Source organism: Vigna angularis, chromosome 1, assembly GCF_016808095.1.
Source record: "Vigna angularis cultivar LongXiaoDou No.4 chromosome 1, ASM1680809v1, whole genome shotgun sequence".
In the NCBI taxonomy this organism is placed as follows: domain Eukaryota; kingdom Viridiplantae; phylum Streptophyta; class Magnoliopsida; order Fabales; family Fabaceae; genus Vigna; species Vigna angularis.
The window spans coordinates 38940311-39012399 of NC_068970.1; the positions used below are offsets into that span (position 1 = coordinate 38940311).

The 72089-nt window shown below is 35.9% G+C and overlaps 1 protein-coding gene and 1 non-coding gene across 5 annotated transcripts; both read left to right on the forward strand.

The window, feature by feature from the left end:
* Window positions 1-7195: 7195 nt before the first annotated feature.
* On the forward strand, window positions 7196-42298 carry LOC108342816 (protein NO VEIN). Of its 4 annotated transcripts, none has more exons than XM_017580642.2 (13): window positions 7196-7714; window positions 8068-8408; window positions 9462-10101; window positions 16150-16263; window positions 22983-23160; window positions 23530-25271; window positions 25826-26038; window positions 30600-32858; window positions 34513-34628; window positions 37033-37426; window positions 37493-37810; window positions 39847-40104; window positions 40715-42298. In XM_017580642.2, the coding sequence occupies exons 1-13, from the start codon at window positions 7298-7300 to the stop codon at window positions 41837-41839; spliced, it is 8115 nt and encodes a 2704-aa protein (XP_017436131.1). In that variant the 5' UTR covers window positions 7196-7297; the 3' UTR covers window positions 41840-42298. The 4 variants fall into 4 exon arrangements, with proteins under 4 accessions (XP_017436131.1, XP_052727466.1, XP_052727465.1 ...); XM_052871506.1 differs by having other exon boundaries at window positions 30600-31490; XM_052871505.1 differs by lacking the exon at window positions 7196-7714 and having other exon boundaries at window positions 8272-8408; window positions 9565-10101.
* Window positions 42299-64595: 22297 nt separating this feature from the next.
* Window positions 64596-64702, forward strand: LOC128195131 (small nucleolar RNA R71). Its single transcript, XR_008246703.1, has one exon. It is a non-coding gene; the product is annotated as a small nucleolar RNA R71 (small nucleolar RNA).
* Window positions 64703-72089: the final 7387 nt, after the last annotated feature.

Below are 72089 nucleotides of genomic sequence, written 5' to 3' on the forward strand. Positions count from 1 at the left end.
CGAAGGTTAAAAAAAGCATTCAATGGGCATCAAGAGAAGGATGATGCACCAAATCCACTTACAGGCCTTCAAATTCTTGAAAAAGTTAATAAAATACATCATGTATTTGGAAAAACATCCAAGAAGTCATCTGTAACGACCCCTTGGAAGAAGAAATCAGTATTCTTTGATCTTCTATATTTGTCCAAGTTAGATGTTAGACATTGCATAGATGTGATGCATGTAGAGAAGAATGTGTGTGATAGCTTGATTGGTACACTACTCAACATTCAGGAAAACACAAAAGATGGAGTGAATGCTCGTTTGGATTTGGTTGACATGAATATCTGACAAGACTTGGCACCAAGAGAGGTTGGTAAACGTACTTATTTGCCCCCCACATGTTACACAATGTCAAGACAAGAGAAAATAAACTTTTGCCTTTGTTTAAAGAGTGTGAAGGTACCATAAGGATAATCTTAAAATATTAAGAGTGTAGTGTCGATGCAAGGATTAAAGCTTGTTGGCATGAAGTCCCACGATTACCACGTCTTAATGAAACAATTCTTACTGGTGGCTATTCGTGGAATTTTGCCCAAAAATGGTTAGGCAGACCATAACTCGATCATGTTCATTTTTTTGTCAATTTGTGGTAAAGTCATTGATCCTACAAAGTTAGATGAACTTCAAGACGAGATTGTTATCATCTTGTGTTAGCTAGAGATACTTTTCCCTCCATCTTTTTTTGAGATCTTGGTACATTTACTTGTTCATTTGGTTAGAGAAACCAAGTTGTGCGGACCAATATACTTAAGAGGGATGTATCATTTTGAGCGTTATATGAAGATTTTGAAAGGGTATGTAAAAAATCCATATCATTCTGAAGGTTCAATGATTGAAAGGTATATTGCTGAAGAAAGTATCGAGTTTTGTCCAAATTACAAGACTAAAACAAATCCAATAGGAATTCCTCGCACATCATGGTTGAATAAATGTTCTACAAGTAAAAGCATCCAAGGTGTGAATGTGGTGACGAAAGATCGCGAAGAATTGTTGCAAGCACATCTGTACATATTGAACAACACAGATGAGGTGATCCCTTTTTTGGAAGCACACAAAACCATTGTGAAGGAAAAAAATCCAAGACAATAAGAGAAATGACAATTGATGGAGCATAACAGAACATTCATGTCTTGGTTCAAATCCGAAGTTAACAAAGAGTCACACTCTTCTGAGACTTTATTGTGGCTTGCAAATGGTTTAAAGTTTTATGTTGTATGTTGTACAGGTTATGAAATCAATAATTGCACATTCTATACAAATACTTTGGATAATAAAAGCACAGTACAAAATAGTGGAGTAAGTCTAGAAGTTGAGTCACTCCAATTTTCCACATCCAAAGATCAAAATCTTATACTTGGATCAATGAGATATTATGGTATAATATAAGAGATATGGGAGGTTGATTACACTATGTTTTATGTTCCATTGTTAAAATTAAGTGGTTTGATAATAAGAGTGGTGTGAAAATAGATGAATCGGGTATGACACTAGTTGATTTTCAAAAGATGGGTTATCGAGACGAACCATTTATCATGGTACATCAAGCATCTCAGGTTTTTTATGTCAAAGATCTTGTGTTTGATTATTGGTATGTCGCTCTTTAAGGTAAAAAACAAATTGAAGTTAACAAAGACAATCTGACTAATATTCATATTGCTGACAACCATTCATTTAAAACAGCGATAAATTCGGATGATCACCCTCTAATTGATGATGTACATACAATTCGGGAAGATTATAATGAGAGAATATACATATGACTAATCCATATCTTTATGTATACATTTCATATTTGTGTATAAATTTGTGTTTTGTTAAATAATATGTTATTACATAAGTCTTTTATTAATATTTCATGTTTTTTCTTTATTTTGACAGATATGGCTGACCATCCACATTCGTGAGGGGATGAGGCTCCCCCATCTAGACCCACTAGAGGAGCCACCAGATTAAGACAATTGATAATCGAAAGAAATAGTGGTGAAAGGACGCCTATGGATGTTAATGTGATCACTAGTGTAGCATCTAGCACAAATGCAGATGTATTCAGATCATACCTATGAGTATTGGCATGTGAAAAAATATTTATTCTTACTCCATCTTTTGATCATGTGTCCGAAATTGATCAGAATATAATATGGAATGATATATTGGTAAGTTAACTAATATCATTTGATTTACACTTTGTTTATATTGATAATTTTGTATTGATACAAATTTATTCTCTCTATTGTAGATGACATTTGAGATTCCAAATGTCATCATACTTAGAAATAAGTGTTTATCATCTATTGCTGAAAAATTTTGAGGTTTTAAGACTAAATTGACCTCTAGATATATTTTTGGAGCAAAGAAAAATGAGTCTCTATGTGCGAAATATAAGACCATTGATGAAGAGACTTGACGCCTCTTTGTAGAGAATCGTATATCAGAGGCATGGCAGGTTAGTATAGTAAATATTATTCAATTCCTCATTAAAAAATTTATATCATATGAACTAATTCATTATGTGACAGGAAACAAGGACAAAAACATAAGGTATAAGTGCTAAAAGTAAAAACCCCCACTTATTATCTCATGGAGGGTATAGGAACCTTGAAGACAAAATCCTCAAGCAAAAGACAGAAGGTAGACCCCTACTTCCTGAGAAGTGGAAGTTAACCCTTCGTATAATAATAATAGTTTCATTATACATATTACATTGAAAATTATAAAGAATAATAGTGTTTTGTTATGTTATATAGGACTCATTGGTTTAGTAGAGCTCCTAAGGTCAATTCACTCTAGAAGGTCGTCAGAATATTCTTACCACTACAATTGGACAACCTGAGCATCCTGGACGAGTGCGTGCTACTAGAACTTTAGAAGTAATTGAAAGAGTTATGCGCCAGATTCAGCTGTAGTTTGAGAGTTATAGGATGCGTCCGCAGCCAACTCCTGTAGCGAAACATGTTGTGCTTCTCACAGGTAAAATTAATAAACAATTTTGTTCAATAATTTATTATTTGTATAAGCTAACATTTACTCTGGCAGGTAGAAGCGGTAAAGGAAGTTGTTCAACGCCAGCCGTCCCAAGGGACGACATGGACAACCCTGGTCCATGTCTGCTATATGTTTTAGATGGTACCGAGACGATGCTGGTGGATCGTGGAAAAGTGTTTCAAGCAACGACTGTTGTTCATGGTATGAAGCTATTAGAGGATGAGGTCAAGGTCTCAATAGACGATATGATCATACAGATGAGATTTTCACTGTAGCATAGGCATTCCAATCTTTTATCGCTTGGCCTAAACACCTGGTTGGTTCTATTTCTGATCCCCCTAGTATGGACTCCTACTTTAAACTTCTCAATTTTAATGTTTACATGTTATTGATGTCAAAACCTATCCTATTTTTCCATGTAACAACATGCGTATGAAGACGAAAAGATTCATTTATCTAACGACTATCCTCTTGGTGCATTACAATACCTTTGTGACATCATTGCAGATAAGCCGATGATGGTTGAATATGATCCTAATGTATTTGGGAGAGGCTCTGACATCATTCTTATAGTTTTTTTATAATGATTTTCACTAAGTATTTATAACTATGATGATATATTGTAGTGTAATGGCCAAGGTGGGTCATATAAGTGCGGATACTATGTAATGGATTGGATGACACACACTATTCATACCTATATTACAAGGGGTTGGGAAACGATAATATTTGGATTTAATGAATTTTGTTTTTCTCCATTGTTTGGAATTCATATACACTAATTAATAACACGTGTCTTGTGTAGAGATTCAAGTCTCCTACTCCAATTCCTAAGAAACCACTTACTATCCTAAGGAAGACACTTGCAAAACATCTAATTAGATTATACAATAGTGCGTAGTTATTAGGATTTAAAATACGTTAGCATTTATTAGTTGTGTTGATTTACAGTTATTAGACTCTTTACATTATGCTTTAAATATTACGTGTTGTAAATATTGACTATTGTGTTCAATCTGGGTTGTAAATATATTGTTTCATATGCAAGTCTGTTTTTGTGATGTTAGATATCACAAAAACAAACCTACTATTAAAAAAGAATCGTAGAGTATAGGCCTCGGTTGTAGCAAAAATCGAGCTAGAAAACAGTCCATGGCCTTGGTTGAACCACAACCGCTACCATAGGGTACACCAGATTTAGAAAAACAATAATTTAAGGGTTATGGCCTCAGTTCTTGCTTGAACCACATAGGATCGTGTTATTACCTCAGTTGAACCGAGGCCAAAACCCCTCCCACCCCCTCAGATTGTTTATTCGAGGACGATCCTCTTGGTGCATTACACAACCTTTGTGACATAATTGCAAATAAGTCGATGATGGTTGAATATGATTCTAATGTATTTGGGAGAGACTCTGACATCATTCTTATAGTTGTTTTGTTCTAATGATTTTCATTAATTATTTATAACTATGATGATATAATGTATTGGATGACATACACTATTCTTGCCCATATTACAAGTGGTTGGGAAACAATAATATTTGGATTGAATGAATTTTGGGTTTTTCCATTATTTGGAATTCATATACACTAATTAATAACATGTGTCTTGTGCAGAGATTCAAGTCTCATGCTCCAATTCTTGAGAAGCCACTTACTTTCCTAAGGAAGGCACTTGCAAAACATCTAATTAGATTATACAATAGGGCATAGTTATTAGGATTTAAAACACATTATCACATATTAGTTGCGTTGATTTATAGTTATTATACTTTTTACATTATGGTTTAAACATTAAATGTTGTAAATATTGATTGTTGTGTTCAATCTGAGTTGTAAATATATTGTTTAATATGCAGGTCTGTTTTTGTGATGTTAGATATCACAAAAACAAACTTGCTATTAAAAAAAGAATCGTAGAGTATAGGCCTCAGTTGTAGCAAAAACCAAGGTAGAAAATAGTCTATGGCCTTGGTTAAACCACAACCGTTGCTACATGGTACATACCAGATTTTAAAAAAATAAAATAATTTAAGTTCTATGGCCTCGGTTCTTGCTTGAATTGCTGTCATAGGCTCATGTTATTACCTCGGTTAAACCGAGGCCAAAACTCATCCCCCTGCTCCACCTCTTGCGCCCCCACCCTTATATTTTTTTTTTCTGAGAAACCGAAGCAAAAACCCTCACTATATTACTTCGGTTGGAACTGAGGCCAAAAGTCCACCATCTTTTTACCTCACCAGTATATACCTCGGTTTGAAAATTGAGGCGTATTGTCAAAAATAACCGTTGTCGTTTTCCTTCGTTGCGCTAGTATTAGTGTCATCACCATTATAAAGGGGAAGGACGATGCTTTAGGACCATCGAAAATCTTCTTATGTTGGCGAGTTTTCTGCTTGTGAGCCTCACTTGTCTTCGCGAATCGACTCCTGATATGTTTAACGAGGGTGTGTCTAAGATTAAGGAGATGGTTTTCCATTCTCCAAGGCAATTAACTCCTGCCAACTTTTGAAGGTCGACTTGTTGTTACGTAGGGCCTCAATCTGATGCGATACTACTTGTGTTGGACCTTATGTTGTTGGATGAGCATCTATATCAATGCTGCTTGTCACCATTAGGTAAGACTCCATCTTATGGAAAAGTTGTGTGTGATGATCATGAGAAGGTGAGGTCGGGTTACCTTTTATCGGGACTCCATTTGAACACCAATGTTCTTACTTGAAAAACTTAGAGGACCTTATTGAATCACATTACTTAATATGCAATGCTCTTGAAAGGCTTAGTGGACTTATTAAATCACATTACTTACTGGGCTAAGTAGGAAAAATATATTGTTTGAAAGATAAAAATGAGTATAATAAAACCGTTTGAAACAAAAGTAAATAATTATAGTTTCTTTCATATAATACCAATGGTAATTACTTTCAGAATATATAAATATTTTGTAAATATTAAAATAATTAGCTTTTAAATTGATTGATTTGAAAATTTACTAGAATAATTATCTAAATGATAATCTTTAGATAAGAAATGAATTTGTTTCCAAAAAAATAATGTAATTAACCTGTTTCACTATCATTATTTCACAATCTTTTAATTAATTGCTATTTATTTTAATTTGCTACCAAAACCCATAATAATATTAAACACATTTATATTAACATAACATAAACATTTTAATTATTTTAAGTGCATTATATTTATAGATTTCTAGACATAATATCTTTAATATATTTTTATATAACATTCATAGTAACTAATTTTAATTGTATTAGGTTAGATTGTTATATTTATTTTTTATTGTTTACATTGACAATATTAAAGTTGCTTTTTATTATTTACATTGACAATATTAATAGCGTAAACAAAATTCATAACTTATACCTCGAAAATAAAATTTGAAACAAAACAAAATCAAATAAAAGTCGAATCCAACATGTGCACAAAAATTAAACAAAACCCATAACTGAAAAAGGGCAAACGCGTACCTTGTTTGGAAGATTAGAATGAAGATATTAGAAGAGTTGAAAATGAAAATAATTAATGACACTTTCTTTCATATAGTACCAATGGCAATTACTTTCAGAATATATAAATTTTTGTAAATATTAAAATAATTAATTTTTAAATAACTGTTAAAAGATTAAAATTGGAAAAACAAATGTGTACACTAAAAAGAATATTTTCGCTTTTGGTACACACTATTTTTTTTTATAGTTTTACTCTTTTAATAATTTCATTCTAAATTTAAATAAAAATTTATTTCCAATTTTATATTTTTAATAATTATTTATAATATAAAATCCATTTACGGAATAAAAAATTATAACAATTATTTATAAGCTATAAAATAATTTTTATAAATTAAAAATTATATAATAATTTTTATTTTAATAATTAAAAATCATTTTTTAGTTTAATAGGAAAAATATTATTATTATTTTTACACGTGTTTGTACTTATTTTAATATTTTTATTATAAAAAAGAAAAATATAAATATGTGTTTACACTAATAATTTAATAAAATATTTACTATGATTAAGAGAAAATAAATTCACATGCGCTATCTAAATTTAAACAACTCCAAACTCAATTTTTATTTATTTTTTTATTTTTTTCTCTTTTCTCATTCCTCTTCTTTTTACTGCTGAGTCTAAACATAATACCACGCCCTAAATTCTCGTAATATATGATAGTTTCAATTTCACTGGTTGAGTTAGTCTTGTGTGTTTGTGCGGCGGTGTCTCCTTAGCTTTTTATTTTCCCCCCAATGTACGGTCATCCTTTCCCTTTCCGAGGTGGTCATCCGTCACCACCGCCGCACTCCGCCAATGCTCCAAACCCTGACAAGTTATTCCTGCAACCATCGCTGCCGCCGCAGTATCCTCTAAATGTCCCCAATCCCACCACCGGCTTCTTCCATCAGCCACCGCGATCTTTCTTATTCACCAACACCGCTCGGTCTTTCCCTCAGAACCCGCCTCCAAACCCTAAACTCGCAATTGACCACGCTGAGCGTGCCGCAGCCGCCGCCTTTAGCGCCGTCCTCGCTGCTGGTGGCTCAGTCTCGGCATGGGAGGTCTCCCAGACCACTCTTTCGATCCTCCAAGTCGATTCTTGGAACTCCTTGGGCATCAAAATGCAGCAAGTACCCTCCCTTCACCGCCTTATGATAACAGAAGGCAAGGTATGAATGTTATGTCATTTCATTTAATGTCACATCACTCGTTGGGAATATTCGGTTAAGAATTGATTGTTACATTAGGTGGATTAATGAAGTACTACTAATACTCTCTTCTAAGTGTCTCCAAAAGTAATAAAAAAATTTAGGCAATCCTGGAATATTGAATATCCGTCTCTTTTAGTCCTAATTTTATGTAAACTAGTAAAAAGTTTAAGGACCAATTTGAAGTGGTTTTGAATATTTGGCTGACTACTCAATGCGATTTCCACTGCTTCTAGGCCTATTTAGGTATTTTTATACTATTTTGGTACTTTTTGAGTAAGAAAGGGAGTTATTATGTATTGATTGATGTGCAGGTGAATGCTTTTGTCCATTGCTTTGTTGGGGTCCGGAGGGTCACTTCCTTGTATGATTTGGAAGTGGCAATATGCAAGAATGAGGGTGTTGATAACTTTGAAGCGCTAGGATTGGGACCTTTGTTGCATCATCCTTTGGTTATTCACTATTTCTCCCTTCACTCTGATGTAACCCAGGTGTTTAAAATAACGAGTGAGGAGATAATTCAGTTTTTGTGTGAGTTTTTGGATGCTTCTACTTGTGACAAAATTATTAAGGTTGAACAGTTTTTGGATTTTATTGCCAAGAAGCGATTGGTTAAATGCAAGGAATGGCTTGGGATTCGGATTCAGAACTTGGGGTATGTTATTTCTTGTTTCACTTACATGTTGGTTGAAGTGTATTGTTCATAAGTAGCATTAGAAAGATGAAGTGAACGTGTAATCTGTTGGAGATTTTTCATGTGATAATTATTTGATTTACGCTCCTCACTCACTAAAATTGATGACATGGGAGATTTGATATAATGCTAAGTAAACAAGTGCACTTAGTTAGCCAGCAAAATTCTTTATAGGTTTAATGCGTGGATCAAAATTTAATATTTATAGTATCAATGTTTATATTGGCATAATTTGCAAATGAATTATCTGGTTTAGCTCTCATGGAAGATTCTTCAGTCCATTCTCATAAACTAACGATGTCATGCTGAACACAGATTGACACGGGTAGTATTTTATATTTGCATCTTTGAATGTAACTTTTGGTCCAAATATTTTTAACTGGTTTTTGAAGTTGTTTTATTTCATACCTTCAAATTTTGGGATTCATACAAACTAATTCAGAATAAGCACTACAATTTGCTTCTTGCTGGATCAGAACCCTTTCTCTTGAAATTGTATTTTGCTGTGCTTTATAGCCTTTACTTTTTTGGGCAGTAGTTGTAATGTGACTTTTTTGCAATCTTGTTTATTAAGTAAGAGATATTGTTGTGTGTCTATTAGTAGCATTGTTTTTTTTTTCTTTTCTAGCTTTCTCCCTTGTCTTATTTTGTTCACGTCATGTCAATGCCAACAATCATATTCATATCTCCAATTTCCCCTTAAATTTCAGTGATTGAGACATCTTTTTGCTGGACTTATTTTATTGATAAGTATTGTAGTTTCAAATGTTCTGTATTGTGATTTGAGTATAATTTTTCTACACAAATATTTTTCTGAAGACCAAAAGTGTGCTTGGACAATTCACTATGGCAACATGCAGTTCTATTAGCAAACAATAATCACCTCCACAACCTTCTTAAAAAGCTCATGGAGTAGAGAAATAATTGCTTTTATGTTTTCTGGGGTTTTGTTCTCTGTTCTGTGTTGGATTTAGAGTGGCTTTCTTATCCAAATTAATGTTTTTATAATCACAGCATGCATATATCTGCTATAAGAGAAGCTAGAAATTCAGAGCAATCAACATTAGAGAAACACTTGAAGACCTTAAATTTGAAACGTTCTCTCTCTTCCTCTCAGAAAAAACAGTTAGATGAACGTTTTAATGCCATTACACAGCGCATTGAATGTTTTTCTCCTGTAAAAAAGTCTTTTTGTGGAAAGCATATAAGATTTATGTCATCAAGCTCCGAAGATGAAGATAGTGATTCTTCTGCAGCTGAACAAAGTAATAACATTATGGGTAACCAGTCAAACCCATCACCACAATTCACTAGAAGTTCAGAACGAGTAAGTAGTTGTCCTTACCCATCTGCAACTGAAGAGATGGTACGACTTGGGGTGAGGAGTGATATAAATTCTACAAGAAAGGAATTCTGTCAGCAACCAAGAAAGAAAAGGAAATTTGAAAATGTAACTTCTACAAGATCTGCTGCTTATAAGTTGCAAAAGAGAAACAGACTCGGACGTGGTGTAACCCCAATACATAATGGTAACAAAACAGACAAAACCAAGGTACCAATGAATATGGAAGGAGATCTTTCAATGACTGCTGATTCTTTGCATTTGTTTGTTGCAACCTGGAAGGAGGCATGTTTGGAGCGCACGGTTGATGAGGTATGTGTTAAAGATCACTCAAATAAGATGATACTTTTTTATGTTTTGCTAAATGGGGTAAAATAGTCAGAATGTTCAGTAAATAACTAGTCTTGGGGTCTCTGGGAGTCTTAGGCCCTAAGCAGGAAACAACCTAGGATTTTGTCAATTGAGCATTTTTTCTGTTTTTATATTATTGGGATGCCTGAGAAATTCATTTATATGGGAAATCTATTGCAAAATATTCAAATAGTTTACATTTTTCCTTCCCTCATGTTAACACATTTCTCTAATAAAAGCATGCACATTCTGGTTCTTTTTTTTGTGAAATTTTTACATCCCTTAATATCTTTCATCATTTACTACTTTATCAGCCTAAAATTTGCATGCACAGTGTATGTCATCTTGATAAGTGCTAATTTCTGTATCAAATGGGTAAAGATGAAAAAATATAAGTTAACAGCTAATATTGCTTTTGATGCATGATATTATACTTAAGATTGAAACTGTAAAATAATTCTAGAGGGCTTGATTGATCCCTCTCACAATCTTCTATTTATAAGAATAAATTGATACACAAATACATGATAAATAGGGTAATCCTAGACATAATATAATCATGATAAATAGGGTAACCCTTGACACACTATAATGATGATAAAATAGGATAAATATCCTAACACTTCCCCTCAAGCTGGAGCATACAAATTGTATGTACCAAGCTTGGAACAAATAAACTCAATCCGAGGACCCCTTAATGACTTGGTCAATACATCTGCGAGTTGATCGTTTGACCCAATAAACTCAGTACATATTTCTTTGGTCAACAACTTTTCACGAACAAAATGACAATCAATTTCTATATGTTTAGTCCTCTCGTGAAACACTGGATTTGATGCAATGTGGAGAGCAGCTTGATTGTCGCAATACATCTTCATAGTATGGATGTCACAAAATTTAACCTCTTGAAGGAATTGTTTCACCCATATAAGTTCACATGTTAGTGATGCCATTGCCCTATACTCGGCTTCCGCGGTTGATCGAGCTACTACATTCTGTTTCTTACTTTTCCATGAAATAATGTTTCCTCCCAGAAAAACACAATATCCTGTTGTAGACCGTCTATCAATAGGTGAACCTGCCCAATCTGCATCACAATACCCAGAGACATGAATGCTTCCTTTATCTTCATATAACAATCCTTGCCCGGGAGCCTTCTTTACATACCTTAGAATGCGAATGAGAGCATTCCAATGGTCAATACATGGAGCCTGCATGAACTGACTAACCACTCCAACTGCAAAGGATAGATCTGGCCTTGTAATAGTGAGATAAATCAGTTTGCCAACCAGCCTCCTATACCTCTCTGGATCGGAGAATAATTCACCTTCTTCTGTCCTTAATTTCTGGTTTGGGTCCATGGGACTGTCTACCGGTCTACAATCAATCATGCCTGTTTCTTGTAATATATCAAGAGCATACTTCCTTTGGGAGATTACAACTCTATCTTTTGATTGCGCTACTTCAATGCCTAAGAAATATTTGAGACTTCCAAGATCCTTGGTTTGAAAATGTCTACACAAGTACTCTTTTAGTTGAGATATTCCAACAGCATCATTTCCTGTAATGACAATATCATCAACATATACTATTAAGTAAACACATTTCCCGAGAGAAGAATGACAATAAAAAACTGAATGGTCTGCTTCACTGCGTTTTAGCCCAAATTTTTGAACAATGGAGCTAAACTTTCCAAACCAAGCACGTGGGGATTGCTTGAGGCCATATAGAGATCGATGCAATTTGCATACCATACCAGACTCCCCCTGAGCAACAAACCCTGGAGGTTGCTCCATATAAACTTCTTCCTCAAGATCACCATGTAGGAAGGCATTCTTGATATCCAATTGATGAAGTGGCCAGTGACGAATGGCTGCCATGGCAAAGAAGAGACGAATAGTAGTCATCTTGGCTACAGGAGAGAAAGTGTCACAATAATCAAGACCATAAACCTGAGTGTAACCTTTTGCAACAAGCCGAGCTTTGAGCCGATCAATTTCACCATCAGGGCCAACTTTAACTGCATACACCCATCGACAACCAACCGCCTTTTTTCCTGGGGGAAGGGGCACCAGCTCCCAAGTATTACTGTGGTCAAGAGCCTGCATTTCTGCAATCATAGCTTGTCGCCATCCAGGATGATCAAGTGCTTCTTTCACATTCTTGGGTATAACAACAGAGGACACTGAGGATAAAAGAGAAAAATAGGAGGGCGACAATCGATGATAGCTTAGAAAATTATAAATGGGATGAGGGTTCCGAGTGGAACGAGTACCTTTTCTGAGGGCAATAGGCCATGCTGAATCATTTGCACCAGGAGGCGTGGGAGGAGGTGACGAGGGAGAAGAATCTGAAGTAGGAGATTCACCATTGTCTTGGGGAGGTGGACTATCCATTGGGGCCCTGTGTGGGATGATCTCAGTATGTGGAGAAACAGGTGTAGAAGGATTGTGATCATGACTGGGAATGACAGAGACAGTGGAGCTATTTGACTCAACCATTGGAATAGGAAGGACCTGCTGGAGGATAGAAACATCCTGAACAGATGGAGAGAAGTAAGGAGTCTGTTCAAAGAATGTGACATTGGCAGACATGTAATACTTCTTAGTTTCAGGAGAGTAACACCGATATCCTTTTTGAAGTCGAGAATAGCCTAAGAAGACACATTTGAGAGCGCGAGCGGAGAGTTTGTCTAGACCTGGAGACATGTCATGAACAAAACATACACAGCCAAACACTCGGGGAGATGTATGAAAGAGAGGATCATTAGGAAACAAAATGGAGAAAGGGACTTTATTATCAAGAGAGGAGGAGGGCATCCTATTAATAAGATAACATGCAGTTAAGATGGCATCCCCCCAGTGATGGACAGGAATATGGGCACCAAGCAAAAGGGTACGAGCAGTTTCAACCAAGTGTCTATTTTTTCGTTCTGCTATACCATTTTGCTGTGGTGTATGAGGACAAGTAGACTGATGTAAGATACCATGGGAACTCAAGATGGCAGAAAAGGAGGATGAAAAATACTCTTTGGCATTATCACTTCTTAATATTTTGATTACTTGACCAAATTGATTCTTGATTTCATTCAAAAAGGATGTAAAGATAGCTAACAATTCAGAACGATTTTTCATAAGATAAACCCAAGTACATCTTGAATATTCATCAATAAAGGTAACAAAATAGCTATAACCAAAGGAGGAGATACGACTAGGTCCCCATATATCAGAATGGATGATGGAAAAACTAGAATTACATATTGATTGAGACCTTTTAGGAAAGGAAGATCTAACATGTTTTCCTAATTGACATGACTCACATTCTAAGGTTTGGAGACCACTAAGTTCAGGACACATCTTTTTTAATTTGGACAAATGAGGATGGCCAAGTCGATCATGTAGCACTTTAGGATTAAGAGCAGCAACACAAGACACCCTTGGACGAGATCCAAAATGGTATAATCCGCCAGCTTCATATCCTTCTCCAATCTGTCTCCCCGAACCACGCTCCTGTATAACAAAAGATTTATGATCAAAGGTTATTGAACAATTTAACATTTTAGTCAACTGGCTTAAGGAAATTAAATTAAAAGGACAATTAGGGACAAAAAGGACTGAGTTGAGATTGAGGGAGGGAGACAAAGAAACATGACCGACTCCTTTGGAAGAAGTTTTAGATCCATTTGCAAGGGTTATGAAATGAGGTTTTTCTCGAAAGGAAATAGATGAGAACAAAGAGGTATTACCAGAAATGTGATCAGAAGCACCTGAGTCAATTACCCATGAATTTTGACATTCCATAGATTGAGAAACGCAGGCTGTTGATGTATTGGGAGATTGAGATGGTTGTGCCAAGCTGTTAGACTTTAACCTTAAATACTCTTGATATTCATCCTCAGAAAACATAGAAGTAGAGGTTTCAGTTTTCAAAGTGGAAGTTTCAGTCTTCGAAATATTGGCGGTTTTGGAAGGGAAACCATGTAAGGAGTAGCAATTCTCTTGAGTATGACCCATCCTTTTACAATATGTGCATTGAGTACGTCCCCGACCTCCTCGTCCTCCTCCTCTAGTGCCACGTCCTCCTCTTCCTCGTGTGGCAACCATGACAGATGGTTCCACTAGTTCATGCGCTTCTTGAGTTTGAGATACCGGGACACGCAGAAGGCGAGTGGTCAATGTTTCCATAGAGGGGACCTCATGACTAGTTAGAAGTTGATCTCTGAGATGATCAAAATCGGGATGTAGGGCACGAAGGATCAACACCATGTAGAATTTGTCTAGTTTCTTTTTTTATATCCTCTAATGGATCTACTTCCAAAAACATCCTAAGTTCTTCGACAGCAGATTGGGCTTCAGTCATGAAGGACACCATATCATGGTCTGCCATTTTAAGAGATGCAAGTTTATTCGTAGTGTCATAGAGACGTTGAATATCGTTGGCATAAATGCTTTGGGCTTTCTTCCAAAAGGAGTGACAAGTTTTGAAAGCCCTCAAAGATACAAAAAGTTTGGGTTCCACTGATTGCCATAACAGGGCACACAACTGGAAATCTGCTTGTTTCCACTGATCAGCTTTTTCAGTAGGCACATGGCTTCCATCTCGCTCAAGGTGGTCATAATGCCCTTGGCCAAGGAACCACATTTCAACGGCAGCAGACCATGATAGATAATTTTTTCCATTTAGCTTCTCGGAGGTAATTGATGGACTTCCAGAGAAGGAAAGAGTACTGCCAGACGCCATTTCTGAAGAAGACGAATAGTACTAACGAAGAACAAGAAAACCCTAAGGGTTTAGACGAAGGAAACTTTGACAGTGATGGACGACGGTGGCCGGCAATGGCGGGCGGTGGCCGGACGGTGGCCGGAGACGGTGGCCGGACGGTGGCCGGCGACGGCCGACGGTGGCCGACGGTTGACGGTGGCCGGCGGCGGGCAGCGGCGGGCAGCGGCGGGCGACAAAGAACTGTGGCGCCGGACAAATATATATTACGAGACAGAAACCAGAGCGGGATCGACCCGCTCTGATACCAACTTAAGATTGAAACTGTAAAATAATTCTAGAGGGCTTGATTGATCCCTCTCACAATCTTCTATTTATAAGAATAAATTGATACACAAATACATGATAAATAGGGTAACCCTAGACACAATATAATCATGATAAATAGGGTAATCCTAGACATAATATAATCATGATAAATAGGGTAACCCTTGACACACTATAATGATGATAAAATAGGATAAATATCCTAACAATTATGTTTTTAAATTTTCTAATTTTTGCTGGTTTTTACCAAAGTATTTTCATTTTAGTTGTTTCTAATGGTATGCAGCTGTTGAAGCAGTTAATTAGTTTTTTGTTGCTTGCTGTATTTTTTTTTTCCTTTAGAAAAGTAAAATACACTATTTTCAGGACCATATGCAAAGACCAAAGATCTCATAGTTGTATAATTTTTGAATAGAAAAAGATCACCTTGTGCTGACATACAAACAAGTTGGATAGACTATTATTTTTGTTTTTGTGAAGTGGATTTGTGCAGAGAGTTTGAACCAATTTATCATTATAGCGGTTGTTTTTGGAGGATTATTGAATTAAATTTATTTATTTGTTTTATTATGGAGTGATTTGGTTGTTGCCTTTACATGGAGAGCAATGCCAGCTTTGAAATATATTTTCTTACTGTCCTCTCATTACTTCATTGGGATGATGTAGTCTCCTTGGCATCTTCGTATGTGTCACCTTAGTTGTTCATATTATGAGATGTCAATTTGGTTTTTTCTCATTCAATTAATGTTTTCCTTCTCTTTGATCCCTTTCCACCCAAGGATGGCTTATCCATGTATGCTGTACTTCTTCTTCAACTTCAATGAACTTCTTTTAGGGAAACAAATACTCTTCTATGAATATTTATTCATCAACTTCAGCTAGGAATCGTTTTTGCATAAGTATACTTGTTTTAGATATGTGTAACATAGGTGTAACAGTCCTTGATTCACAATTAATATGTAGGTTTTCGACAGGATGCTTCAATTCTATAAAGTAAAACACTGTCGTTGGAAGAGAACAAGGAGAATAAAAAATCTGTTCTCATCAGATCCTTTCATTGGGTTACTGAATGTTGCTGTAAGCTTCCTTTTATTCATTCTTGTTAGATATATTATCTTTATTTTTTATCTTTAGTTAGTTTATTATTATTTCTTATTTGTATTTTGGGCTTAGTCTATATTTCTTCTATTATAAATAGAGTACCTTATGTGTATATTTAATACAAGGGAGATTAATCCCATACATAGTTTTCCCTATATTCAATATGGTATCTAGAACCTAAGGTTGACTTAGTGAAGAAGGAAGATCCCGACGACGTCGAAGACTCTTCAGACGAAGAAAGGTTCACCTTTCCTTTGTACCTATCAATACCCCTTCCATGAAGTTTCACCTTGTCCTCAAGGTGAAAAGCAGGGAACTCTGTATTGGTGGTTGTTGCAGATTCCCAACTATTTTCAATGGATGGTAGGTGTTGCCACTTAAGCAAAACTTCCAAATCTCTCGTTGGAGACGTGCGAACATCGAGCAACTCCTCTGGATAGACCTCTAACATCAATTGTTCTGTAAGTGTAGGTGGAAGAGGTTGAACTAGAATGGTTGGTTGGACAGTGCGCTTGAGGAGGGAGACATAAAAGACCGGGTGAATTCTGCCATGAGTAGGGAGGTCCAACTTATAAGCTACAGGTCCTATGCATTCCTGGACTATATAAGGACCATAAAATTTGGGTCTAAGCTTCTCATTTGGTTTGTTAGTCAGCAATTTCAGACGATAGGGTTGCAACTTAAGATACACCCAATCACCCACTTGGAACTCCACCTCCCTTCGATGTTTATTAGCCTGTTTCTTGTCTGTTCCTGGGCTTTGCATAAATTTTCCTTCAGCTCCCTTAATATCTCATCCCATTCTTGTTGTAATTGATTCACACTTTGCACTTTTGATGGGATAGTAGAACGTCTGAGCAACAAAGGAGGGTCACGACCATAGAGAGCCTTAAAAGGGGACATCTTAGTAGAACTATTGTAGTTAGTATTAAACCAGAATTTTGCCCAAGACAACCACTGGGATGTGTACCAGTCATGCAACGTAAATAAGTCTCTAGGCAGCGATTAACCACCTTTGTTTAGCCATCAGATTGGGGATGATATGCAGTGCTGAACCTGAGTTTTATATCAGCTTGTTTAAGCAATTCTTTCCAAAAATTGCTTAAGAAAATATTGTCTCTATCGGAGACAATTGTAAAGGGAAACCCATGAAGTCTTACTATTTCTTTAATAAATAATTGAGCGACTTGTGTTGTTGTAAAGGGTGAGCAAGTGCCAAAAAGTGAGCATACTTCATGAGTCTATCCACCACCACGAGGATGGTGTCTTTCCCTTTGACTTTAGGCAGGCCCCCAATGAAATCCATAGAGATGTCAGACCAAACTTGAGTGGGAATGGGTAGAGGTTGTAATTAGCGTGCTGGAGCAAGTGTTTCAACTTTGTTTCGTTGACAAACTTCACACTGTTGGACCCACTCTTTAATATCTTTTTTCATACCCTCCAAATAAAGGAACCCCCGCGATCCTTTTAAATGTCTGAAAATAACCACTATGGCCACATGTAGGAGACTCATGCATCTCTTTAATTATAGCAGACAAACTGGAAGATATTTTCGGTAACACTAATTTTCCTTTGTAGAACAACCTACCCTTCCGTAACTCTAACCCTCATGAGATGAAGGGTCCAACAGTAAATCCTGGATCAGGGCCATTAAACCTACATCCTGTTGTGATTCTTCCTCCCAAGAGCCCTATTGCTCTAGTAGGAGGATAGAAATGGCCTTAAAACATTCCCTGCGAGACAAGGCATCTGCCACTTAATTGTCTTTGCCAGGTCTAAACCCTATCTCAAAGTCAAACCCGAGAAGCTTGGAAGCCCACTTAAACTGCTCCTCTGTTAACAACCTCTGGTCTGTGAGAAACTTTAGGCTTTTATGGTCTGTGAGTATGATGAAATGGCTGCCCATGAGTTAATGTTTCCACTTTCTAATGGCCTGGACTATGGCCATTAATTCCTGTTCATAGACAGACTTTTGCTGTCCTCTTTCTTGTAAGGCTTGACTCCAAAAAGTAAATGATTTAGACAACCCCTATACCTTTGCTGGAAGCATCTATTTCCAAAGTAAATGATTTAGAAAAATCAGGGATTGCCAAAACAGGTAACTGGGAAACAACCTTCTTCAACTCTTCAAAGGCCTGCTGCGCCTTTGCTGTCCAATGGAACCCCTATTAAGATAACAGTTGAGTTAGAGGTTGGCAATCTTACCATAGTCTTTGACAAAACGTTTGTAATAACTTGTGGGACCCAAAAATCCCCTTAAAGCCTTGGGATTCCGCGGCACTGGCCAATTATCCATCGCCTCAACTTTCTGTGGGTTTGTTGCCACCCCTTGTTGTGAAATAGTATGGCCCAGATATTCCAGTTGCAGTTGGCCAAAGACACGCTTGTTCTTGTTTAGCTTCAATTTGTGTTGATGCAGCACCCCAAAAAACCTCTGTTAGGTGGGTCACATGAGCAGCTAAATTTGGATTGTAGATCAAAATATCATCGAAGAAGACAAGGACAAATTTCCTAAGAAAAGGCTGGAGTATTCGATTCATCAAAGCCTGAAAGGTTGTTGGCACCCCTTGCTGTGAAATAATATGGCCTAGATATTCCAGTTGCAGTTGGTCAAAGACACACTTGTTCTTGTTGAGCTTCAATTTGTGTTGATGCAACACCCCAAAAAACCTCTGTTAGGTGGGTCACATGAGCAACTAAGTTTGGATTGTAGATCAAAATATTATCGAAGAAGACAAGGACAAATTTCTTAAGAAAATGATGGAGTATTCGATTCATCAAAGCCTGAAAGGTTGCTGGCACATTGGTCAGTCCAAAAGGCATGACTAGGAATTCATCATGGCCTTCATGAGTGTGGAAAGCAATTTTCTCAATATCCTCTTTACGCATCAAAATCTGGTGGTAACTAGATTTTAAATCCAGCTTAGAAAATATGGTTGCGCTTGCCAATTCATCCAACAACTCCTCTATCACAGGAATGAGAAACTTGTTGGGAATGGTGACCTTGTTTAGAGCCCTATAATTGACGCAAAACCTCCATCCTCCATCTTTCTTGTTGACCAAAATAATGGGGCTAGAATAAGGATTGATGCTAGGCCTAATAACTCCCTCTTGTAACATTTCCTGGACCAACCTCTCAATCTCTTTGCTGATGAGAGTACTTGTAGGTCCGCAAAGTAGGGATAGCAACGCCCTCTTGTAAGTGGATAGAATGATCATGTTCTCTGCTAGGGGTAATCCCTCTATCTCTTGAAAAATGTCCTCATTGACTGCCAAAATTGATAGAACTTATGGTGGTACTAGAACAGTCCCAGAGTCCTTAATTTCTTTCCACTTGATAACAAAACACGCCCCTTGCTGCCTAAAATCTTGCCATAAAAATTTTAAAGAGGATTCTGATCTAGACAATGTGGGATCTCCCCTTAAAACATGTTCCTGCGGCCCTTTCCCTATTTACAAACGTAAGTTGCTAAAGTCAGCCCGAACTTCCCCAAGGGATGCCAACCATTCCAACCCCAACACAATATCTGCACCTCCCAATGAGAAAATAAAGAAATCTTGTTGAATCTTCAACCCTTGAATCTCTAGAATGAACCCTTGGCACTTCCCTTGGCAAGGCACCTTTTTCCCATCCCCTACTTTTCAACCATATATGGTAGGGTTGGATGTTGTTGCAGCCCACATTTGGTAATCAATTCTTGTGAAATGAAGTTGTGAGATGCGCCACAATCAATCAAGATCACCACTTTTTCATTGCCAATCATTCCCCATAATTTCCATGATTTTTTTGTAGTGAGCCCAGCCATTGTGCATTGGGATAATTGCAAAATTTCTGTAGTGTCCTCTCCTTCCGCTGGCATGGGTATAATGTCCTAGCCACCTTCCAAATTCTGTCTTCATCAGAAATCAGCAACATATGAAGCTGTTTGTTCCTGCAGGTATGATTTGGACCAAATTTCTCATCACACCTGAAACACAAGCCTTTTTTTATCCTATCTTGCAGCTCTTCGGGAGATAACTTCTTGAAGGGTGCTCTCTTTTGTTGGAGTCCAGATGCAGAACTGCTAACAATACTCACAAAGCCACTGCCTTTGCCTCCTCCCCTGGATGAATTGGAAAACTCGACTGCACTTCCTCCCTCCAAAGAATGACTCCTAGTTTGTGGCAGGGGTCTGAAGTTAGTATTAGATCGCTCACCATCAAAGATCCTCCCTTGGAAGTGATTTGAACCTTTTCCTCCACCATTAGAGCCTTCATCATTAATTCAGCAAGGCTCTTGAGCTCATACAACTTAACCTTCGCATTTATTTTGTCCTTCAATCCATTCAGAAAAAGGCCAGTCAAATAATCCTGCCTTATACCTTCAAGAACCCCGCATATTGGTCAAATTGTTCATTATACTCTCCCACCCACCCAATTTGCCTAAGCCCAATCAAGACTTCAAAAGGATTTTGAAGCATTGTTGGTTGGAATCGTTGAACAACCGCCTCTTTGAAAGCCTCCCATGTGGGATTCGGATAGCAAGTCTCCCACCACTAGAACCAATTCAGGGCTTTGCCTTACAAAGCTACCATAACAACCCTCATCTTCTCCTCCTCATTGACATCTTTCAACCGGAAATATTTCTCTAACCGGTTAGTCCAGCCATAAGCATATTCTCCTCCAAAAACAGGAATATCTAGCTTCCTCCATTTTCCCCCAATCACTCCTGAACGTCCACTTGCAGTCCGTCATTCATTACTGCCTTCCTTAGCAACATAAACACTATCTGTTGTTTGTTTATCAGAGGATGTGAAACGTTCAACCAACCCTGACAGCCTTGTAATCATTTCCTCCAACATGTGGAACCTTCTCTGGTTTTCATGTTCCTATTCTTGCACTAGGCGCTCCAAACCATCCAATCTTGCCTCCATTCTCATATTGACCATGTCGCACAACCACTACAACACCAGGAAAGTGACTCTGAATACCGATGATAGGTATTGCAGACTTATATGAATCAACTTGGCTAAACTGTAAACTATTATATACAATTCACTGAGTTTCCTCTAAAGAGAGGACCCAAAACAACATACAACTTTCTGGTTATTAGAGAGAACCAAACTCTCCCTCCCTAACCTTCACAAGTTACAAAATAATGATAGAAACTGCTAAAACTGTCCATTCTGACTTTATAGAAGTCAGATGTAACTTACTACAGACAAATAACTACCTTATAGACAGTTAAAATTGTCTGTCATACAATAACCTAACTCATACAGTTTTTCTTTTGCTGTAAACCTTCCCTTTGTACCTATCACTTATTCTGATCTCTGGAGATATAGAATGCTATCACTATGACCTTTCTTGACATCATCTTTGTCGTAAGCATAGTAGGTCAATTTTTATACTCTCCATATCAACACCATTAAGATTCACATGTACGGATCCTAAAGTATATCAAGAAGACTTCTATGTGCCAGAATTTGGTTATGATTTGATCCACTTGGCATCTCTCTACTGGACAATTGATTACAACAACTACCCTCAATAATTGTCTTGTTGGGAATCAAACTCATGACCTTGTTTTTGATACCAATTGTTGTTTTTAGTGCTTACTAGTAGGCTGAAAGATATACCTTATAGTCAAGGCATAACTTATCACTGAAGGGTGTAGCAACACAAGTGCCATGATTCGTGTTGATTTGATCCACTTGGCCTTTGGTACATGATAATTGATGCATTTCACAACAACCTCAATAGTAGTGGTGACATAGCACATATAACAATGATGGTGGTTGTTTTCGTGGCAATGAAAATTAAAATTCCAAGAACAGGAGCTTTGATATTAAGTTGAACTCTGTAAGGAAATATAGAGATATTTTATTGGTAACCATAATGCACATTGTTCTCTCATCACCCCTTTATTTGTAACAACCAAATGTTCTATAATAAGAAAATAAAAATATGTTGAAATAAATAGGAAGACTTTAAAGATATTTTCCCCTAATCAATATGAAGGTATCAAGAATATTTTTATTTTAATAAAGTGCTATATACAACAGCAAGGTTATTGATTTACTTACTAGAATTATTTAAGAATATCTTTAGAGCTTGTCCTATTCTTTGGTTGCAGGTATTTGATAGTTTTAGGATTTCACAGCTTTTTGGGATCAATGGTTGAAAAGATTTTTGGTGTTGATGTTTTTGTTTTCCCCTTTCTTGCACATGTTAGCTAGTATTTCTCATTATTCATAATGCATTAGTTTACATGCTAATATTTATATTCTCTATTATTAGTGTTATATCTGAGCCAGTTTTTATTTTTATTTAACTTTGTACTAGTTATGCCACTTCTGCACTGCTCTGTGCTCTTTATTTTCAGTTGTTCATGGCTATTTGGAGGTTACACTGTTTTGTAATCATCAATAACGGTTTTGTAACCGTATGTAACTGTCTTTTCCTTTTTTCCTATTTGTAACGTGTAAAACACTTTTTTGAGTGACAATGTACTACATTAATTTTCTGTACGTTCACCCCAGTCACAACACTGCATATTCATTTGTTCAGATTATGCCTTTTCTTTTTTTTTGGTCAAACTCTAATATCTATTAATATTGCTGGTTTATGTGTCTTCTTTATGGAACATATATAGGCTTCTTGGTAAAAATGTATATCATCATATGTTGAAATTTTCTCACTCTTCAATGCTTTAGGTTTCATCTATCAAGTCTGGAATGAGGAACAACATGTATGATACCTTCCAAGATATCATTGATAATGAATTAAGTAACTCCCCAACCAAGCGGTCTACTGAACATGAGACTATTGCTGTTGGACCATGCCTGGAGAAAGTGCCAGTCATAACAATGGATAACATAGAGAATGCAAAGTGTGAGTGTTTTTCCTTTAATTGAAGCTTTGGTGGACATATTTTGTAATTATATTCTAATATTGACAACCTGTACCTTTATACTTCAGTTTCCATAACTAGTCAAAATCACACATACTGCAATGAATTGCACTTGGAACTTAATACAGCTTAATCTGCTGAGTATTTTATATGCATAATTTTATATTGGAGTTGTATCTTAATGATTTAAAATCTATTTGATGAGAACTTTAGAAGTTTAATTTCTTTTCTTTTAAATTTCCAAGGATATGAGCATTATTGTGCTACTTTTTTTTTGGTAGTTTTCCTTATTATGTATGTGATCTTTTATATTGTTGGTGACATGGAAACTTCATTATTGGATGTCACAGGTATTTCTTCTGGTGATGTCATCAGAAAAATTGGAACTTATTTTGACCATGACAATGAGATAAATAGAGTTAGTAGCGACTCACTTATGCAATACAGAATTATGTTGTTGAGGAAGTTTTGCAGCTGTGAAAATTGGTTGGCCATGGAATTTGGTATTAAAAGCTTCGATTCTCTTGGTTATGGAGATTTCATATCATTCCTGGAGAAGCACATTAACGAGTTGCCTCATGAGCTACTGAAGCTGTTTGATGGCAATAGATGTGAAAATTTCCCTTTTGGGGCCTGCATGTCTACAAATCAATTGACTGCTCTAGTATCTCAGGCTCTTAGTACTTTGTGGGAGAATGAAATAGTAACCAAACAAATGCTATCCATGCTGCTTACGAGGCAGTTCCCTTCAATTATGTTTGATGTTCCTCCAAATGGCTCTCTAGTGAATCTGCTGAATGCTGTTCAGGGGCATAAATCTTGTGTGACTTCAAAATGTGTTGTATTTTCGGCAACCATTACAGGAAAGAACTATAATGGAGAGTCATCAAGTGATCGAGATAATAATTGGTCAGAAATGATGACTAATAGGTCTGAGACCAGCCATGCAAAAAAAAATGAAAATGTTATGGCAAAAAATGCTATTGAACTCTTTCTCAAGTCTCCAATGTTGTCTGATTTGAGCAAGTGGTCTCATTGGGATCTTAGGTTTGCTCCCTTTCTAGGCCCACTAATATCATGGTTGTTGGATGATGTAAATACCCAGGAATTATTGTGTTTAGTTACCAGAGATGGAAAGGTGATACGGTTAGATCATTCTGCGTCCTTGGACTCTTTCCTGGAGGCCGCACTTCAAGGATCCTCTTTCCAAACTGCAGTGCATTTGCTGTCTCTGATCTCACTTGTAGGGGGGGAAAAATATGTTCCATTGTCACTTTTAAAATGCCATGCTTGTCATGCATTTGAAGTTATGTTCAGAAACACTGTTGAAGATGTTAGTGATGATGAGAATGCTCTCAATCAGTCTGTGGAAGCATTAAGTAAAACAAAAATTTTAACTGAAATTTCAAATGCTAAAATGGGAAGTGAGTTTAGCAAACACATACGGAAAGTGAGTAAAGTTGCATCCATTCTGTCAAGGTTTGTGCTTGATTGTCTTGGTTACTTACCAGCAGAATTTCACAGTTTTGCTTCTGACTTGTTGCTTTCTGGAATGCAATCTGTTTTCAAGAATGCTGCTTCAGCTATTTTATGTGAATGCAGCAATATCGAGCAACGTTTCATGCTTCATGAAATAGGATTATCTTTGGGTATTTCTGAATGGATAAATGATTACCATTCATTTATTTCAAACAACACTTCTGACATTCATTGTACTCAAGTGTCATGCTTAAAAGATGCCAAAACTGATATAAATGCAAGGGGTGATATAAATGCAAGGGGTCTTGACCAATATACTTTGGAGAAGTCTCCTATTCCTGAAGCAAATATTGAGGTCACTGGAACAGTTGATCAAGAAAAACCTAACCAGGAATCTGACACTTGCTGCCTGGGAAATTCATTTCAAAATGTTGCAGATGTGGATGCTCCACTGCTTATTGAATCCATCAGGCGGGATGAATTTGGCCTAGATTCAAGTCTTTCTGATATTGATACTTCAATGTTGAAGAAGCAACATGCCCGGTTAGGGAGAGCACTGCATTGCCTTTCACAAGAACTATATTCTCAAGATTCACATTTTATTCTTGAGTTGGTGAGAATAATGCTTTAATGTTTTATCTTCTGATTATTAATAATGGAGAAATGGAGGATATTTGTGATTCGTTGTTATTCCTTTCTTATTATTGTTCGTAAATACTATGTGCTGAATATCTAAGATGAAAGCTTCAACATTATTACCTGATAGATGAGTTTCACTTTTTACATTACCTTAGAAGTTGAATTTTGTTGGGAATGGATAAAAATAATATCTAATATAGATTTAAGACAGACATAACACACTGAAAATGTTTCTCATATCTGAATGATTTTAGTTTTTGGAGTAGTGACATCATATCTGCACCATTGATAGATTGATTGTGCTATGCAGGAGGGTAAACAACGAAGTCTGATTATCTTAGAGCAATTCAATTTAAATCTTCAATATCATTTTACACTGTTCATGTGCAGTTGATAGTAATAAATCATTTACATTGACGATTCATCCTTAAATTTGAAACTTTGTTTATCTTGTTGGCACTTAGTATAACTATTGGTAGCTTGAGAGTCAATACGTCCTGTGCCTGATAATTGCTCCTTTTGATTCAGGTTCAAAATGCAGATGACAATAATTATCCAGAAAATGTGGAACCAACTCTTACATTTATTCTTCAAGAATCTGGTATAGTTGTATTGAATAACGAGCTAGGTTTCTCTGCACAAAATATGAGAGCACTTTGTGATGTTGGAAATTCAACAAAGAAAGGATCTAATGCTGGATACATAGGGAAAAAAGGCATCGGTTTCAAGTCTGTTTTCCGGGTATGTTTCCGGTTATATTTTTTAGGTTCTTAAAACAACATTGTTTTATCCGAAGACCCAACTTCAATTATATTAATTGCTAAAATGAAGTCCATCTACCAGTTTTTACATACCCAAAACTCTTGAATTCTTATTTTGTTCTTAATATTTCCTTGAATGAAGCCATTCATTCGTTTTAAACCATTTTGTGCTCTAGACTTCGTTCTTTAAATCCTTAACCCAACTATGCAAATTTGATAAAAAATTTCATTTCTAAACCTTTCTAACATTTGGCATCTCTAATCCATCCCAAACCTCTGATTGTTGAGTTGGACTTGATTGTAACTACAATTAAAAAAAAAAATCAGGGATTAAATTCTAGTGAAAAGTTATCAAGTAACTAAAATTATAATTATATACAAATGATTTTGAATGAATTTTAGAGTGAATTTCCGTCTCTTAGGATCTCAAATTTATCAATAAGATTTACTGCCAAAGTTTGTTACTATATTTTTAATTTCTTTCTTCCTCATTGTTTAACAAGGTTTTCATCATTTGCAATCTACTACTGAACTTGTCAAGTTATTTAAGTATAGTTTGCAAACACAAACCAACTTGTATCATTAGCTTGTTGAAAAATCATGACAGGTGTTGCTCTTGCATTTATAGCAAAAGCATACATACTCTTGAAATAAAAGAGAGAGATGTATATGCTGAATCCCTAATTTGTATTGAGCACATAGGGTTATGCATTTATAAATAGGAAAATATAAAGGGATGGGTCCAAGTTTGTTACTTCTAACACTTTCTTTCAAGCTAGTGTATTTAAATTGTATGTACCAAACTTATTACAAATATAACAAATTCTAGGTCCACATAATGATTTAGTAAACACACATGCTAGTTGATCATTAGAATTAACAAATGATTTTTCTAGATACAATTGTTTCTCAAATAAAATGACAATCAACCTCAATATGTTTGGTTTGCTTGTGAAAGACGAGATGTGAGTCAATATGAAGAGCAACTTGATGTCATATATAAGTGTCTTTTGAGTGACCTTCCCAAATTGTAATTCTTTAAGTAATTCTTTAAGCCAAATAAGCTCACAAGTAGATGAAGCCCTGACTTTATAATTTTCTTTTGACTAATCTTCTATGCTTCTCAAAATTTGAGAGTGACTCCCCTATTAGGTAGGGGTTTGGTATTGGGATCTATGGGAGTGTCAACTGACTTTGAATTCATTAATCTAGTATCCTCTGAAGTATCCAATGCATATTTCCTTTGAGAAATAACAATACAATTGTTGGATTTTGTTACCTCAATCCCCAAGAATTATCTAAGTTTGCGAAGCGCCTTGCTCTAAAAGTGGTGACAAAAGTGTTGCTTTACTAGTGAGATGCCATAGTGATCACTGTTTGATGAGTACAATATCATCAACATATACTACTAGGTAGATACACCTGACGCTTGAGTGATGATAAACTACTGAATGATCTTCCTCACTTCATGTCATACCAAATTATTGAAGAATAATGCTAAATTTGCAAAACCAAGCCCTAGGAGACTGCTTAAGGCCATATAAAGATTTGTGGAGACAACATACCAATATAGAAGACTTCCCTTGAGCAGCAAAACCTAGAGGTTTATTAAGAAAAACATTTTGACTTCCAGTTGATAAGAAGCCAACATTGAAGACTAGGCATGACTATGAATAAATGAACAAAGGTCATGTTTGCAGCTGGAGAAATTGTTACCAAAGTCCAATTCAAAAACTTTTGTATAACCTTTGATGACTAGGCGAGCTTTGAGATGATTAATAATGCCATTAGGACCAACCTTGATAACAAAAATCCACTTACTACCAACATCAGCTTTCTCAAAAGGTAAACAAACGAGTTCTCAACTTCTACTATTCTGAAGAGCACTTATTCATTAATCAAGGCTTGACACCAATTAGGATGGGCTAAGACATAACATATAAATTTTGGAATTGTAACAAGAGAAATAGACCAAAGAAAAGTATAAAGTGATGGAGATAATCTATATATAATAACTCAAAGCACTATAATGAGGATAAGAACTATGTGTAGAGCAATACCTTTATAAAGAGAAATTGAAAGATTAGATTCAATTGTCAAAGTTGGAGGAGATGAAGGAGCACTGAAAGAGAGTCATTTAGTGGAAGATGGGAAATTTATTGACAACTATACACTTGAAAAGGTGGTGGAGGAATAAGGTTTGTAGGCACACTAGAAACAATGCAAGGATCACAAACAAATGGGTTTGTGATTTAATCAGATGGAAGTAAGAATGAATAGACTTAGACTATAGGGAAGACTCGGTGATTGTGACATTGACTGAAATAAAATAGTTGTTAAGGGAAGGAGAGGAAAATATATATCCTTTTTGTGATTTAGTGAATAATATAAAGATACACTTGTGCAACCTAGCAAATAATTTATCAAGATTCTGACCAAAATTGTGAACAAAAATAAGTGGTAAGAGATGGAGAGGGTCACGAAGAAATAAAATAGGATGAGAAATTTTGTTATCTAAATGATATGAGATTAATTAGATAACACACACACTAAGAACAACATACCCCAAAAAACACCGAGGGATCTCACCATGGATTAACATTGTATGAGTTGTTTCAACAAAATGTCTATTCATGTGTTGAACTACCCCATTTTGTTGAGGAGCACATTAAGTTTATGAAGAATCCCATGAGAAGTTATAAAATTTTGAAAAGCATGAGAAACATATTCATGGGTGTATCACTATGCATAATTAGAATAGAAACTCCACATTGATTTTTAATTTCCTTGTAAAATGATTGAAACATAGAAAACAAATTTAGAATGATCTTTCATAAAAAGAACCAAGTACATCTTGAATAATGATCAATAAATGTGACAAACTATTGAAACCCTAAATTTGACTTAATACAACTTGGTTCCCAAATGTCAAAATGAGCTAAGGCAAAAGTAGACAAAGCATGTTGTGAATCATTTTTAGGAAAAGAACTATGACTGTGTTTTCCTACTTGACATGACTCAAGCTAAACTTGATAACTTAGACAAACGTGGAACAAGCTACAACATGTTGGCAAGGCTAGGATGATCCAACTTAGCATGAGAGGTAGAATCCATGACCATGCCAACATGTGCAGATGTTCGGAGATGATAAAGACCATAAAACTCATATTCGGTGCCAATAAATAAATAGAACCAGAAGTTTCTCCTTCTGTTTACAATACAATTGTTTCATGATCTTCTGTGTTGGAGTCTCCTATTTGTGTGGGGTCGAATATTTATCAACCCATATATTTTATTTTTCATTAAATAAACGAGGTGAGTCATAAGACCTATCTCAATCCAATAATTATAATATTAACATAATTTAGTGTAATTGCTATTATTAATTACATTTTTACCTGTTTGCATGTCTTGTATTTTATATTTTTAAAATTTTTATGAATCATACAATTCACGATACGAAATATTAGCTCTCCGATACACAATATGATTCACGATTCAATCACCATGAACAGAAGCATCTGAACTAGAGTTCTGACGATCCTCAAAAGATTTGAAAAACTCGTTGAAGATAGTAGATGGTAGTGAAGGATCAAATATCAATGTTGAAGAAGAGGCCATAGATAATTATTTTACATTGGGAAATTAATTATAATGAAAAAAATTCCAATGAACCTTGATCACAATGAAAGTTATAAGTTTGAAAAGGGGTGGCAAGGATGAGTTGGACGAGGTGGGGAGACCAGACTAGGTGGTGGTAGCACGGTGGTGGTGAAAAACAAAAGCTGTAAAAGGAAATGATAACTGCCAGAAAATAATTTCGTAACAAAATTTAGCATCAGTGAATAGTGGGTTCGCTGTAGAGGCATGGAAAAACCCTAGTTCTAGATGCAATGATGAAATAAAAGAGAGGCACAGGCTATATCCTAATGCGTACCGAGTACATAGGGATATGCATTTATAAATAGAAAAATATAGAGATGGACCTAAGTCCTTTACATCTAACACATACGAATAAATTTTAATTTTTTCACTATATTACAAACAACTGACCTTTCCCTAATGTTTTGAATTGTAATCAAATACAGGATAAAAAGAAAGAGTCCTTTTCCACCAGGTAAAGTCAGCCATATGAATCAAATGACATGGTTAAGGAAAAATATTAAAAAATATAAATTTATTCGTTTGCACTGGTCTCTGGTTACACTTTAGTTCTATTAATTTACACCTCTTGAAGATAATGTTTCCTAAACCCTGGCAGGAATTCAGTTTGGTATGCCTGAACTGATGGTTTTATGGATTTTTCTTTGTTTACAAGTTTCTTTTCCTTTTTTCTTACTTCCTATTTGCAAGGTATTATAATATTTCTCCTTCATCTTCTTTAATCTGTCAGGTTAATTGAGCTGACTGTTGATTAATGCTAGTGCTTTTGTTCTTTATCATATTTGTCTAAATGGAATTATCACAAAATACATTTTTTCCCTTCATTTTTTATATATTCAGATAATGAATTTCATTAATCTTAGTTGTTCTCGTTGCAGATCACAGATGCTCCAGAAATTCATTCTAATGGTTTTCATGTTAAATTTGACATTAGTGAAGGCCAGATTGGTTTTGTTTTGCCCACAGTAATACCTCCGTGTGATGTTGGTATATTCAGGAGGATGGCATCTAATGATAGCAAATTGTATGATGATGGTCCCTGGAAGACATGCATTCTGCTTCCATTCAGATCCCACCTATTAGAAGAAATGGCCTTGAATAGTATTTTGACTATGTTTTCAGATCTTCATCCTTCATTGTTACTATTTCTTCATCGCCTCAAGTGTATCAAGTTGAGAAACATGCTTAATGATACACTCATTGTTATGAAAAAGGAAATTTTAGGAGATGGTATCATTAAGGTTTCTCATGGGAATGAGAAAATGGCGTGGTTTGTAGTATCCCAGAAGTTGCATTCAAATTCCATTCGCTTTGATGTGAAGACAACTGAAATCTCTATGGCATTTACTTTGCAGGAATCAGATAATAGTTACATTCCATGTTCAGATCAACAGCCTGTTTTTGCATTTCTTCCTTTAAGAACATATGGCCTGAAGTTTATTCTTCAAGGTGACTTTGTTCTTCCTTCATCTAGAGAGGAAGTTGACGGAGACAGTCCTTGGAATCAGTGGTTGCTGTCAGAGTATCCTAGTTTGTTTGTCAGAGCACAGAGAGAATTTTGTGAACTTCCCTGTTTTAGGAGTGAGCCTGAAAAGGGATTGTCTGCCTTCATGAGTTTTGTTCCATTAGTTGGTGAAGTTCATGGTTTTTTCTCCAGTCTTCCTCGTTTGATTATTTCTAAACTGCGAATGATGAATTGCTTACTTGTGGATGATGAAAATTGTGAGTGGGCTCTTCCATGTAAGGTATTGAGAGGCTGGACAGAGCAGGTGCGTGATCTTATTCCTGATAACATGCTTTTTGAACACCTTGGGCTTAGATACCTGAAAAAAAATACAGTATTGTCTGATGCATTAGCAAGGGCACTAGGCATTGAGGACTTTGGGCCTAACATCCTTGTTCGATTACTGTCATCTTTATGTCATAGAAAGACCACCCTTATATCGATGGGCATGAGTTGGCTAGCTACTTGTCTAAATACTCTTTATATAACAATGTTCAATTCATCTGCGTCTGTGTCAATCAATTTTGAAATGGAAGATATTCGGAAAAATCTTCAAAAGATACCATTTATTCCACTTTCGGATGGTACATACAGCTCAGTGGATGAAGGCACTATATGGTTGCAGTCCAATAATTTAAACTCAGGGTTTGACGAAGAGCATAAAATTGAAGCTTTCCCTAATATATGTGCTAAACTAAGGACTGTAAGTCCTTCCCTTTTCTCTACATCTTCGGGTACTCTGAGCTTGAATATGATTTTTATGGACAATATTACCCAGTTACTTCAGGGTATTGGTGTTCAACAGCTGTCTGTACATGATGTAGTGAAGCTGCATATTTTACCTGCGTTGTCTGATGAAACCATGGCAAACAAAAACAGAATGTTAATGGTGGAATATGTATGTTTTGTAATGCTACACCTGAACTCCACCTGTTCTGATTGTTTTACTGAAAGCGATCATATAATATCTGAGTTTAGATGTAAATCTTTGTTATTGACAAATTGTGGTTTCAAGTGTCCTGCCGAGACACCAATTCATTTCTGTACTGGATTTGGGAATCCTGTTACTCCAAAATTGCTGGCTGACTGTGTAAATATGACGTGGCATGAGGTAGACCTAATCTATTTAAGCCATTCAGTAAATGAATCAGTTTCATCTGCAGCGGTGAAGTGGAGGAATTTTTTTGAGAAAATTGGCATCACAGATTTTGTTCAAATAGTTCAGGTGGATAAGAGTGTTGTTGATATACGTGATGCCACATTTAAGCAGGTGATGTGGGATAGGGGTCTAATATCGGCTGAATTATTAGTCAAAGACTGGGAATCCCCAGAAATAGTGCAATTATTGTCCTTGTTGTCTAAAGGTTGCAATCTTGAAAATTGTAAATATCTCTTGGAGGTTCTTGATATGTTATGGGATGCTTGCTACAGTAATAAAACAACGGGCCATTTCTATCCTAAATCTGCTGGGGATGGTCATCCCTTTAAGTCTACATTTATATGCAGCTTGTGTGATGTCCAGTGGGTGGTTTCAACCATGGATACAGACGTACACTATCCTAGGGATTTGTTTTATGATTGTGAAACAGTCCGGATGGTCTTAGGAGATTTTGCACCGTATGCTGTTCCAAAGGTTAGTTTTGGGCACATTTGTGTTATTCAGTGAGCGAATGTATAATTTCTCCTTTTGGATTTCCTAACATTTTTCTTCGGTTAGTCAGTGTGATATTTTCAGTCTGTTATTTCTGTTAGGTTTTTGGGTGTTACAGTTATAGCTGTTACAATAATTGATTTAGCTTGTGCATATTCTATTCTAATAGAGCATAACCAATTATAGTCCGTGTAAAAAAGTGTTTAAGCAGGAAGCAATAATTATGGAATTACTTTTCTTGATATGAATAGAGAATTGTTTTGCCCATTTAAGCTCACAAGTAAGGGATGTCATTTCTATTAGGTTTCTTGGTGACAAGAAACCCAGATTTCTCTGGTTAGGTTCCGAAACATAACAGGCAAACAGACACAACACTGGAAAATGGTATTATTATTCCAAAACAATAAGGATGTTTGAATACAGCCAAGGGACACAACTTCCCTTCGAACAGGATGTAACAGATCCTGTCTCTACTTTCTCAATTACAAAAACGTGTCTTTCATAAGACACATCCCCCCTATATATAGCCATCCCCCAAGGGACACATAACAGCCTAACAACCCCAAGCCTCCTATCAATCTATGTCCTGTTTTCTAATTCCGTTTTTCCTAACATAGACCCTCATGGTCCTATCAATTTATCTATTGATAAGGGATCATCTTATGTTCTTGAGATTACAAGTTAATGGTGTTTAGGTGATATATGGGCGTGAAGATTAAAGAGGACTCTCTAATCCCTCACACACGGCATAACAATAAACACTCTATTCAAATTAGTTAATCCTTTACAAGTGGTGGAGAGGTCTTCTTATATAGGTGTTGGAAGGGACCCTCTTAGCTATTACACAAAGTGTGATTCTAGAGGTAAGGCAACCTAGAAACTAGAACAACCTAGCATGACCTAGATTCTAGTAATCCTCCTAGGAAGAGCCTCTTCATCCTCATGAGGAGTGATGGACTCATCATCCTCCTCTTGGAGAGAATTCGACCATGAATTTGCAACACCTATATCAAAAGGAGAATGGTCACCAACATTTAAAGTAGGGCTAATGTTATAACTACTGAGTAAATCTAACTCATAGGCATTGTTATTGATCCTCATTAAAACATAGGGGTTGTGAATTGCTTCATATTGTGCGACATTGTTATTGATCCTCATTAAAACATAGGTTGTGAATTGCTTCATATTGTGCTATACGAATTGTGTATCGTACCATACTTACTACCATACTGAGATTTGATATGGTTTACATAGGCTAAGTGTACCATGTAATTCAGAATTTATAGAATAAGTACCGGTATGGTTTATATACTGAGGTCATTTTTATGCTATTATTATGTTGTATTAGAATTGCCTTTCCTAGCTTGGATTTTGGTTGTCGTTTGGTTGGATGCTTGTCCTACTAGAGCCAGAATTATATGTGAGGATATTAATTTGTCTATCTGCTAATTATTAAGTTTCAAAATTTGAATTTTTGATGAACTGTACTGTTTTCTTAATGCTTTCCTTTGGTTGCAGTACCTGTGCTACATCAATGTTGTGTACTTGTATTTTGGATTTTGAATACCGTGACACAGTTAGCTGAAAAAAGAACATAGTAACTGGAATTTGACAGTTTTTTTCTGTGTTCAATTAGGTGAAAAGTGAAAGATTAGTAAAGGATTTTGGGTTTAAGACTAGGGTTACACTTGGTGATATTTTGGACGTTCTTAAGGCCTTGAGAAAATCATCAAAGACTCCATTCGAGGCAAGGTATGCATGTCCTTTACAGCTTTTACATATGCAGTTTAACTAGAGTTGTTTGATTAACTGCCACACTTTTCATCTAGAAGCACAATGACATGAAAGATATGGTGACACATGTTAGAATATTTACCCTATTTATCATGATTATATTATATCTAGGGTTACCCTATTTATCATGATTATATTGTGTCTAGGATTATCCTATTTATCATGATTATATTGTGTCTAGGTTACCCTATTTATCATGATTATATTGTGTCTAGGTTACCCTATCATGATTATATTGTATCTAAGGTTACCCTAATTATCATGTACTCTTGTATCAATTTATTCTTATAAATAGAAGATTATGAGAGGGATCAATTAATTCCTCAAGAATTATTTTACAGTTTCAATCTCAAGTTGTTATCAGAGCAGGTTGTTTGAGTCTCTTCCTACTCTGTCTTTGTTGGCGCCGGTGGCCAACGCCACCACCGGCGGCCTTAAAAATTTCATCTTTTATGAAATACCTCAATGAGCAGTCTTGTTCTAGTTTTTGTCTAGTCTCCAAACACTAGTTGTTGTCCGCAACTTGCCGTTGTCTGGTGCTGTTTGCCGCTGTCCGGTGCCGTTTGTCCGCTGTTCGGTGTCTTTTGTCGCTGTCCAGCGCCGTTTGCCGTTGTCCAATTGGCACTGTTTTTCACTATGAGGAGCTGTCCACATAAGTTTGTCACCATCAACCTATGTTCCCTGCCATTCCGATGTCGTCCGCCACTATCCGTCGACGGCTACCGCCACAATTTAGTCTGACGACCAATGAATTTGGATCGCCTCCTTGAGCGACGGTCAACCCTACTTGTGTCGAGGGCTAGTTCTCATCCAAGCGTCGTCACGCATGCCACATCTGTTCGACCTCTGCTGCTGTTGCCGTCTCGTTTCCTCTAGGGAAGTTAGGGGTTTTGTGCGCATCGAGGAGCGTGACCCATCCCTGGTGGTAGCTGCCTCATTCTCCTCCACACGCACCGTCACGCACAGCTTCTCTTCGATCAGCTTCTAGCGTGTGTTTGTCACGTGTGTTTAAATTACACTACGACATTGTCATTCGTCTCGTCGGAGCTCCTGAGTGCGTTTTGGTACTTGTTTCTTAGTTTCGATGTTTGTAACTCAGACCTAGGGTTTTATTCTGATATTTTGGAACCCTAAGTCCTTTAGATCTCTGTTTCATCATTGTTTGACTCGCCGAATCATGTTGAGTCCATATACGTCCTTGGTTCCTGATTTCAAAGTCAGCAAACTGCTCTTGATGCCACTTTGTCACTTTTTTCTTCAATCATTGTTGGTCACTTTCTCCTTGGGCTTGAAGCTAGTTTGTTTAGCCCGTACTTCTTGTGATACAGTGTTGAGTATCACCATTTGGGAGTAGTTTAGCACAGAACCTTTGGACCTCCAACCTGTCTTCTGCCTTTAATGTCATCATAAGTCTCAATCTTTGTTCCTTGAATCTGTCATCCTTACTGTTCTCAACACAATCCAACCATGGTTCCTAGTGGTCCTTTGATGAATAAAGGAGATCATTATGACCTTTCACCTTCACAGTATCGTCGTTTGCCGTGAGGGGGAGTATCTTACAAGACCTAAAATCAAGCCAAAAAAACCTACATTACTTGGCCCACATACAAGGCCCAAACCTATAGACTAGCCTGTGCAAATACAAGGCTGGAATGATCTACACTACTTTTGTACATTTTATTACATATTAGGGTTGATCCATGTTGATAAGAGCTTGGCCTACTGAAGTAGTTATTATTATTGTATTCTCTTGGCTGTTGCTATAGTGGTTGGTGCCTTGGTTAGGGGTCTTCCATTATCTCCTCCTTGTAGAGAAATACTAGTCCTCAAATCTGTGATGTCTACTTCATCTGCTTCCACCATCATGCACTACTTCTCTACATTTTTTATTACATATTAGGGTTGATCTAGTGTTATCAAATTTTGGCCATAGCGGTGCCATGGTGAAAGCCGGTAGTAGTTTTTCAACTTGCCACCACAAAAAGGCAGTGGCAAAGCAAACTTTTCGTGGCGGTTCATGGTGGCCGCTTTTTGCATAGTGGCTGGTGGTGGTGGAGTGGAAATGGGGGAGGAAGTGCGGGTCTGAAAAGTAAAAGGGTGGGAAGCCCCCCACCCCTAACAAAACCCTAACATAAATATTAATAATAATAAAGATATTATACTTCAACATATTATTATTATTATTATTATTATTATTAATATGTTGAAGAAGTTTATGTGCCTATTGGTAAGAAGAGAAAAGTTGAGTCGCCAAATTTAGAAATTTGCTGTCATTGACTTTATCAGTTATTCTTTTGTTTCTTTGCTAACAATTTTAAATTACACAAGTTTACTCACAAATAATGGCGATTGCTTTTGCCAGCATAACACAAATGACCAAATTATATACATTCATTTGGAATGAAATGGCATCTTCAAAGAAGAAAACTATGGATGACTTGATGTCTGGACCTTTCATATTTATACCAAACTCATCTGTCTATGATCATAATGATGCTGTATGTGGGACGTTTGTGTATCCCAATGAAGTTTATTGGCATGATTCAATTGGCTCTGTTCAGCAAATGAAGGAGTTCCATCCTCAGTGCAACTCATCTTATTCCCCTATAAACAAGTCGCTATGCAATATTTACCCTTCTCTTCGTGGTTTCTTTGTTGATGAGTGTCAAGTACAAGAGGCACCTCCTCTGTGCAGCTATATTCAAATTTTGCTGCAGTTATCAACTGTCACTTCGCCTTCAGAAGCAGCAGATAAAGTAAGTTTTGATTTATATATAGGAAGTGTTTCTTTTACCTGGAATCTTATCCTGTGCTCTCTCCAGATTTTGCAGGTTTTACTAAAGTGGGCAGATGGACTAAAGTCTGGTTCGCTTAGTGTTGAGGGTGTCAATTATCTGAAAGAATGTCTTTCCAAATTAGAGTTTCCTGTGCTTCCCACTGTTCTAGATAGGTGGGTTTCGTTGCATCCTTCTTTCGGTCTCGTCTGCTGGTGTGATGATAAGAAGTTGAAAAAGGAATTCCAACATTCGGAAAACCTGGACTTTCTCAATTTTGGAGAACTGACCGATCATTGTAAGGAAATGGTGCAAGAAAAAATTTCCATCGTCATGAAAAGCTTTGGTATTCCAGCTATCTCGGAGGTATGATCACACTTTCTCCTGTGATTCTGTTTTTCTCTGTTATATGTTCTTGCACTCTAGACTATTCTTAAATTATTTTCAATCGCATTTTCCCCCTGATTTTATAGTGCTACTGATTAGTTTTATACTTATGTGGTTTAGACATTTCTGAAAAGCTTGATTAGTTCATCTGACATTTAATAGCTTAGTGAGCCAAATGATATCTTGTTTTCCAACACACTTCCAAAGTTCAATAGAAATATCATCGGGACTAACATCTTTACCGTTTTCCATCCTCGTCAAGGCTTCTCTTGCCTCTCCAATTTTAAATATATTAATCCAATTTTTTGTCCTATTGGATTTCTAGTCCTTTCATATTACAATCTTATGATTGTTCATAATTGTAAAATTTATAAAAGTAATACCTCCCATTCTCTTTAATATCTTGATCAGTGGTCAGAAGTTTACTTTTTTGCTCTTTAATACATCTTTCTTGATCCAAATATATCTTGTTTGCCTTCTTTATTTTGGTAAGCTTTTGTACTTTTGATCTCCTCTAATCATTCTGTTCTCTTTAAAAGTCTTAAGGTTTTAGATTGTTTCGGTAACAACTTTCCTTTTCTAATTTCGAGCATACACTTGTCCTATTTTCAAACTTATTGCACCCTTTTAGACAATAAAGAACTCTGTTTCTTGCCTTGTTTGAATAGTTTCATTCTATTGCCAAGATTCTTCATCTCTCAGCACTCACTGCCTTTCATTCTCCCAAGACTGATTTAGCAACATTTACTAATCTTCCTAGACATCACATCTCAATGAGGTTAACACTGCCTTTTTATCCCAATTATCTTCGTTCAATAATTTCATCTTAAAAAAGTCTATGTTTTTCTCCATGGATCTGCTACCACTTGATTAACTTGTTGAGTTTTCTCTTTATGCCTCTTCATGTTACCATAAGAAATCAAAGAATATTTCACAGATGATAAAAAAAATTATTGAGACTTTGAACAGAATTTTCCTTTGTCAGTAAGCTAATAAATAACACTGTAATTTGTTAGTCCTTGGACCTATTTAGAGTTATGACTGACTGAGGGGCATTTAATCAGCCACATAAAATCACTTAACTGGACATAGAGTTATGACTGAGGGGCATTTAATCAGCCATATAAAATCGCTTAACTGGACATAGAGTTATGACTGAGGGGCATTTAATCAGCCACATAAAACCACTTAACTGGACTAGCCTATTTGTCATTATGCGCGTGTTTGGATGAGCTTCTCCACAACTCCTTCTAGGAGCAAAATTAAAAAAATGAAATTAACTTTTTTCATGAACTAAAATTAGAATGTACAGGATAAAAATAAAATTGTGGAAACTATATAAGAGAGCTTCTATAAATTAGCTTATGCATATACTATATTTAACTTACATAGAAAGTAATTTAATTTTTCCTATTTTATATGTTGCTTCTAAACAGACCCTATATGTTGGTTGATGAACACATAGCTAGTTTAAAATTTATCTGGATGGTGCTTTTTATCCAATGCTTTAGTCAGTTCTATATTTATCTGGCTTGGAGTGTGGGTTTAGACAGGGTAGTAATAATAAGTAAAGATTGTTACTTATAGCTTGGATGTTCCCACTGACCCAACCATCACTGCTGGTCTCACCACCCTTTAGCTATCTCCATTGCTAGAGCATTGGTTCCTATTAAGAAGCAAGTTATTTTCGAAAGAAAAAGAATGTGTACTGTTGTTTGTTCACTTGTGCACAAAAACTGTGGGAGATTTATTTCTACATTTCATACATGCATGCCTTTATAACAACTTCAAGATTTCCCAATTAATGGCAATCTCCTGCATTTTACCCTCTCGAGTGAACCCCGATGGTGGGGTTATGTTAAAAAAGGATTATTATAAGTTTATGGGTAGATTTATTTCATACGATGGAATAAGTTTCAAAATTTTCCCTTGTACTCTGTTAATATTCAATTTTGTCTTTTTTTTTATACAATCCTATACTTCAGAATTTACATCAATGCAATGACATTGTGCAGGTGGTAACTCGGGAACCAATATATTATGGTCATGCTGATTCTAGTTCGAAAAAGTCATTGGTAAACTGGGCTCTGCCATATGCGCAGCGCTACATTCATAAATTTCATACTGATAAATACGATAAACTTAAGCATTCTGGTTTTGATATTTTGAAACATCTGAAAGTCGTTGTTGTTGAGAAGCTGTTCTACAGAAATGTTATAAAGACATGTGGCATTGTGTCGAAAAGACGAGTTGAATGTAGTTGTCTTTTGCAGGTATGTTTGATTCAAAACATTTTATCTAAACGCCGCATCATTTATCTGGATGCATGTTCTTCATGAAACTGAACCAAACTTGATGGAAGTGTTCACTTGGATTCTAATATAAAACATTGAAGTAGGCGACTTTTAGTTTGAAAGATCAATTTTTTTCACCTTGACCAGAGATTTGAATTATGCCCCACACTTGATTGGTTTTGTTTCTTTTTTCTAAGTGGTATTTAGGCATCCTGCATATGAGAAGAGAATAATTTCTTCAAATTTTTAATTTTCTTTAATAATTAAAATGTGAACATGTGCCATCCTTTTTTGGGTTGACATTTCCTGTGTACGATTTGATTCTCAGTTCATCATCAGTAATGCTGGAAATTTTTAGGATTTATGTACTTCATTATTAAAGTATGCTAGAAAGCATTGAGGATTTCTTTGCATAGATCAAACATTTTAGTATATCAGTACTTCATCATTAAAGTATGGTAGAAAGCAATCTGTATCTCAAGCATACATTACAATTTAGTTACCTGTTGTAAGTCACAATTTTTGTTGAAATAATGTTTCGCTGCTGAACCTGTATTTATATAATGTGTTCGTATGTTGTTACTTACAGGGCAACAACTTTTACACCACTAAAGAATCAGATTATCATTCATTATTCCTGGAGCTCTCTAGTTTATTATTAGATAGGACTTCTGAATTGCACATGGCAAATTTCCTTCATATGATAACAACCATGGCAGAATCTGGATCCTCTGAGGAGCAAATAGAATTTTTCATTTTGAATAGCCAAAAAGTACCCAAACTTCCGGTTGAAGAACCTGTTTGGACTTTGTCTTCTGTTTCTTCACTTGCAGAGTCTGATACTTTGAAACCTTCAGATCGTGTTCCATCAGCAAATGAACAGATCTTTCAAAGAAGGAAGACTGCAGTATGCCCCAACTGGCCACCTGCTGATTGGAAAACTGCACCAGATTTCAGTTATGCCCGGGCCAATGGTTTCAAGACCAAACCAGCTCAGATTAGCAGCTTTTCGGAAATGAAGAAGGATGATATTTCTGGAAGCATAATTTCCCCACCATTTTGTGCTGAACAAGAATCACTTACTGTTGACTGGACCATTAAGGAAGATCCATCAGCAAGTTCTGTGGCGCTAGTGTTGCATAATAATGTGAACTTTGAAGATCAATCATGCAATCTTTTTGAGCCCTCTGCTGTTAGTATCCATGCTGATTCTGATTCTGTTGGTTTGGATGAAGCTATAGATGAATCTCTGGATGAAGCTCATTTTAGTTTGCCAGCATTTTGCAACAGAGAACGACTACAAACTGGCACCTTTGATGCTAACCAAGGGAAGGTTACTGGCAGATTAGGTGAGTTTCTTGCATGCAAATACTTTGTTGACAAAGTTGGCAAGACTTCTGTAAGGTGGGTTAATGAAATTAATGAAACTGGACTTCCATATGATTTAGTCATTGGGGAAGATAACAATGAAGAGTTTATAGAAGTCAAAGCAACCAGATCTCCAAAAAAGGACTGGTTCAACATATCTCTGAGAGAGTGGCAGTTTGCAAAGGATAGAAGCGAATCTTATACCATTGCATTTGTTGCATTAATGGGAAATAATGTCGCAAGGATCACCTTATTCAAAGATCCAGTGAAGTTATGCCAACAAGGTGAGCTGCAATTGGCTGTTATGATGCCAAGACAACACAAGGCGTTCTCTGTTGTCTCATAGCCTCCATTCGTGTTTATTATATTGGGTGTACAAACTTGGTGAATCTAATATTAATGACTTGCAAATGCATATCATCTGCATCCTGGCTTGGCAGAGAGATCCGATTGGATATCACTTACGCTAGATATGTTCACTTAAGTTGTACACAAAATTTTGCAGCTACATGGGCATCTTTCGTTCTTTTCATGGAGGGTTCCTGCTGCAAATAATGTGGGAGTAAATAGCAGAATTTTTTCATCTTTTCATATTCCTAGATTCAGTTTCACTTAGGTCTTCTATATTTTAAAAGAATTTCTTGTCAGCTTCAGCTATTTGTATGTGTATATCTAGCGTTTGTGCCTTCAACATTTATGTAAATTTTTCGTTTAATTATGCGAACCTCATGGTCCAGCCGTCAAACATGTAAATACGAACTTGTTTCCATTTTGTAGGTAACATGATAGCCCCAATTTGATTTTCGATGATTTAGCTAATTTTTGGGATATAAATATGTATTATTCTACTGATTTGGAATTTTTTCTTTTCTCAAATGATTTCATCGTAGCACTTCCTTTTCTTGTCAGGTCTTTTAGATGGCATATGCTGCGTGCCAACCAAAAGAGAAGAAGAATGTATTTAAAAACTTAGAGGATGGCTGGAAGGGGTTTAATATATTGGGCAATCAGCATGAATAGTGAAAATGGGTTTCCTTTGGCCCTTTTCCTCTCATTTTAGATGTCCGAATTTTAATCCTTCATTGCTTTATTTAACTATTATCTATTATATTATAGTATCATTTATAGTTATAGAATTATAGAACATGATATTAACATGTTAGTAACATTAACTCGTAGGCAAATTGTCGTTATTCTTGTTGTTTTTCATTTCTCCATAGTAGTCACCCGTATTTTTTTTCCTATATACCTGATGTCATTTTGGTTACAGAGGTTATAGGTTCTACCATTTATTTTTTCCTCCAGTCCTGAATGGTGCATTAATAGTTTATTCATAGTGGTTGTTCTTTTCGCAACTAAATATGGTAGTTATGTTGTGTTTCTCCTTACAATCTTATCCTCAGATTGCATGTAAGTTTTTCCCAAGTTCATGAATCATTTAACTTCATACTCGTTAAATTTTGCGCTACATAAAATCATATTTAGAAATTCTGATGTTTGTGCAAAACGCAATCCAAAATATGCTTAAGTTTTAAAGTGAATCCAAAATTATATAAAATATAAAATATCTCTCTCTTAGTAACTCAAGTAAATGACAAACTATATAGTGGTGTTTCAGTGCTATGAAGAGAGGTTGGACCAACTCTTAAAGAAGGGGTGACTAGAGGAAATTTAGAAAAGATATTTTAGCCTTAATGACTTAAGTTCAGTAGTATGACACAAATTTGACAATATAACAATACTCAATTTAGAGGTAAATTTATATCAGGAGACACATCTATTTATAAACTTAATCCTAAAGGTGTTTCCAAATTGTAAAAATAAAATCTTAATATTCTAACTTAGAGATTAAGATAATTTTTTTTATTAAGAGAATGATACATGACTACTATTAAGGAGAAATCTTATCCATTAGGAGTATGACACATGAAAACTACTAAGAAGAAATTATTTCCATTAGGAGTCTGCCACTCGACAAGACCATGTGTCTCACAAAAGAGTAGTCTTAATGGAAAAATAATTTCGCAACCTTTTTTATATAGCATGTTGTTGAGTTTTGAGTTTTCTATTAAATGATTTAGATGCTCGACCTAATAAAATATTATAAAAGTTATTTTTTACATGCTATTGAGAATGTAAATTGCAGAGTTTGTAGGAACTTTCTTTATTGAAGAATAATTGTTTAGTGCGAAAGGTTATTGTATTTAGAGATAAAAACACAGCTCCAAGTTTTATAAAAGAAATGTTTAAGCAAGAGAAGAGATAAAAAACACAGTTTCAATATAATCTTCAACAATATTACAACTGAGTATTCGCACCACTCCTAGTCTTCTCAATGAGCGAATAACTTCCTGTTACCCTAGACTGAATGAGTATTCCCACCATTCTTGGTCTCTTGAGTCAACGAATAACCTCTTGTTACCTTAGCTTGGATGAGTATTCGCACCATTCCTAGTACTAAGCAATCTTGCCTAGATTTTCTTAGCTTAACTATGTTCAACAAGTGTGTTGATTCTTTTCAGAATTTCAATCAACGATTGCTTACAAGTCGTTCAGACTACTTGTCAGACCCATAAAAACCCCAACTTAGTGGAGTACATGTGTAAGCGAAAGGGGTGTCTAAAATTCAGAAAGCGGAAGATAGGTGTGTGATGGAGATTGGACGATCGGTTTTGACGGTAGGAGTAAAACTTAAACTTTCAAATTTTCGTGCCACTTCTCTGCATGCACCCTTCATCTTCAACCTTCTGAATCTCTTCTTTCTCTCTACCATCTCCACCTTTTCTCTAAGAAATTCTCATCTTTTCTTCTTCCGATCACCCCTCAGGCACCGTTTGAACTCTACTGGCGTCAAGGGCTTTCGTTTAAACCGATCAAGTTGTGGTTTCAAGTCGATGAGTTACTTTCTCCTTAGCACGTTCGTTTCATTTTACATGCAAAACTAGATTTTTGGTTGCATGAGTAGACCATCTTATTCTGAGTATTTCTGGTCTTCTGTTTGGTTTAGTTTCTTAAAGCGTGACTGTAGAACGCTAAGGTCTCTGGTAGTGGCGAGCTATAACTTGCATTATTGAGCGTTCGGCTACATAAGAGGTAAGAAAAGCTTATATAATTTGATTAAGATTCGTGTTCTGAATGGTTGTATGTTTGTATGATACTTTGTTTGATTATTTGATGAATATGAAATATTCGTGTTACTACGTGTTTGGATGTGTGGGTGGATGATTGATAAATGGTGTGAACTGAGTGGAAATAGGGTTTGATCTTCAAACTGCAGTATTCTGAGTAAATTTTGTAATTGTGGTCGAGCGTCATTCATGATCGTTCGATTCTTCATGGAAGTGTAGGGTCTTAACTGAATTCCCATGCTTTAGGGATATTGTCTGAGAGTCACTCTGTAATACTATGCATAATTATGTAAACTATAACCGAGAGTCAGTATTGACCGTTCTGTTTTCCTTTGAGTGTTCGTTTAAAACCAAGTTCTTATTCTGTAGAGAATTTAGTTAATGACGATCGTTTTATATTATTAGATATATGTAAATGAGTGTTCGGTCTAAGTGTGGCGAAATAAGTGTTCTATAATACTTAAAGTCGTAGATGTTATCGTTATTTTTCATTAAAAATAAGTGTGGCGAAATTGTATATATATTCCTTCCTTTTTATTTAAGTTTAGTAGTGCTTAGTCTTGGACCAAGCGTTCGGTCTCAGTAGCGCTCGTTCTTGATAAGTGCTTAGTCTTGGACCAACGCTCGTTCAATAGTGTTCGGTTTCTACAGTGCTCGGTCTTAAACCAAGCGTTCGGTCTCATCTCAGTAATCTATCATTACCGTTTTTAAAATAAGAGCGTTCGACCAAACTCAATAGCGTTCGTTTTCTTCATAGTACTTCGGTTTGTTAATAGTATTCGGTGTCAAACAATATCGGTCTCTAAATGGTGTTCGGCCCAGAGTCTTAGTACTTGGCCTAGGCTTCGTGGCGTTCGGTTTGAACTCTTAAGGGTCAGTGCATTGAAGCTGATCCATTTGTAAATAGTGCTCTGTCATGTTAGTTTCTAAGGAGTGTTATTCCATTCGGACTTGTGCTATGATGAGAAAGTGTGATCTGATTTCAGAATGTGATATGAATGAAATAGTTTGGTTATGAAAGAGTATTCCAGGGAGGAATATCTCAGAAAGTGATTAATTGAATGGTAAAGTATGAATGTGGGCAAAGCTTAGCTGGCGTTTATCTTGATATTCCGTGATTACTCATTCTCACGTAGAGAGGAGTAAGTCATGTGTGGGAATGACAAGAGGTCCTAGTCCATAAGGTTAACTTGGACGGAACGAATTAACCTCGGGTGGCAGCTGTTGAGGGTATCCCAATTACTACATCACTCGGGTGCACAAACGTCGTAGCTACACATAATTCATACAGTCCGGACAGTCAGAGTCAAGTGGTCGATCTTTGCATGCCATGACGTATGAATTATGATTTGGTTGTTGTTTGATTTAATCATGAAAATTGTATGTTTTATTAAATTAATTAAATTACATAAGCTTACCCTATTTATTGTCTTGTCTGTGTTGTACGTTCGGTTGTTTGTCTTGTTGCAATGATCATTTGTGTAGATGTGAGCAGAAGGAAAAGAGTTGTTGGAAGAAGCACTGGAAGAGGTGGAAGTGAAGACTGAACCTTAGGACGTTTGGTCAGTTGTTGGCTTCTTCTTTTGTAGGACCGTTCGATATAAGTTATTTTGTAAACCGTTCGTTCTAGTTGTAGTCATTGTACAGTTTTAACTCCCTGCTATTTTGTAAGGCCGTTCGACCATAACTGTACTTCCTATTTGTGTAAGACTGATTTTGTAATATTATTAATATGTGATTATTCTCTTATATGGTTTTATACTATATTTTTGGGATGTTACACTACTACTCTCGCAAAGATTATGTGATTACAATACAATGCACTATTTCTTTTTCTCTTTCTTACAATTAGTAAGAAATATTATAATGAAGCTCGAGAGTATTGTCTTTCTTCTTTTATCTTCTTTTCTTTTTCTGGTCATATGTTTTCTTTTTGTTGAGCTCTTTTTGTGCTTTAATATTGAACACTTATGAAAGGATGAATATTTCGTTGTATATTATCCTCTTTTTTCTGCATTTCAATGATCTTCTATTTAAAGGCCTTTTGGATAAGTGTCCCTTAGACTAAGCTCTTAGCCTTGATACTTGTGTTTTCTCTTTCTTTGTGTACAACAGTCGTTGGTTAAAGTCATCTTGTCAGAGTAAGCATGCTTTTTTAGTATTTTGTTTGAAATAGGTTGTACTTTCTTTTAGACACCGTTTCAAGTGAAGAACATTATGTGAATATCTCTTTTGTCTCTATTGTCCATTTATGATATTTTAATTTGAAGCTTGTGGATGTGTGTGTAGAAGCTCAAGTGCAAAAATAGACAACTAAGCGAAGTTTAAAACGGCCTTCATAAAATGTAAATTAAGCAAATGCACTCACACAAATTCATCAATTATGCACACACAAAAAACAGAATCACAATTAAGCTCCAAAAACCTCATGGAAACATTGCAGCTCATTAATCACCAATCCAAACGAATTTAAGCTTCCATGAAACCGAATTCAATGCAACAAAAGGAAAACGAAATTGGCATAACAATTGGAGAACGAAATGCAAAACGTAATAGGAATAAAAAACGCACTGCAGCAAACGAAAGCAGAAAAACATAAATCAAAGAACTCAAAACAAATTGTAATGCGAGAATGAGAATGGAATTTAAAGTGCAGACTCGAAATTGCTAAGAGAAGAAAACGAAATTGCATTACTCGAATTGAAAGTGCATCAATGTAAATGAAAAACCTAAAACCCCAAATTGGGGGAGCTCTCCCTTGTTGTCCAAAGCTTAGAAAACGTAAATGAGAGAGTGGGAAGTGTGTTTGGGGTTTGCGCCCCTTTTGCACATAACCCTAGGTCAGAATACAAAATAGGCCTAATCCTAAAAATGACCAAACACGGTCCAATGTGCTAAATCTGTCCAAAAAGCCTTAAAAACTAAATTACAATTGAAATTAAATTAAAAATGCTAATGTGGCAAGTGGAGAATGATGTGGCAGCCCTTTAATGTCCCAAAATAATAATCCAAAAATTATTTGTCAAACAATAATTAGCCTCAAATAATTCAAATTAATTAAAATAAGAATTATTTGTCAAATTAAGCCCAAATATTAAAATTGAGGAAATATTTGACAATTAAGCACAATTCCCTAATCAAATGTAGTACAATTAGCTAAGTGAATAGTAGAAAATATTGATTCATCAAAATAAACCACACTTAGTCTTTTGTACTCCTAAGCAAAATCAAGACGCAGATCAAGGAACAATTCAAAGGACATCAGAGGAGTGATACAACCTCAACACACAGAAAGAAAAAGACACACAAACTGATTTAAACAATCCTCAATCAATCCTGGAAAAAGAAAAGGATTAGACAATATCTAAACACTAAGAATAAGAGAAACAAGATAGTCATGATAATCATCCAAGCAATTCCATACATGGCAAAATAATCAATCAGCTCAAGAGGTGAATCGAAAACAATAGAACCTCACAAATGCAATATTATTGTATCTCTTAAGTGTCTAGGGTAAACAATGTGAACTTAATGCACTCATGAAAGCAAGCAACAAGTAGGCTTGGCAAACCTCTAATATCAACACTCAAACCATATGCATGTTCAAATAAAAAGCTCTTTTCATGGGATTACTAGGGCCAAGGACAATAGAGGATAAAATATGGATTAGAAGCTATTAACAAAAAAGAATAGAAGAGCAATGGGGGAACAAGTGAAGATACAATCAGATCACACCCAAAAAACTCTAATTCAATCCTCTTATAAACTCCAGTATTCAAAATTTTTTATTTTTCTCATTTTTTTTCTATTTTTTTCTTTCTTTTCTTGTCTTGTCTCTTTTCTTTTCTCTTTTTTTTAGAACACAACTGACTGTAAGAGACAAGATACACAACACAACATATTTTCAACACAACCAAGAAGAGGAACTAACTAGCAAAATCATCAGAATCCTTAGGAATACCACACTTGTTCCCAAAACAATTCCAAAGCTCGAAAATTCCCTAAGGTTAAGGTAATCATGGTTTTCCACTTTAGGGTAATTAATAAGCTTCAAAACAAAGAAAAGGGAAAGCATAGGCTCAAAGGGGTTATCAAAGGACTAAAACAAGGTTGGCTTATTTTGCTAGAGAGGCTCAAGAACGAAATTGCCTTTATCACTTCCAAACATGCATATCAATAAAGAATTATCAACCAAATTCAAGTCAAGGCATATGTGAAAACAATCAAAAGGTATATCACACACAAGAAAGACATCAAGTGGCTCAAATTCTCATACAAGGTATTTTTGTCACAATTTCATCAACCTCTCTAACATCATAATTATATTTCCAAACATAGAAAAGAAAGGATTTCAAATCAATCATAGTAAGTGAAGGACGAGTCTACAACCTAAACAAAGTTCAGAAAGCGAGAGAAACATACAAATTTGTACACAAGACACAACAAAAAAAACCTAGAAAAGAAAAAACTTAACAAAGAAAACAAAAACTAACAAAGAAAAATCAAAATCTCCCCAAATAGACCACACTTAAACTACACAATGTCCTTAGTGTGTCACAAACAATAAGATCAGAGTAGTCAATACAATCACAAATCATGGACAAGTGTATTAAAAGTGGATAGGGAGAGAGAAAAACAAAAGCTCCCCAAGTCAGGGTGGAAGAGTCCAAACTTGATTGAGCAGAGAAGTCTCTTTCACAACTGCATCTACCAAGGAAGGATTGTTGATGAGCGGTTTCAGCCGATGCCCGCTGTTCTTGCAGCTTTTGTCTTTGTATGGGCCTTTGATTTCAACCTTGGGCTCTTGCTGGTCAGATTTATGCGTACCTCTTGCAATAAGGTTAATGCATTCCTAGTCAACAGAATTTAAATGCAGAGGTATAACACCCACTCCCAATGTATCGGGATGAACATCAAATATACTTTAAGAACATGAATGAGGTTTAGATTTAGACTCAATATCAACAACAGTCTCAAATTCATGTTCAATGCATGGAAAAGAAGCATTCACATGTGATGGCAAAAAATGGTTGGAACCATGCAAAGAGTGAGAAGTAGAAACATGCTCAACAACTGTATAATCAAGTATCTTAGCACAAAAAATAGATTGGTCCTCAGATCGATTTTTCATGGCATCAAGGATATTAAAATGAATAGCGATGTCGCCAAACTCCAATGACAAGGTACCCACATAGACATCAATTTTAGTTCGTGCAGTTTTCAAAAATGGTCTGCCTAAGATAATTGGGGCAGACCCACGGGAAAATTCTTCCTCCATTTCAAGAATGTAAAAGTCAGCAGGAAAAATGAGTTCTCCAACCCTAACTAAAACATCCTCTATGTAACCAGTGGGATGGGCAACACTCTTATTTGCTAACCGTATTACTACACCCGTAGGTAGCAAAGTTTCAAGAGAAAGAGATTTAAAGATTGATAGAAGCATGAAATTTATGGAAGCACCCAAATCAAGCATGACATTCTCAAATTTGTTATTTCCAATAATGCAAGGGATGCAGAATGTATCTGGGTCTATGCATTTTTCAGGAATGTGAGGTACAAATTTACCTATCAATGTAGATACATTTCTATCCATGCTAACTCTTTCATTTTCCTTCATATTCCTCTTATTGGTGCATAGCTCCTTCAAGAATTTGACATATCTAGGAATCTTTATCGACCTCTTTCACATTTTTGCTTTGAATTACTTTAGGAGGAAATGGAAGAGGGATAGGTCGATGATGCATGTCAGGAGATACACTGATGGTGGTGTTGGTGGTAGAAGAAGAAAGTTCACCTGAAGAAGAGAAGAACCACCGGAACAGGAAGAGGATCTACCTGCCTCAAATGTCCTGCTTGGACTTGCATGGTCCTCTTTTCTTTGAGATGTAACAGGGTGAGGTTGAGGTGTAGGTGCCGGAGGTGGCACTGTGGGTATCTGACACTAGTACAATATTGGCTTTTAAACTCGCATATTATGCTTCATTTGACAGCAAACCGCTGCCTATCACAAGGCGGTGGCAGGTTTGTAATAAAACCAATCTTATATAATTCGGTTGTACGCCGAACCGGTGCAAAACCAAGATACAATCTCGGTTGCACACAGAACCGAAGCATAACCAGTGCCTAAAGGACTGACAACTGTACGAAAAGGTGATACTACCTTGGTTGCCTGCAGACTCGAGGTAGAAAGCCTGAGCTACGACCTCGGTGAACTTAGACCCGAGGCATAAAGCCTGAACAAAACGATCTTCGGTTCATTTCTTCTCGCGCTGATGGTTCTCCTTCTTCTTCTTTCTCTGCGCGCTGCCACTGCTATTCATTTCTTCGTTGCTTATTTGTGTTCATTGCTTCATCTTTCACTTAAAGCTTGGTTGTGTTCATTGCTTCTTCGGTTCTTCTTCTTCGCGCTGCTGCTTAGTCTTTGCCGCCGCCACTGTTGTTCTCCCCAAGGGCTGCCTCCACCAACGTCGCCGTTGCGAGTCCTTCGTAGGTGTCGTTCGCTTCGTCCTTCGTCCTTGCCGCTCTCACCTTCATAGTTGTTATTGTCGTCGTCTACTGTCATCGTCGTCGCGCCATGGAACCCTAAATCAGAAAATCCCAATCGGCCACCATCGCGCTTTTCTCCCCCAACGGCGAGTGGGTCGCCTCCGCCTCGGCCACCATCGCACGTTTCTCCCACAACGGCGAGTGGGTCGCCTCCGCCTCGACCACCATCGCGCGTTTCTCCCCCAACAGCGAGTGGGTCGCCTCCGACGATGCCTCCGGTACCGTCAGGATCTGGGACACGCCGATGCCTCTGAAGCTTCTCTTTTGTTGATGATGTCTTTTGTTGATGATGTTGTATACTGTGCAATGAAGGTGCGATGAAGCTTCTTTGTGTGTTGTGTATTGCTTTGTGGTGTGTGTGTTGTGTATTGCTTTGTGGTGTATTGCTTTATGGTGTATTGCTTTGTGGTGTATTGCTTTGTGGTGTATGTTGGAATTTCTGATATGTTGCTGTCTATTGTTGTTCTTCCTTGGCGATGAAACAGGCTTATTGGGTGGCTGTTTACTAGCTCTGGATGGCTGAGGATGGCTGTTTACCAACTCTGGAAACATCAGCAAGATCATTCACAGTGAATCAACACACACCTTGCTGCAGTGGAAAGTTGAGAAGAATGAATTCAGTGCAATCCTGGAGACTCTGCACAGAGGAGCTAAACATAGTGGAGCAAACCCAATAAGAACATTCTTTCCCCTTCTCTTCAATTGTAGCTTTAGGTTCTTTCTGATAGTTTCTTTAGGTTACATTGTTTTGTCTTAGCTGTTTTAGGTTCCAATTGAGTCTAGTAAGCCCGTATAGGTTGTACATAGTTTAGGTCACACTGTTAGACATTTTTAGGTTCTGTTTCATACTCTTATTCATTCTTTACTGATTTAATTCATTTCTCAGTTTTATTTCTTTTAATTAGAACTGTTAATTGTGTTCCATGCTGTAAATTCAAGTAGAAGTAGTCTTAGCATTATTTTTGCATCTGAGTTCAGTCCAATGAAGTAATTTTTGCATAAAAGAGGGTAGAAAGTCAGTTTTAGCAAATTTCTTAACCTGGAGAGATTTTGGGCCAAATTTTTGTCTTTCTTGTGTGATTTCATCCATTGTACCTTTCTTTTGAGCCTTAGCCATATTTGTTGTTTCCATTCATTACAAGCTATTTTCCCATCAATTACCCAACCTGTAGAGACTTGTGAGAAGTAGGGAGAGATGGAACTTGGTGAGTGCAAAAGAGAAAAGAAAGGCCAAGAGTGAAAAAGAAAAAGAAAAATGAGCTGAGAAATCTGGTTGTGTTGAAAAAGAAGAAAGAGCAGGTTTGGAAAAAGAGCAAAATTGCAAAAGAAATGAAAAAAAAAAAAATTTAAGACCTGGCAGAATTGAAAACCAGAGAGAAGGGAAAAAGAAAAAAAAATTGATTGGCCAAAGTTAAACAAAGAGTGCACTGAGTTATAGGTTCTTCCTTCTTCTTGACAATTTCTCTAATTCCATTTAGCCTTGTGTTTTCTAACCCTTCATACCATTTACATTACAAGCCATTAAAGACCTTTTGATCTATATGAAACCATGAGCTGAGCACTTTCACTTAGAGTCCTTGCAAAGTTAAGAATGGAGGTTGACATGTCATGAGTGAGTGAAACAAGACAACCCTAAATAGTTGAGTGAATCTGAGTTAAACACTTTCCTGTGAGGCTGAAACTGACTTATGCTTTTCTGATTATGTTCATTGCTGAAATTAGCTGAATTAAGTTGTTTCTCAAATGCTTGGATTGCTGAAACCGAGGTTTAAAGCTGAGAAATATTGTTGTACAGTTTTGACTGAAAGAAATGGCTAGGAAATGATTAAATGGCATGATTGAATGTGCTGTGAATAGGTCCAGTGTTTTTGAGTCTTTAATTTTAGAGTTTTGTAAAAATAGTGTTATTTTCCCTTTTTAGTTAAATAAAATAGGTTTTTAAATAATTAGGTAATTTCTCTTTTATCTTTTCTTTTTGCTGTTTAAAATCCTTTTTTTTTCTGCAGATCAAGTCTTTGGCTGATTGGGCTAAAATGGAGCAAAGTGGGCAGGCAGCGGCTGAATAAGGCTTGGCGATGGAATGGGCTGAAGTCCTCTTGGAGTGAAGTTTAATGAAACACAGCGTTTCATACTGCTGCAAAGAGGCAAAGCTGACATGGTTTTCTTTCTCGAGTTCATTCTACGTAGGGAGGCTTAAATCAATTTGGGGATTTCTCCCAACTCTCTCACCGATTGCTATGTTAGCAAAAATCAAAGATGAAGTTTTGATGATGAACAGATTTGCACAAGTCAAGATCCATAAAGACAGATTGAAGATCTTTGTATTTTATAAAGCTTTTATAATAATCAAAGTTGATGTAATAGTGCTCAAATATGTATTAGGGTTGATTCTTGTAATTTATATTTGATTTATTTACTGTTGAGAATCATCCACAAGCCGTTTTAATCGATTAAACCCAGTTTTAATCGATTAAAACGAGGCTGGCACTGAAAACCCAACTGCCACTGTAATAATCGATTAAAGCTAATAATAATCGATTAGTTAATCGATTATTCATGAGAATAATCGATTAACACTAGCCATTGTGGGTTTCAGATTTGAAAAAACTAGCCGTTGTACTCATTGTAATCGATTAATACTTGTGTTAATCGATTAAATGTGTTAGATGGCCCGTTTTCGAAGAATGGAAGGGTATTAGGCTGAGTCTATAAAATGGCTCACTCTTTATCTCAAAAATAACTCTTCCCTTGTGCTAAAAACCTCTGAACTCTTTGAGAACTCTGTGAGATTGTTGAAGCTAAGGAAACTCTTGTCTGCAAAGTCCTGAAGTGCTATTGCGGTGACAGAGGAATAACGTGTTCATCCTTGGTGTATCCGAGGAAGTGCCTGAAAGAGAATCATCCTTCGTGAAGCATTCGAAGGAGGTGGTCATCCTTTGTGAAGATTCAAAGGAAGTGTAAGTTCGTCTCTTGTGGTTTCAAGAGAGGTGGTAATTCTAAACTCTTACAAATTGTTTTTCTTTGTGATTAATATTTGTAACTGTTTTGTGTTAGTGAAAAAGGTTTATCTTGTTTGAGATAAGCGACTGGACGTAGGATCCGAGTGATCTTAACCAGGATAAAATCACCTGTGCAATTTTCCTCTTTCCCTTACTCTGTCATTTATATTTAATTATCTGCTCAGTAAGTAAAGTTAAGAGAAAAATAATAAAAAGCACAATAAAAGTATATAACCAATTCACTCCCCCCCCCCCTCTTGGTTTGTTCCACGCTAATAATTTCGTTGCAGCGATTCTAACAATTGGCATCAGAGCTTGCTTTGATAGTAATTCAAATGGCAGGATCACATCAAACCTTTGCAGAGGGTGCATCAATCAATAGACCCCCACTATTCACAAGTGAGAACTATGCATTCTGGAAGGTAAGAATGCAAATATTTATTGAATCTATTGATTGTGAAATTTGGGATGTTATTGCATCTGGCTCTTTTGTTCCTACTAACAATACACAGGAACCAAAGCCCCGTGGTCAATGGACCATTGAAGAAAAGAAAAGATTTCAGAATGACGTAAAAGCTCGGAATATCATTGCATCAGCGTTGACTGTTGATGAGTTCTACAGGGTCTCTGTCTGCAAAACTGCTCAAGAAATGTGGGACGTACTCAGAGTGACGCATGAAGGAATAGATGATGTAAAGAGGGCAAGGAAGAACTCCTTAATCCAAGAGTATGAAATGTTCCGGATGAAGCAAGGAGAAACAATTTCAGACGTTCAAAAACGCTTCACCAACATTGTCAATCATCTCATTGGACTTGGTAAGTCATTTGATACCGATGAACTTAACATTAAAATCTTGAAGTCTTTAGACAGGTCGTGGCAACCAAAGGTGACTGCAATCTCGGAGTCACAAAACCTCAACACCATGACTATGGCGGCACTCTTTGGAAAGTTGAGGGAACATGAACTAGATCTTGGAAGACTTGATGAAGAAGAAGCAAAAGCCAAAAACAACAAGAAGAGTTTGGCATTAAAGTCGGAGGTTGAAAGAAGCAGAGGCAAATCAGAAGATGAAGACTCAGACGAAGAGGAGAATTTAAGTCTCGTGATCAAAAGATTAAACAGGTTCATGAAGTCTAAAGGTAAAGGAAGATTTAGATACGAAAAGAAAGATAATCAAGTATCTTCCTCAAATTACCGATGCTATGGCTGTGTAGAAAAGGGGCATCTAAAAGCAGACTGCCCAAATCAAAAGAAGGGTGAAGACAAAAAGGAGAAAAGATTCTTCAAGAAAAAGAAGGCCTACATTGCATGGGAAGACGACAATTAGACTATTTCAGATTCAAGTGACTCAGATGAAGAAGCAAACATTTGTTTGATGGCAGATGATGATAATGTCAGCCAAGTAAGTAATTCACACTACTCTGATAATGATAGTCACATTGATGAAGATGAATTGCATGAAACATATGCTGCATTATTAATTGAATCTGAAAAATTAAATATTTCTCATAAAAAGCTGAAAAAGGATTTTAAAAATTTAAAATCTGAATTTGACAACCTTCTTGAAGAAAATGAAAATTTGAAGTTTACTTCTGAAAATCTCTCTAAAATAAATGATGCTTTGAAAACTGAATTTACAAATTTGTCTGAAGAAAACAGAAGTTTGAAAAATAAATTTTTATATCAAGCAGAAGAAATCAGAAATTTGAAAAGTAAAGTTTTATATTATGAAAAAGAAAAATATATTGCTAATAATGAATGTGAATCTTGCATAAAATTCAAATATTTTTCTGAAAATACAACCACTGGAGAATATAGTAAAATCTCTGAAAATAAAGCTGCTAAGAAATTTGTTCCTAAAAATAAATATAGAACCAGCAGAGCATGGGTAGAAAAAGGAACGATTAACAGAAACACAAATGTTGTATCCTGTTTTTACTGCATGAGAAAAGGCCATACCTCAAACAAATGCAGAATTAAACGTTTTGGTGTTTCTAGGGGAAGGTATGTTTGGGTTGCTAACTAATTTGAATCTAACCCAAAAGGACCCATACAAAGAAGTTGGGTACCTAAAATAGCTTGTTTGTTCCTTTTTTGCAGGTATTATAGAAATCAAGAAAAGTCATGTGATGTCTCGATAGTGGTTGCTCAAAACACATGACAGGAGACAAGACGAAGTTCACATATTTTAAAGAAAAGGAACAAGGCTTTGTTACCTATGGTGACAACAACAAAGGAAGAATTCTTGGAAAAGGGGATATAGGAAGCAAAGACACCTTGATGATCAAAGACGTGCTATATGTAGAAGGACTAAGGCATAACTTAATTAGCATAAGTCAACTGTGCGACAAAGGATTCAAGGTAACCTTTGAGAAGAATTCTTGCACTATTTTTAAGAATGATTCTTCTGAAATTGCATTAAAAGGAGTTAGACATAATAATATTTATTTAATTGATTTAGAAAATGCATCAAATAAAAATATTTCATGTTTAGTTGTTAAAGAGGAAAACCCATGGTTATGGCATAGGCGTGCTGCTCATATACATATGCAACAATTAAACAAACTTATATCTAGAGATCTAGTAATTGGTTTTCCTAAATTAAAGTTTGTAAAAGATAAATTGTGTGATGCATGTCAAAAGGGTAAACAAGTTAAAAATTCCTTTCATTCAAAAAATATTGTTTCTACTTTAAAACCTTTGGAACTTTTACATATGGATTTATTTGGTCCTTCAAGGATAAAAAGTTTTGGTGGAAACTATTATGCTTTGGTTATTGTTGATGATTTTTCAAGATACACTTGGACTTTCTTTCTCACTCTTAAAAGTGAAGCTTTTAAAGAATTTAAAAAGTTTGTTGTTTTAGTTCAAAATGAAAAGGATCTAAGAATAAAAGCTATTAGAAGTGACCATGGTGGTGAATTTCAAAATGAATTATTTGAAAGTTTTTGTGAAGAACATGGTATTTCTCATAAATTTTCCTCACCTAGAACTCCCCAACAAAATGGAGTTGTAGAAAGAAAGAATAGAACCTTAGAGGAACTTGCTCGTACTATGTTAAATGAAAATAATGTTCCTAAACAATTTTGGGCTGATGTTGTGAGTACTGCTTGCTATGTTTTAAATAGAATGATAATTCGACCTATTTTAAAACGTACTCCTTACGAGCTTTTCAAAAATAGAAAACCAAATGTTTCTCATTTAAAAATTTTTGGATGCAAATGCTATGTTTTAAACAATGGAAAACTAAATTTGGGAAAATTTGATTCAAAAGCTGATAAAGGAATTTTTCTTGGTTATTCTTTAACAAGCAAAGCATATAGAATTTTTAATAGGAACACGCTCACAATAGAGGAATCCATACATGTTACTTTTGATGAAATTATGGACCTTGAGGCAAAACCTCTTGAGTCAGAAGAATCTGATGCAGGAACAAGTGAAGATTCATCAAAGGAAACAAATGAAGAGAAGAATCATGACAATCCTCAAGATGAAGATTTAAATAAAATATGGCGACAACCTAGAGGATTATCTTTGGACAACATAATTGGCGATATCACACAAGGGGTAAACACAAGAAGTAATATTGTAAATTATTGTATGAATGTTGCTTTTGTGTCACAGATTGAACCAAAGAATATTAAAGAAGCCCTTCAAGATGAAAAATGGTGTATCGCAATGCAAGAAGAACTCAACCAGTTTGAAAGAAATCAAGTGTGGGAATTAATTCCCAGAAAAGACACTCATCAAGTAATTGGAACAAAGTGGGTGTTCAGAAACAAACTGGATGAAGAAGGAAACATCACCAAGAATAAAGCTAGGCTTGTGGCAAAAGGATATAGTCAAGAAGAAGGTATAGATTATGATGAGACATACGCTCCAGTTGCCAGGTTAGAGGCAATACGCCTACTTCTTGCTTATGCATATATAATGAAATTTAAATTATTTCAAATGGATGTTAAAAGTGCTTTTCTAAACGGTTATATCAAAGAAGATGTATTTGTTGAACAACCACCTGGTTTTGAGGATTTTAAAAACCCAAATCACATCTACAAATTAAAGAAAGCACTATATGGTTTAAAACAAGCACCTAGATCTTGGTATGAACGTCTTAGCAATTTTCTTGTAGAAACTGGTTTCAACAGAGGAAAAATTGATTCAACATTATTTATTAAGAGAATTGGAAAACATTTTCTAATTGTTCAAGTATACGTAGATGATATTATTTTTGGTTCATCTAACGCAACTCTTTGCGAGAATTTTGCTAAGTCCATGCAGGGAGAATTTGAGATGTCAATGATGGGAGAACTTACCTTCTTCCTCGGACTTCAAATCAAACAAATGGAGAAAGGAACCTTTATATCTCAAACCAAGTATTGCAGGGAAATCCTCAAAAAGTTTGAGATGGAAAATGCTAAAGAAGCATCCACTCCCATGGGAACATCCTGCTACTTAGACAAAGATGAGACAGGTAAAGAGGTAAGTCAGACCAAATACAGAGGTATGATTGGCTCTCTATTATATCTTACTGCTAGTAGACCTGATATCATGCAAAGTGTATGTGTGTGTGCTAGGTATCAATCTAGCCCTAGAGAGTCTCATCTTACTGCAGTAAAACGCATTCTTAAATACCTTAAGGGGACAACATCCTTTGGTTTATGGTATCCTTCAGGAGCTGAGCCTAGTCTTGTAGGATTTTCTGATGTTGATTATGGAGGTTGTAAGATAGATAGGAAAAGCACTAGTGGAACCTGTCACTTTTTAGGTAGTTCCTTAGTCTCTTGGCACTCTAAGAAACAAGCCTGTGTAGCCTTATCAACCACTAAAGCTGAATACATTGTTGCGGGTAGTTGTTGTGCACAAATCTTATGGATGAAACAGCAATTAGAAGACTATGATATTCATTTAGATCATATTCCGCTTAAGTGTGATAACACAAGTGCTATAAAACTTACCAAAAATCCTATCATGCATTCTAGAACCAAGCATATAGAAATTAGGCATCACTTCATTAGAGACCATGTCCAAAAAGGCGATTGTGAAATGGAATTCATAGATTCTAAGCATCAATTAGCAGACATTTTCACCAAAGCATTGCCTAAGGATAGCTTTTTTGAGCTTAGAAGAGATCTAGGCATATTAGAAATAGTCAAATAGGCATTCTTGGACTCAATATTGCATTTTTCGTTGCTTAACGTGTTTAATCTGCGAGTAAATCGATTAAAAGCGTTACCTATACATTTACGAATGAATGGTTTAATCGATTAATCCAAGTATTAATCGATTACGTAATCGATTAAAATCCAATTTAATCGATTAAATGCGCTCCAGACTGTTTTTTTCGAAAAATATTGCAGCTTTCATTGAACTAGCCGTTGCCAACAGCTATTAACGGGCAAAATCCCAAAATCTAGACGTTGGGGAGCATTCTTGAGCCTATTTAAACCCCACTTGGTCCCCACTTTCCATACTTGAACCAATCTTGAGCTTATCCCTCTTGCTTTCTCCCTTCTTTCACCAAAATCTTTGCTTTCCATCCATCTCCATGGCTGAACCTTCAAGAAGAAGGAGAAGAAGGACAAGTGGAGTTTCGGAGAGTAATGTTCGCCGAAGAGATGCTACCATAGAAGGGTGGCTTTCCGATGAGCAAGATCAACAGTCATTCTCACAATTTTGGAAGGAAAGGAAGCTCATCAAACAGAAATTCATTGATCTCGCTTGGTACACATCCTACAACTTCTCCTTTCCCAATCTCATCATTGAACAAGGAGTTCAACACATAATGGAACTCCGTGGAAGGTACTATCCGGATCTTGTTCGCATCTTCTATTTTAATTTAAAGGTTCGTGATGGGTTCTTCCAAACAAGGGTGAAAGGTGTGGACATTGTCTTGGACAATGACATTTGGACGAATGTAGCAAAAGTCCCTGTTTTAGAAAATTCTCAACTTGTTCCAAATGACTTTGCTCAATTCAACAAGATAATGGTGTACCAGTCATTTCTCCGCAATCCTCGACAACACAATGCTCGTCTCTTCCTTGGTGGTGGACTCAAGATGGAAGAACGCCTTTTGCACTACCTTATTGTGTGGCTTTTGTGCCCTAGAGGGTCAAATCATGCCCAATGCTCTGAGACTGATCTCATCATTATGTATGGAATACTTCAGAGCATTCCACTAAATTGGCCTCACCTGATTCAGACAATAATGTTCAAGGCCAAAAGGTTAGATGCTGCACCTCTTCCATATCCTCTTCTTGTTTCCCAAATTTGTGAGTACAAAGGGGTAGATGTCACAAATGAACATCATGAGACTGTCCTTCCGGGTCATAAGGTTGGAGATAACTCCCTGAGGCAAATGGGTTTTATCAAACAAGGACTCTCCTACATCCACCCTGAGGATGCCCTTGGTGGGCAAGAAAATGAAGACGAAGCTGCGGATATCCCCATGCCTGACCCCACACATGCTGCTGGTCCATCTCAAGTGCATGAGGAATATAGTCTAGAGAGTCTCTCTAGACAAATGACTGAGATGGCTCGCCTCCAAAATGAGATGATGAACATTCAAAACACTCGCCACGAAGAAATATGTACTCATCTCAGGAATCTAGACACTAGGATTTCAGGATTAGAGCGGCACTTTAATAGTGACGCAAGTGATGAGTTCTAGATCCTCTTTGTTTGTTTTGTTGTTTATCTTTCTGATTGCATGCATCTTCTTTTTAAACTTCAATAACAAGTTGTTGTTCATTTCTTTTTCTATGCATACTTTACTTTTATTAAGGGGGAGCACATATTTTTTTCTTATGATCAAAAAGGGGGAAAAGATAGTTTAAACTCTTTATTTCTTTATTTTTTCTATTAATCTCTCCTTTCGTGAGTTGTGGTTGTTTCAGATTATTAAAAAGCTTTAAACTCAGGATAATTTTTTATCATCATCAAAAAGGGGGAGAATGTTAGAAAAAATCAAAGATGAAGTTTTGATGATGAACAGATTTGCACAAGTCAAGATCCATAAAGACAGATTGAAGATCTTTGTATTTTATAAAGCTTTTATAATAATCAAAGTTGATGTAATAGTGCTCAAATATGTATTAGGGTTGATTCTTGTAATTTATATTTGATTTATTTACTGTTGAGAATCATCCACAAGCCGTTTTAATCGATTAAACCCAATTTTAATCGATTAAAACGAGGTTGGCACTGAAAACCCAACTGCCACTGTAATAATCGATTAAAGCTAATAATAATCGATTAGTTAATCGATTATTCCTGAGAATAATCGATTAACACTAGCCGTTGTGGGTTTCAGATTTGAAAAAACTAGCCGTTGTACTCATTGTAATCGATTAATACTTGTGTTAATCGATTAAATGCGTTAGATGGCCCGTTTTCGAAGAATGGAAGGGTATTAGGCTGAGTCTATAAAATGGCTCACTCTTTATCTCAAAAATAGCTCTTCCCTTGTGCTAAAAACCTCTGAACTCTTTGAGAACTCTGTGAGATTGTTGAAGCTAAGGAAACTCTTGTCTGCAAAGTCCTGAAGTGCTATTGCGGTGACAGAGGAATAGCGTGTTCATCCTTGGTGTATCCGAGGAAGTGCCTGGAAGAGAATCATCCTTCGTGAAGCATTCGAAGGAGGTGGTCATCCTTTGTGAAGATTCAAAGGAAGTGTAAGTTCGTCTCTTGTGGTTTCAAGAGAGGTGGTAATTCTAAACTCTTACAAATTGTTTTTCTTTGTGATTAATATTTGTCACTGTTTTGTGTTAGTGAAAAAGGTTTATCTTGTTTGAGATAAGCGACTGGACGTAGGATCCGAGTGATCTGAACCAGGATAAAATCACCTGTGCAATTTTTCTCTTTCCCTTACTCTGTCATTTATATTTAATTATCTGCTCAGTAAGTAAAATTAAGAGAAAAATAATAAAAGGCACAATAAAAGTATATAACCAATTCACCCCCCCTCTTGGTTTGTTCCATGCTAATAATTCTGTTGCAGCGATTCTAACAGGCTAGGGTTCTTGCGAAAGGAGAAGAAGTAGAACAGAATCAGACGCAAGCTCCAAGGTCCAACGGAAGCAGGCCCAGAAACTGATCGAACCAGAATGCTGATCAGACCGAGAAGCGGTTGACGGTTGAAGAGAAAAGAGGTTAGAGTTAGTTGAAGAGCAACCAAGAATATTCCAAGTTTATTCGGTTCTTTCCCCTTTGCCCCCTCTTTTCTTCTTTTCTGTTTTTGTTTTCTCCTATATAAAGGAGTTTTGTAAAATAGAAACATATGTGTAGTGGGTGACAGACACTATACATCAATTGTATTTTCATTTCCAGTTTTTAATAAAAGCTTGTACGTTTCAGTTTGATGATTCAATTTACATTTCTGCATTCACTTTATGTTTTGTCTCGTTTCTTTCTTGCATTGATTTTACCTTTTGATTTTCATGTCTGATAATGGTTTTAGAGTTGATGTTCTGGTTTTGTTTCTTATTGATAAAGGTTGAAAAAATAAAAATAAAAACACGTTACTGCCTCGGTTACCTAAAAACCGAGGCATAATCCTATTTTTTTTGACTCAGTTCATAACCGAGGCATAAAACCTACCATTTTTTACCTCGTCTGTATATACCTCGGTTGTAGAACCGGTGCCTATAAACAAATTTAACCGGTGCCATTTGTCTTACTGCACTAGTGTGAATTTGCTTCCCAGATCTTAGGATGATGACACTAACATTTTCATTTCTAGGATTTTGCACAATCTGAGAAGGCAATTTGTCCGAATTTTGGGAATGTATATTGTTGAGTTACAAATATATTGTTGAGTTATAAATTTATTGTTGAGTTAGTATAAATGGCAACTGATAATGATCCATAACCAGAAGCTAACAAATCAAACGAGGTGGATAGAGGATAATCACAAAGCTAAGATCAAATTTAGAGTGTTATTAACCGAGTTAGGAATAAGATATTGTGATTTTCTTTATGTACCAATTGGATTTAAATATTGTAATTATCTCTTGTCATATCAAAAGAACATTCAATCTTATCTATCAACACAATGGCATGTTCTGAGAATGAATAAACGTTGACTTCAATAGAAGCATATTGATGAATTATTTAAGTAAAATTCAATCACATGTTGTATGAAGGAACGAATAAGAAAATGGTTAACTTTGGAAAATATCTATTAGTGACTATCACAATAGGCTTCGTAGTCATCTTTATCCATAGATAGAGACAAAAAAAAGTGTCAACTTTAAAGTAATGATGATTTGTTATGTTTAAAATAAGTAATTTTTAAAATTTGTAGTAAATTTTGCTAGAGCTTGTACACTTTAATTCATGTGCAATTTTTTTATTAAAATAATATAGAGTTAAATTCTTTATTCAATCACATATAGCTAATTATTTATTTGTTGTAAATTATTCATTGCTTCACTAAAGTTATATGAGCTTACTATAATTTTCTTTTTAAAGAACAGTGATAATTAAAAAAATGCTACTATAGTGGCGTTGGGTTTATTCCTTTGAATTCAAAGTTTGATGGCTTTGAAAAAAGAAAAGTGGCAATTGTGTTGTGACTATTTTAAATTGCTAATGAATCTGACGGAGATTAGAGCCATTACTTCAAGTTGTGATTTAGCTGTATGGCAATCTACCTCATCTGATTGGTCAGGCTTTGGATGGAAGCTCTTGTCTCTTGCTAGAATTGCATATTCTGCATAGTCATCTACCTGACTGACTCATCCAATGAAGGCTGAGAAGTGAAAGGTTGAGGAGGAGCTGTTGGTACAGTCACATCATGTTGTTGTTATTGCCTCTGGTATTGTTGGACTGGTGGTGGAGGCATAAACGGTCTACTCGGACCAGAAATATTCTGGAATGGTGTTGGTGGTGGAAATTGTTGTTGTTGTTGTTGCGGGGAATTGGACTATCTCAAATTAGGGTGATTCCTCCACCCTGGATTGTATCTATTACTAGAGAGGTCATAGTTTTGTTGTTTTGGTTACGACTGCCTATTATTGTAAATGTTTGCAACATAAGCTTGAGGAGCATCAGGGCCAAAATGTTGTTGTAAAGATGGACAAACATCAGTGTAATGGTCCCTAGAGGGCAAATACCACATAAACTCTACATAGTTGTAGACTTCTGATTCTGATTCTCAACCAGTTGAGTTACCAAATTGACAAGAGTATCAAGCTTGCTCTCTATCTTTCTATTTGTAAATGAGGAACCAGCACCCACATCATGAACTCCCCTAACAACAATAGCATCATTCTTCGCGCTGAACTATTGGGAGTTAGAAGTCATTTTCTTAATCAAATGTCTCACTTCAGCAAGTGTCATGTCACCAAGGGACCACTAGCAGCGTTTATCATACTCCTCTCCATGTTGTTTAGACCTTCATAAAAGTATTAGAGAAGGACTTGCTCAGAGATCTAGTGGTGTGGACAACTTGCACAAAGCTTCTTAAATCTTTCCCAGTATTCATATTAGCTTTCACCACCGAGCTGCCTAATCCCAGAAATATCTTTCCTTATGGCCATGGTCCTTGAGGCTGGGAAGAACTTCTCCAAAAACAATCTCTTCGAATCATCCCAACTAGTGATAGACTTGGGTGTAAGATAATATAGCCAATCCTTTGCCACGTCTTCTAAAGAATGCGGGAATGTCTTCAAGAAGATGTGATCTTCAAGAACATCTCGAGGCTTCATCGTTGAACACACAATATGGAACTATTTTAGATGTTTATGCGGACATTCACCTACAAGACCATGAAACTTGGGCAACAAATGAATCAGTCCAGTCTTGAGAACATATGGCACGTCCTCATCAGGATATTGGATGCACAAGCTTTTGTAGGTGAAATCAGGTGCAACCATCTCCCTAAGAGTCCTCTCGCGAGGTGGAGATTGGGTCGTATTGTTCTTAGTAGTATGATGAAAAACAGATTCAAAATTATTTTCAGATGCAGTAGATGTAGCAGATGCAAAATGCACAAAATATGGAACAATAGACACAAAAGGAGATTGCTCAGTACTATGCAAACTAATGGTATCTAAATGCATAAACTCTAATGGTATGGATTGAAATTGTGGGATTGACTCTAAAGACAAATTCCTAGAATGCCTAGCTAACCTATGAAAAGTCCTGTCAATTTTAGGATCAAAGGGTAGTAGTTGTCCAGGATTTACCCTAGTCATGTACTAAGTCAACTCCTATCAGCAAAAGTCAACATAGTGAAATATAGGGAGATAAACATGAAGTATATGCAAACCAAATCAGAATGGGCTGAAAATTTGTGACTAACATTCAAAAATCATGAAAAGTCAACACAAAAAATTCAAAACAAAACTCAAAGTATAACTATGTTAAGTGACACAGATAAGTGTGAAAAACGGTAGAAATAAAACTTCAAAATAAAAAAGAAATAGAAAATAATCTCTTTTTGGAATTAGAGGCATGGGCCCATGGCTAAAGCGACGAGTAATCAATAGCTCATATTTTTTTACCCAAAAAACACATATGATATGTCCCATTCTGACATCGTGAACAAAAGTTATGTTGTCGCAAAGTTCAAGCTCACCCAATTTTCACAAAACAGAATCTGGACTACCAGTGGTGTTTCTGGGATTTTTCTATCAAAATATGTAGTAAGAGAAGTTAGCACACCAAATTTTAATAAAAAATAAGACTCATTGCTATTAAACCCAGAAATGCCTATTAATTAGACAAAAGCTAACACTATTCACAAACTACACAAGTGTCGCTCAGTGCCCTTGACCCAGTGTCGCTCAGCGTAAGCTGCACAGCTCACGAAACACACACAGAACTAGACCCGTCAATTTGGCCCCCCTTACATTGTTTGGTGATAACGATTGAAAAACCGTTATTTTTATACTTAATTTTGATATTAAAAACAACCTTTATGATTTAGAAACTAGCTTGGAATCATGTTTTTACTTAAGTTTTGAAAATAAGAGATTTGGATGGGTTTTATGCTTGGTTTTCCTTGTTTTGGCAGGAATTAAGATGAATTAGATGAAAGAATTTGAAGTAGTAAGAAGCTGGACTCAGGAAAGGAAGTAAAAGTGCACAAAAGAAGACACGCATTCACCGCTCAGCGCAACTTTTACCGTTGAGTGGCCTTCTGAAGCACTGCAATCACCGTTGAGGGCTGAAACTGCAGCTGAGCGTCATTCTGAAGAACGCCACTTACCACTGAGTGACAAAAGTGCCGCTGAGCGCCACTTAATTGGGCTTGGGCCTATTTTCTGTAATTTTTAATAAACTATATAAGGGTTTAATCGACCTAGGGTTGATATCTTTGGACAGAAAGAGGCAAAATCACACTTTCTTCACCCCTTGGAGGAGGATTTTGGATGCGGAAGCTCCTTTCTTCAAATTCTAGGGTTCTATCTTTCATTCTTTCATTGTTTTTCATCTAGTTTCACCATGTTTATGGTGACCTAAACCTCCATTGTTGTTGGGGAACCGATGTAATCCTTTGAAACTCTCATGTATTGAATTAGTTCTATATTTTATATGCTTTCTTCATTAATTGTTAGGGTTTTTCTTCTATACTTTATGCATGCTTTGTTTAACTCATTCAATTGCATGATCATTGATGTTATTTATATGGACACGTATAGATACATCTAGAACTGAGGAAATTCCCCCAAGAGCAATATTACCTAAACATAGGGATAGGAGGATTGGTTGCCTTTAAGCTTCTGTGCGAATATAATACATGAATAATTGCTAGGGAGATAAGACATTGTAAACTAGTGATTAGGAGTAGGCTTTCTTCACCGAGACGTCGGGTTTAAGGTAAATTAGAAAGTGACATTAACATTAATGAATAAAGATGAATTCATGAATACATGAGACTGGATAGGATTAATCGAAAACCCCAACAACATCATCATTCCATATTTCATATCAATCTCTTTTGTTTCTTTCGATCCAATTGATCAACACATGCATTCATATTTACTTTTCAGTATTTGCATCTAAACCTACAAGATTTCGTTTACAAGTCTAATTTAATCAACAAATCACATAACTATTTAGGCCGAGAGTCCTTTGGGAAACGATACTTGGTCTTACCATTTTAATCAACACTCAAAGTATAGCTATGTTAACTGACACATAAAAGTGTGAAAAACGCTAGAAATAAAACTTCAAAATAAAAGAGAAACAGAAAACGGTCTCTTTTTGGAATTAGAGGCATGGGCTCGTGGCTAAAGCGACGAGGAATCAATAGCTCATATTTTTTTTTCCCAAAAAACACATATGATATGTCCAATTCTGACATCGTGAACAAAAGTTATGTTGTTGCAAAGTTTAGGCTCACCCATTTTTCGCAAAACAGAATCTGGACTACCAGTGGTGTTTCTGGGATTTTTCTATCAAAATATGTAGTAAGAGAAGTAGGCACACCAAATTTTAATAAAAAATAAGACCCCTAGCTATCAAACCCAGAAATGCCTATTAATTAGACAAAAGCTAACACTATTCACAAACTACACAAATGTCGCTCAATGCCCTTGACCCAATGCCGCTCAGCGCCAGCTGCACAACTCACAAAACACACACAGAACTAGACCCGTCAATTTGGCTCCCCTTACATGGTTTGGCCCTAACTCACGTGGGTTGGGGCCAAAAAAATCCACAGGACCAAAAAGCCCCCCGTAAAAGAAGCCCATGGGGCCAAAATATCTTCAAAAGCCCTGTGGGCTAGGGCCAACCCATGGGCCTTTTTTTTTAGAAAAAATGTTCATTTTGAATACAAGAAAAAATATAATTAACTCCTAATTTGTTACAAAAATAGTTACTATAGAAAATAAATTGAAATTTTTATAGGAGGAGAGTTCTAGAATCAAGAAGCAAAAGCAAAATGACAATATTTATTAAGTTAGATTCTCTAAGTGTATAATTAAAGGATCATTTTATAAATTTGAAATTTAAATATTTAATTTTTCTTTTTTAGGTTATAAGTCAGAAATTAACTTTCTATCTAAAATTATCCTAATTGAAATTTAAGAGAAGATTTTCTCTAATTGAAGCTCTTAATTTAAAAAAAATGAGGCTTCTTTATTTTTTTAGAAAGCTATTAAAAAAGAAATTAAATATAAATGATTTTCTTTTTCATGTTATACTCAACAAATCATGCTCATAACATAAATAATAAGTAAAAAGAGAAAACTCATAAACCTTGTGCAGGCTGTAGTTGTATTCGCCATAGGATTCAATCTCGTCGTACCACTAACTCAAAATATTTACATTTTAAATGTCATATACATAAACATAAACACATTTATGTTATGTGTTCTAATTGAAAGTTAAAAATAAATTATTTAATGTGTTAGTTAAAGAGTTGAAACACTATAACATTTGTCATTCTTTAGTAATTTTAGGTCTATTTAAAATTTTCATTTTTTTTATAAATTTTTAAGAAATTAACTTTCTTTTTATAATAAATCTTAGAGTGATTTTGAGAAAAGATTATCTGAGAGAAAAAAACAAAATAAAACATAAGTTTAATTTACTCATAAAATATTAATACTATTTATGATCCAAAAAATTTAGATAATAAATTTTTGAATTATTTTTAATTTTAAATAGTTAAAAATAGATTGAGTGATATTTAGAAGTCGAGAAAACAAATAGTGATTCTTTTTAAGAACTGTAAAAGCAGTGCAAATATTAAATCAATTTAATATGTTATTATCTCTCTTTGGGGTTATTTTGATATTACTAATTATATATAATTTTCTAATAATTGTTGTGTGCAATATAAGACATAATTGTATTAAAATTGACAAAAAAATAAAGCATTTTTATAATATTTTAGTAAAATAAATTTGTAATACTATTTAGTTGTATAAAATTAAGTGTGTGGTTTGTAATTGTTTTTAATTATTTTAAAAAGTGGTTATTTTGAATATTAAATATTCTTTTAAACTATAATTAATTAGTTTTATTTAATAATTTGAAATAAGAAATCAATTACATGAATATAAAATTTAATACTTTTAATAGTTACTATGAGAATGTTGAAGTTTAGTTTCCAAAAATTTTTTAGTGGGGCTAAACCCACCTTAACCCTTACCCTAACCCCATTGAGAGGGGGCTTTGGGGGTTGGGGCTTTTTTTTGGCCCCCATTTGAGGGCCTTCTTAAGAGGAGACTTTTTCAAGAGTGGGCTAGGGCTAGCCCCAGGGTCATGGGTCAAATTGACAGCTCTACACAGAACATAGAACACACACTAAAATAGAGCCAAAACTGAACTGTTGGTCCTCGGCAATGGCGCTAAATTTGATCGAGGTTGTATCCGAATCAAATTAATGAGCAATTAGAAATGTAGTTTAACTAGGAGAATGACCCATAGGTCGTCTCTTAAGGACCAAATGTGGTTCAGGAATTAGATTAAACTCATGGTGGGTGGGGGGGGGGTTGTTTGAAGGTGGTTTTGTGAAATGAAATGGACTAATTAACACACAATTTAAACACAGATTCAAACATAGATTAAAGACAGGTTGTTGTTAGCTCAACTGCACTTGTTTCCAATCACATATTTATATCAGATATTCAAGCTTACAACCCTTAATCCAACACAAACTAGACAACTAAGCAAAGTCTAAAACGATCTTCATAAAATGCTAATTAAGCAAACACACTCACACAAATTCATCAATTCTGCACACATAGTAATCAACTAAGCGAAGATTATCATGCTCAAATTAAACCACTAAGCGAGAACCAATTGTATAGAACAAATAACATATATGCATGGCACACAAAACATAATGACAATTAAGCTCCAAAAACCTCATGGAAACGTTGCAACTCACTAATCACCAACCCAAATGGATTTAAGCTTCCATGAAACTAAATTCAATGCAGCAAAAGGAAAATGAAATTGGCATAGCAATTGGAGAATGAAACATTACTCTAGGCTTTACTTCATGTGAATCAAAGTAGGCTAGAGTTGCCCTAGTGGCTTCCTCTGGCCTACTTCCTTTACATTTAGTCTTACCTTCTTTGAGAGACCTTTCCTATTCACCTTAAACACCAAACCACTGAACCATATACTTTATCTTCTCCTCTTTGCTTGTGCTAGCTTACTCATCTGAGAGCTCCTTCATCCAATGCTTGAAGTGAAGTCATCATTACTCCAACTCCTACAACTTTAGTTGGAGAGACCACCCAAATTTAAATATGGTCAAACACAACAACAATAACCGAGAGGCCCTTTTCCTTCCTCAATAGTAGAATTATCAACATAACCTATTAAGACAAAACCGTTTAAGCAAATCTCATTTTGAAGTTTAAAAATAACGTCTAAACTAAATAACATTTAACAAACAAATCGTCTAGGATAAAAACGCTAAAGGCAATATATGAAGATATCCTAAACAATGATCATTACTCAAACATTCTATGCCTAAACACTGATTCACATACTATGTCTAAACATTGAAGAACATCTAACACTTTAATGAATGTATGTACTAGTACTCTTTTGTTTTTTGTGTTGTACTATCTTTTTCTATGTAGATCAATTAAGCACAAAGCTTTATTCAAAAGTCGGCATCAAATGAGAAAAACCTTAAGAGATAGGAAGATATAATGAGAATGTTTCCTTCACAACAACAAAATATATATACATTATAAAACTACATTATAAAGTTGCACTTGCACCAACACAACAACAAACTTTATATGCATTATAAAATTACCCTCCTAATTAATGTTAAACCTACACAATGAGGCCAGTGTAATTACATCGAGGAATGACAATGAAATACAAAAAAAATCTTAGAATAATAATATTTACAAAATAAATAAAAACTACTTACAATAAAATTATAAAAATTATTTATACTTAATTTTATAATAATAATAATAATAATTTGTAATTTTCTATTATCATAAAAAAAAAGTGTGTTTTCACTGATTGTAATAAAAAGAGTTTAGAAAAAACATATTTTCTTAAATTAATGAATTTGCCAATGTTTTGTCTTAGACTATGTGTTTCAACTCGGGATGGCAAAAAAACCCGTACTTGCGGGTATCCGTAGATAAAATTCGCTACGGGTATTTAGTACCCGCGGGTAGCGGGTATTTTAATACCTGCTTGTTAACGGATCAGGTTCGAGTATCACACTATCCGTACCCGCGGGTATCCGCCACCCGTTAAAAAAATGAAATTACAATTTTATCCTTTAATTTTGTTTTTCTAACTTTTCAATTACTGTTCAATCTGCTCGGCCTAGCCCAAATCCCTGTTTTGTTTTTTCAAAACAGAATAAGGATCCCTTCTTAGGGTTTCTTCTTCAAATCAGAATAAGGAAAGCTGGCCCCCATTCCTCACCGAGTTGGCCGCCTTCTACCGCTCTGAACGAACCTGGATGCAGAGTATCAGGAGAACAAACCAAAGGGTCCTCTATGGGAGGAGATCTCATCCTCGATGAGGAAGCTCGGGTACAACCGAAACACGAAAAGGTGCAAAGAGAAGTGAGAGAACATCAACAAGTACTTTAAGAAAGTGAAGGAAAGCAACAAACAGAGACTGGAAGATTTGAAAACGTGCCCTTATTTCCACCAGCTGGATGCGCTGTACAGAGAGAAGAGCAAGGTAGAGGGCGTGGCGACAACGGTGAAGCTGGAAAGCACGGTGGCGCTGCTGATCGTGCAGCCGGCAAGCACGAAGAGGACGATGAAGGTGGTGGGAAATATGAGATAGTGGCGAACAAAACGAGTGGTGGTGGTAGGTCATAGAGAGTGCAGAGGTTGTCGGAGGAGGTGGTGGTGGCCATTAGGCTGCTTCCCTTTGTTTGAGTAGAAGAAACCCTAGTGGTTTCATATGTTTTTATCTGCTTATTATTTTAATTATTTCCTATTTTTGTTTCCTGCACCTTAGCTT

Bases quoted from the DNA above. Each gene is read 5' to 3' on its own strand.
- LOC108342816 (XM_017580642.2), top strand. From the start codon at position 7,298: ATGTACGGTCATCCTTTCCCTTTCCGAGGTGGTCATCCGTCACCACCG. The intron at 10,102-16,149 runs GTATGTGTTAAA...ATTAATATGTAG, and splicing joins TGGAGCGCACGGTTGATGAG to GTTTTCGACAGGATGCTTCA. The intron at 40,105-40,714 runs GTATGTTTGATT...TGTTACTTACAG, and splicing joins AATGTAGTTGTCTTTTGCAG to GGCAACAACTTTTACACCAC.